At 34.5% G+C, this 72,089-nt stretch overlaps 4 protein-coding genes and 1 long non-coding RNA gene across 7 annotated transcripts; 3 read left to right on the top strand and 2 right to left on the bottom strand.

The window, feature by feature from the left end:
• Positions 1 to 2,483: 2,483 nt before the first annotated feature.
• On the top strand, positions 2,484 to 6,973 carry LOC130629297 (U1 small nuclear ribonucleoprotein A-like). The gene is made up of 6 exons (XM_057442450.1): positions 2,484 to 2,601; positions 3,208 to 3,380; positions 4,831 to 4,927; positions 5,139 to 5,207; positions 5,491 to 5,593; positions 6,564 to 6,973. The coding sequence occupies exons 1-6, from the start codon at positions 2,538 to 2,540 to the stop codon at positions 6,721 to 6,723; spliced, it is 666 nt and encodes a 221-aa protein (XP_057298433.1). The 5' UTR covers positions 2,484 to 2,537; the 3' UTR covers positions 6,724 to 6,973.
• Positions 6,974 to 17,642: 10,669 nt separating this feature from the next.
• LOC130629296 (uncharacterized) lies at positions 17,643 to 24,438 on the top strand. Its single transcript, XM_057442449.1, has 4 exons — positions 17,643 to 17,664; positions 17,888 to 18,647; positions 19,426 to 19,587; positions 22,621 to 24,438. The coding sequence occupies exons 2-4, from the start codon at positions 17,996 to 17,998 to the stop codon at positions 22,776 to 22,778; spliced, it is 972 nt and encodes a 323-aa protein (XP_057298432.1). The 5' UTR covers positions 17,643 to 17,664; positions 17,888 to 17,995; the 3' UTR covers positions 22,779 to 24,438.
• Positions 24,439 to 41,809: 17,371 nt separating this feature from the next.
• On the bottom strand, positions 41,810 to 51,247 carry LOC130629306 (octopamine receptor beta-2R-like). 2 transcript variants are annotated; one of them, XM_057442467.1, is made up of 5 exons: positions 48,943 to 51,247; positions 48,036 to 48,318; positions 44,701 to 47,552; positions 42,492 to 42,615; positions 41,810 to 42,117 (listed from the first exon to the last, which is right to left on the bottom strand). In XM_057442467.1, exons 1-2 carry the CDS (start codon positions 49,834 to 49,836, stop codon positions 48,295 to 48,297), a joined length of 918 nt encoding a protein of 305 aa, XP_057298450.1. In that variant the 5' UTR covers positions 49,837 to 51,247; the 3' UTR covers positions 41,810 to 42,117; positions 42,492 to 42,615; positions 44,701 to 47,552; positions 48,036 to 48,294. The 2 variants fall into 2 exon arrangements, with proteins under 2 accessions (XP_057298450.1, XP_057298451.1); XM_057442468.1 differs by lacking the exon at positions 42,492 to 42,615.
• On the top strand, positions 47,778 to 57,245 carry LOC130629308 (uncharacterized). 2 transcript variants are annotated; one of them, XR_008981933.1, is made up of 3 exons: positions 47,778 to 48,019; positions 53,257 to 56,092; positions 56,184 to 57,245. It is a non-coding gene; the product is annotated as an uncharacterized LOC130629308 (long non-coding RNA). The 2 variants fall into 2 exon arrangements; XR_008981934.1 differs by lacking the exon at positions 47,778 to 48,019 and having other exon boundaries at positions 51,727 to 53,899; positions 54,030 to 56,092.
• A 1,145-nt stretch (positions 57,246 to 58,390) lies between these two features.
• Positions 58,391 to 63,565, bottom strand: LOC130629305 (DDB1- and CUL4-associated factor 7-like). Its single transcript, XM_057442466.1, has 9 exons — positions 63,399 to 63,565; positions 61,543 to 61,644; positions 61,044 to 61,142; positions 60,741 to 60,854; positions 60,577 to 60,642; positions 59,973 to 60,064; positions 59,486 to 59,603; positions 59,196 to 59,313; positions 58,391 to 58,831 (listed from the first exon to the last, which is right to left on the bottom strand). The coding sequence occupies exons 1-9, from the start codon at positions 63,537 to 63,539 to the stop codon at positions 58,659 to 58,661; spliced, it is 1,023 nt and encodes a 340-aa protein (XP_057298449.1). The 5' UTR covers positions 63,540 to 63,565; the 3' UTR covers positions 58,391 to 58,658.
• Positions 63,566 to 72,089: the final 8,524 nt, after the last annotated feature.

The raw sequence follows: 72,089 nt of genomic DNA, 5'->3' as shown, positions 1-72,089 counted from the left end.
TCTTGTTTACACAGTTATTTTTAATTTTGTTTGCTCTTTACTCAGCATTTATTCTTATGACATTTTTCAGAGTTTTATGTAGTAATTGTTTAAGTCGAGAAGAGAGTAAAATAACTTTTTTCAAGGTTATTGATTACGATAGTGATTGATTAAACACCGTTGTGGGGGAAAAGCTATCCTTACCCCAGTTTTGTTAAAAATGATAAATTTTCAGCTTATTGTGAAATTCGTGTTAAAGCATTCAAAATTGACAACAGTGGGTAATCTCGAGTAAAATCACATGCAAAGTGTCATGTATCTGGGTCAAAAAAAGATCAACCGGAAGACATTCACAACTAGATAGTTCCAAAGATGGCAAATTAAGTCTTCGTCAAGGCAGTTTATTCCTACGCCAAGAAAATTTAGTAACAAAGGCAGAAATATTATAAGCTTTGCAAAGAGGGTGCCGATAAGCCGCATATGCCCGCATATATAAGGGCGAGTTCAGGTGACTTTTCGAATTAATTTGGCGGTTGTCGCCCGGAAATCGCCCGCACTTTCCCGGAACATTCCCGAAATGCAATTCCTTGTAACATACCATGCGGACGATAGTTGGAAGAAGGCACTTAAAGATAAAGCAAGGAGTTAATAAAGTTTATATATAAGTTATTTTATCAAGTAAATCTTATTTTAAACTATCAACAACAGTTCTTTTAAGAACTTCGCTACCACATTGTAAATTTATTATAATTTTTATAGTTTTTTGAATCATTAGTGTCTGTTTTTCTTTTCTTTTTCGGGCATTGTTCGTGTCTATTCGGGGGTTTTCGGGAAATACTTATTTTTTTTCGAACGCCGAACTCGCCTGAAAACTCCAGCACTTTTTACGGTGTATACGGCTTATCAGCACCCTCGTGGTTTGCAGATAGTTGATAAAAACCAGAAACAAATTTTAGAATTGATTGATTTAACCCATTGTTTAAGAATGAACCTTGGTGGTAAGAGTACAGACTGTCAAAGCAAATTCAAAGCACTATTTATGTGTTTACCCAGTTTTCCAAGGGTTATCCAGTTTTTGTAAGAGATTTGTCAAATCTGTGTGAAAAATTAGTAAGGACCATTAAATCATACAGTAATCAAAATTAGGCATTGGCATAAAATGGGCATAAAATTAGCTAAATTTTCATAAAAAATGGCATGAAATTGAAGTGAATGGCATAAAATAGCATAAAATAGGATGTAAATTGACATAAAATCATAAATAAAATCCGTGTTTTTGCACTGGGTCCCCTGACTATGGTATTTTAATTCCAGCCAATATCAACAAGGGTCTGGAATAAAGGTCCTTGAAATTGTTTCAAATTTACACCATTTGATCACTTCCATAAGTTATCACATTCTAAAAATTTCAGCTTGAATTATTTTTTTTATCAGTTTTTATGGCTATATATATATATTTCTAGCATTTTTAAATTTGTGTAGTTGTTAAACGTAAAAACAACTTTTTAAGTTTTACAGGAAGACTTAAAAGACAGGTCATTTAACTATAACCGTAAAACTGATTTTAGACACCCTAAAGTTGCTCCCAGCAGCATTTTGGGAATTTCCCGCTTTTGCTGAAACCTTTATATAGCCATAAAACTGACAGAAAAAAATTTATTATAAGAAATTGTTATTAAAACCTTATTTATCAAGTGCAGCGCATTATAAATGATTGTGTAAAATATTTACATGTTAATTTATATTATAAGGCCGTTGTTTAGATAAAATTATAAGGTCAAAATGTTTTTTTTAAAAGTTTTCAGTTTCAATATCGGCAAATAGTTTAATTAATATTATTTTCGTTGAAAAACAAGTAGCTCCTAATGAACAAGCCAATGGTCATTGATCTACGGCATTCCCAGGTCACATCTAGATGGTGTTCTACTGAAAAGCTGAAGTGTCAAAATTTTTGCGAACCGACTTCACTTTTCTAATTCGAACACTGAAAACAGTTAAACTGTCTGCTAAAAATATAAATACACAGCTAAAAAAATATTTACACGCATCATCACTCCATATTCAGGAATTTTAGTTGTAAAGAATGTGTAGTGAATATATCGGCTGGTATAACAATCATTAAAACATTCTTTTTTATTGATTTATTATTGCTGTCAAAAGAAAATTGTGAAAAACATAAAATTTGATTTTTTTTCCTCAATTTAACTTTTGCGAATCAGTTTTCTAGACTATTTCACATGAAAAAAAATTTCCAGAGTCTGCATGTACCATATTTCGCAGACTTACTCTCAGGAAAATGGCCAAAACAACTCAAAACTTTCTCCCCGTAAAGTAATTTTCTTGGAGAAAATTTTGTTTATTGACCAGTCATTGTGGTTGTTATCTTAATATTTAAAATATGTCAAAATATATTTTCCATCATCCTTATTGTTCAGCAGATTGCACCATGGTATTTGCTGTAAGCACTGGAGTAATAAAAACGGTAATTTGCTTGTTAAAAATCCTTGTGATAAGTATGTTATTTTTCACTACAGGTATATAAAATATTATTCCACAACATGGACATCCCACCAAATCAAACCATATACATCAATAATCTAAATGAAAAAATTAAGAAAGAAGGTTTGTTTATTTTTTTAAGAGTTTTGTTTATTTGTTCTTAAAAAATGTTGTCATTTGTATCTATGTTTAAATTTTTTTTATTTTGTTGAAAGTACAGTTGTTGGGTCCAGTTCAGAAAAACTACATTGAAAGCCAAAAATTTAATGACAAATTTTCAGTAAAAAAGGATTGGCTGCAATTTTTCCACCAAATTATTTTTTAATATACTTATATATCTTTATTTAAATCTTTCAAAAGTGAGTTGCTATTAAAATTACTCTTTTGTAAAATTTGTTATGAAGAATAGAAACCTCTATCTAGAATATATATTTCTACTTGAATTTTCACTCAAAGTCAAAGTTTGGCTTTTCTAAAATTCTTTATATTTTGCCAAAAATTTGTCTGTCAAAATTTTGGAAATCGGGACCAGAAGTTTTCCTGTTCAACATTTTTCTGCTATAATATTTGGTTCTTAAGGTATGTTGTTAAATTAAGGAGCACGCTGGTGTTAACGAAAGCTGATATGAATTTAGAAAGTCTGTTGTGATAAACTATTTAAAGTATTGCTTAAAGCTAATTGTAAAATAAACTTATCGTCAATCCAATTACACATTTTTATAATTTTAGACCTGAAGAAATCGTTATATGCCATATTTTCACAGTTTGGAACTATACTTGATGTGGTGGCTTTGAAAACATTAAAAATGAGAGGACAAGCATTTGTTGCCTTTGAAGACATACCCAGTGCTACTAATGCTTTAAGATCGATGCAAGGCTTTCCTTTTTACGACAAACCTATGGTAATTATGTGATATTGACTAACTTAAGATGTTGTGAGTGAGATAAAACTTTATTATTTGACCATTGGTTAACAAACTATACACCAAACTTTCATTGTCTCTATTTTGTCCTAGGATTTTGTTTTTCTCGGGAAAAGTGATAGGATGTTGTAGACAGGGTTCAGAAATTGTCAGGAATTTTTAAAACACTGTTAAATTTTCAGACCATCTTACATATAAATCAGATAAATGTCAGGAGTTTTAGATTCAAATGTTAAAGCAGAATTATTTTCGTTTTTGCTATTATTGGCAAGGCTGAAATTCCAGATCCTTTCTTTAGGGATTAAAGTTTTTTTCAAAAGTTTAGGTAATAATCCAAGTTTCTAATAAGTCTGGGATTTTCCTTAAAGCTGGAATTTTTAGACAATGTCAACATTAGCAGAAAAATAAGGAGTTAGTATTAATGTTTGTTTACAGGTTGAACAACAGAATGTACTAGTTGGTGGACCGTGAAAAAATCCATGGGTTCACCCTTTCTTTATTGACCGTAATTTGTATGTGTTGCTACTGCTATTATCATTTGCATGACAGACAGACCCATATGGGTATTAATAATATAGATACATTCAATCAGAATTTACTTTTCTTTTAATTTTATTGTCAATGATGTTTGATCTAACCTAAGCTAAGGAACTTGACTTGTTTTTTCTACCTTTATTTAAATGTAGATCTCTATGGCACTTCTCATTAACTTTTGCGTACAGCATTGAAGAGTTTTTTAAAAGATTTTTAAGTTCTCCAACTTCAGCAATAAAAAACTTTTGTTTTTAACTATATCAAATTGTGCTTTAACAAAGCCTATGTGACCATTTTTTTCATTGTTTCAAAGCTACTTTAGCTGAAGAATTTCCAATGTATGAAACCTGGAAAAATTGTATTCACATTATTTGAACGCACTATATTTATTTTAAAGGTTACCTCCCAGAAAAAATCAAGTTGGGCACATATGAAAGATCTTTGAAAGTTCTCTAGAAATCTTTTTATTTTTTTGAAAAATCTTCATCCGTTCTCAAGATATTTGTCTTAAAAGATGTGCAAATTGTGCAAAATTATGACCTCATGAACTAGCTCATGTATTTTCTTTTTATTGAGCATAATTATGGAACTAAATATTGAAATTTATGTAAAATGTCCAAAACATCAAAGTGAATGGCCAGAAAACAATTTTAACTCTATATGGCTTGTCAAAAATGTTGAGTATAACACCCTTGCAGAGCTAGTTCATGACATGCACAATTAGTAAATCTTTTTTGTCCAAATTCTAAAGAACCAATTAAGAATTTTGAAAAAAAATATTCAAATTCCTTAGCAACCTTTCAAGCTCTTTCATATGCAATTCACTTTATTTTTCGCAGGAGGTAACCTTTATTGAAAATTGTATATTTTTATTATGTTTGTGTTTTTTTTTTAGAGAATCGCTTTTTGTAAATCGAAATCAGATGCTGTTGCAAAACTGGATAATACATTTGTTCCTCGTGACAAAAAGCTTAAAAGAAAAGCTGTAGATAGTACGTGTGATAGTTTTATAAGGCTGGAATAATATGGGGCAGCACTTGTGTTAGGGAGCAATGTGAAGTTTGAACCTGAAAACTGTCACATTAAATATAAAAAAGTTTGTTATTCATTTTAATTGTAATACACACCTCGTTTGCTTTCCTGTTTAACACCTCTATAGCCGAATAAGCTGGATTAGTGTTAATTACTGTTTTTTCTTTACAGCAAAAAAGAAACCTGCAAAACAACTACGCCAAAGTGTTCCCGTCATCTCACAAGGACCTCCCGTCGCAGGTGCGTTTAATTTTAATTAGGTGTAAGACGTCCCTTTTTTTTTAAAATGTAATTTTCCCTTTACTAGCTGTGTGCTCCATTTCTGTAATGTCAACCCAGGTCTGCCAGGCCTTTCTTTGGTTTTTTAAGACAGTTTTGTAGGTTGCATGACATCCACCAAATTACACGGGCTATTTCAGAAAAAATATTAACGCTAGTCGCAAAAAGACACATTAAGAAAATTAACTACTGTTGACATTGTTTAGAGCCGATACCTTAACTTTGTGTGTATTTACTTTCACAGTTGGATCTCAAGCTGCAGTTCCGGAAGTTCCTAATCAAATTCTCTTTTTGTCGAATCTACCAGATGAAACTACAGAAATTATGTTGTCTGTTCTTTTTAAACAGTAAGTGTTTATTTGTCATTTTAACCCTACACAAAACTAAATGTTGACTAACTGATGTTTATACAATGAACTTCTTATGTGCAACCCCTTGTTAATTAGTAATAAGAGGTGTCCTCTATTTGAAGAGTGTACTGTCCGTTTTATTTCGACAGGAAGCGGGTTTTTTATATAACCGATAGTCAATTGAGCCAACTTTAGTGGGAAATTTACGAATCAACATCCCTGTTCATATTTGGGGTGAATTAAATACAGAAGCAGACTTTGGAGATTCGTAAAACTATTTTAATAGGCACCAAGAATCAATTAGGGTGGATGGGGAAAGTAGCTAAAGAAATTTTGATGCAAAAACGTGGTTTTTTCCCAAGCTAACATCTAGTCTATTATGCTTGTCATATGTTGTCTCATCATCAAACAGCGACCCTTGCGCAATTGTGTGTTAAAACTTTCCGCTAATTAGAGTTTTGAGAGTCTTTGATAAGGATGTTACTTTGGTATTGCCCGTACAATCACTTTTTTGTCCGTTAATGAAAACTTTTTGAAGAGTGTATTGTATTGTTAATGTTTTGGTTAATTGCTTGGAATAAGGATAGCATGCCTTTTGATTTTGTAATTTTAGTTTTGCTTAACCCGTGTCTTACAAAGTTGCCACATCTTAAATCTCCTCTGTTTTGCTTTTACAATACTGTGGTGCAAAAATAATTTTTTTTTCGGTTGTGGCTCAAATTCTATAAAAATATATATTTTTTTATGAAAATGCTACCATCTCAAAAAAAATTGTAAACTTCTGAAATCTTCTCAAATTTGACGCTATGGAAAGATGGAAAACTTTTGTTAACTTTCGACAAGCTTACTTTGTCAAACGCGGTAATCTAATTCACGATAATGATCTTGTTAAGGTTTAATTTTAGATTCACTAATTTAGTCATATGTAGACCTTTTAATAGCTCAAAGGTTTGTTTACACTTTCCAGGTTGGACGGCTATAAAGAAGTTCGCTTAGTACCAGGACGTTGCGACATCGCTTTTGTAGAATTCGAAACAGCTGGTCAAGCTAGCGTCGCGAAGGACACGTACAACGGGTTTAAAATCACTCCGTCACACGGCATGACAATCACGTTCGCACGCAAGTAATTAAAGGGCGTAGACTTCTTGTTTACCATTTTGATTGTCGTAAAGCAGCCATCTAATAGATGTGTCAATGTTCTTAAAAAACGTATGTGTGTGGAAGTCAGAAATATAATGTTTTAACTTTGAACACGCTGTTTTCACTTGTAGCATTGCACTCCGCTCAAGTGAGCCGAAACATATCGTCAGAATCCAGAAACATTTTTATATCAGTACGTTTTTGTACTAAGTTTTGTAGAAAACAATGCATTTTTAATTTTTGATCAATTTTTGTCCGAAACAGGTGCCGGAAAAAAGATTTCAACGTCACATTTTTAGCATGCTTTTCGTCATAACAAGTTTTGTATGTAAGCCTAAGCTGATAACCACCCGGTACATGCTTCAAGAAAAAACCATGACCACAGACGCCTGTGTAAATAAATCAATAAGATCGTCGTCTGTCCCAATACAAAAAACCTAACAACGCATGGGGACATCACTTTGACAAATGGAATCTGAAGGCAATGCTTTCGACAAGTAATCGGTGATGAAAAAACACAATATTGCAGCTTTTTTTGGCTATTTTCTGAACAAAAATTAGTACTGTCTAAAATGTTAAGTTTAACGCACCTCGTTGTAAATTTAGCCTTACTTTGCAAATTGCTTCTCACAAATTTGAGGCGACAGTTTCTTTGTGATAAAGTGGTTTGATTTTTCGCCCCTATTGTTTGATTCTAACAACCTCAATCCCAGGGCTTGTAGCGTTCTTAACAACTGCATGCGTGTCGTCATAATGTTATAGGTCACGGGATCAAAATTTGTGTGACGAAAAAAACCGCTTGTTAAAAAGAAATAGATCTCACTCGGTATAAAATGGCTTAGTACCGAAGTTGATCTCGCTTCGAAACATATGAACACAACTTTAAAAACGTGTTCTTACACAAGAATTTTATTGCAAAAATGTGCTTCCCATTGAAAAACATTTATTTATTTATTTATTTACTTTTGCATGTATTTTGCTTTTTAAAGATTTTTAATTTCTTTAAAATCAAGAAAATAGGTCCCATATTAAACATGTTATTTATATTGGAGGGTAAGGTTAATTATTTACGACGAAAAGTACGGTTTCATTTAAATTCTCTTACATATTAAAATGTGCTGGTATGCGCTGCTCTCCACCGCCATTATTTTTCGGTTGCAGTGAATAGTCCTTAGACCTCAGAAGAATAAATGAAGCAATTTCTTTATTGTTATTATTTAACTTCGTTTAGTAGCATACAGGTGGTCACATAGTGTAAACTTTACCAGACATTTGATAGAAAGAAATTCTAAAGTCTCGTTGAGGCTCTACGATTGAGAGAGCGCGTGGCCATCTGTTCTTCCAGGCGCGAAAAGACTGGGGGAAAAATATTTCTCATGACACTTTGATGGAATGATTCATGGAAGAAAAAAAAATAGTTGAATTTTAACTTCAGGGAGTTAAAATAAGAACAAGGTAACGATTTCTCACTCTTCAACATGTTGTTGTTGTTTTTGTTAATGCTTTTTTCATTTCCCCGTCACGCGAACTGCGTTCCATCCAACTATATTGGAAAAACAAAGACTGTTGCCTTCCAAATATTAATTGATAGGACTTTATGTACTGCTTACACATAAATATGAAATAACTAGTTTTTGGGGTCCTTCTTGCAGCATGCCAGCCTGCCTGTTTATCATCGGATGAGAAAAGAGTTTGGGTTAACAATTTGATCAAATCGATATCCAAAATTCCTATTTACAGCCACTTTCTGAGTGTGTGTTGTATCTAAAACTTTATCAGTTAAATTAAATATATTAATCAAGCGCAAAAACTACCTACTGTAGGAATTCGTTTGAATGTGTTTTCCTTATCGGTAAAAAAAGTCGGTTGAAAATAACCAGATTTTAGCTCAGTGACCAATATTTTCTATCAATCTTCTTTTTTACCGACCGACGATTTTTTCCGACTAAGAATTTTTACCGATTTTTGCTTTGCTCTTTTTAATGCATTTAGAATCAAAGGTAAGAGGATACAAATGTCGGGTATTTTCAGTTTAACTTTTGTTAGTTGAGTTTATTATACAAAAAGAAGAATTTGTAATAAAGTCCTTTGTAATTACTTTTTACCTCATAAACTCCACTTACATTTTAAAAATTAGTCAGCAAATAATAGTGACTATGCAAGTGATTAATATTTCTGCCGACAAAATATTTCTACAGCCTTTTTTTATTCGATTTTTTATTACAGATAAGGTACCGGTGATTCTGGTACGAAGCAGATAACTGATTCGTGTACAAGGGATTTAGGAGGGAGGAGCTACTTGAATTTTTTGTTGTTTTCTGCTTTAAAATGCAATTCTTTGGAAACAATAAAATTTCCCTAAATGTTTAAAAATTGGATAATCACGAAGCTCAACCAAAAATTGTAACTTCTGTATGAAAAACGTTGTACCACATTGTGTGCAGCGTAATTTATATTGGGAAAAGTGTCGAATTTCCGAGCTCGTCCCACAAGTAATTATAAACACATGTTTCTATAAAATATATACGTACTACGAACTTGTCAACATTATATTCGATTGTCAATGATAAAAAATTGACTTAGCATCCAAAATTAATTGGTTGGTTTTAAAATATTTGCACAGGGTGGAAGAAAACACGTTTAAATGACACAAAACACGTGAAAGCAGGTGCTTTGTACTGGTACTATTTAATGCAAGCACCGCTTTTGCATTTTCGAGCCTGAAAGTTTCACAATGTTTCTTGTCTCCAAAAGGATCTTCTTTTCTAAACGACAATCTCAATTCTTTGTGCTGTTTTCTGATCTAGAATAGAAAAGAAAAAGAAGGCACTTATTTTTCTAGGTGGGAGGGCACTTTCTCTCTGCGTAAGATCATACTTTAAGACGACGGCTGTTCGCATGCCATTCCCCTTGTGGCCGTAGTGTAATTGCTTTTCTTTTTTGCGTAAAGTCGCTATTTTGACATCGGCGACACGATGAACAACAAAATGTGAGATGTATTGGTCACGAGGTTGACTGACATTTAATGAGGGCATAACATATAAAAAGGATTGATACGTTTCGTAACCATTATGGTTAGAAGACTCTAGCTTTGTATGTATATTGTTGCTTTTTATCAGCGCTTAAAACTCAAAACCTCTTAAGGAGTTCGGGTATGAAAATCAGTAAATGTGCTGCATAATGTGTATTTCGGGTCTCAGCCGAAGAGTATAAGGTCTCAGTTTTTACAAATGGCGTCATGCCAGGTTTTGTGATGTCACATATCAACCAGCCTTTTCCTTGTATTACACCATCGCGGTGGTTTTACCATTTGTAAAGTAAAGATTACTATTATCAGCATTAAATCCTAAAACCACAATGATGGAGAGACAATACAAAAATAGCTTTAGTATCGAAAACAAATAAGTAAATATTCTAAATTAGAACGGCAAATGAGCAGTAGAGCCGAACGAAATTGTCAAACATGGCGGCTAAAAAGATAAATATTTGATATTTTAATTCAATTTCAAAGTTGGTGTTATTTGTTGGTTATCAAAGTTTAACTTAACAGCACTTACCTTTTAAATTCACGACGAAACGACATTAGAAGGCAGATTTGCTCAGTAATGTAACAAGGTAGCTGGCTAGCTAGCTAATGATTTAAATGCTTTATTTGTTTTTAGCCAGTTTTTTATAGAAGCTAGCTAGCTATTTTGATTTGTGTGTCTATGTCTTGTGAAATTTTTATTTGCAAGTTATTTTTAATGCAGTGAAGTTTCAATCAACGACACCTTATCCTGGAAACCTCAAATTATTGTACTGCAAAAAATTAAGGTCTGCCAAATTGTGCTATTGCTAAAGCTTAGGCCACCATCAAAAATATGTTGTGTTCTCGTCCTGAATACCCTGCAAGAATGAGTCGGTCAGGCGTATTTTTTCCCGAGATTTTCAGATCAAAGCAAGCAAATTCGTACCCAGGGCCAAGACAATGTAGCGCCACTCGACATTGTTTGTAGACCATTTTTTGCAGCCCTGTAAACTGTCATCAGTAGCCACTGGAGTGCCCTAAGGAATTAATTTTTACGGAAATTATTTTTCGCGAGTTTTTGTCAATTTTGCATAAATTAGTTCCACCAAAAAAAATTTTTTTTTTTGAAAAATATCTCGCAAAATTTTTCCCCGTTTTTTTTTCTGACTTACCAACTTGGGTTTTTATTACCAAAAGTAAGTCAGTCGGAGGATGCGAACACAACATATTTTTGATGACGGCCGTAGACACTATATGCCACTGAGAGTAACCATCCAGGTGTATTACTCCCTTTATTATTCAAATCTTATTTATTGTTATCAAGCCTGGGATCAACCTGTCTCTCACCTTATCAAACGTATCTCTATATTGCACAATAAGGCTATTCGGTTGCTAACTTTTTCCAACCTACTACTACAACAGATCCTATCTTTTATCAACTTGGTCTTCTAAAATTTTTCTGATATTGTACAAATCTCTAACATTATCTTTATTAAAAATGTTCTCACTGATTCCACTCCTATACTATAGCTAGCTATACTCTAACAGAAACCTGCGGTATCAAGATCCATCAACATCATCAATACCAGGAACAAAACTGCTGGAATGCTTGACCACTTTCTGTGTCAATTTTCTTCATCCTATTATTATTATTATTATTATTATTATTATTATTATTATTATTATTATTATTATTATTATTATTATTATTATTTTTACCCTTTTGGTTTGTATCTGGTAAATGGAATAGTATTTTCCCTCCCTATACACTTTACCCTTTTTACTCCCCCCATTTGGTGGCCTTCACGTATTAGCTTTGCTATGGTGTTGGTCCTCAGCCATTGAAATATATGTAACTATTTATATAATGTATTATACATACTGTAATTTCAACTTTTTCTATGGTGAATAAATAAATTAAAGATTGAAATTGAATTGAAAATTAAGTTATCTTAAAAATATTGCTAGCAAACAACAAGGTAGATGTCACAAATATTTGGTTTAAGACTGACCCAATTTTTTTTCAGATTTTAATTTTTGACATTTAGAGTTGGAAGAACTAGAGTGATAAAAAATATTCTATGCTCGTTGCCTCTCCACAGCTAGTAACTGCCATTATTATTGTGATTTGCTTTAAAGTTCACAAGTGTGCCCACTCGCCAAAGGGCGACCGCAAGCGTTTTTCAGAGTTTTTTTTAAGATTTTCGCCTATAACCGCTCGGAAAAGCCTGGACCAGTCCGAAAGAGCCTGAAATGCAACGTGGGGCAAGTTCATTGTTTTTATTTGAATTTTGTCAAGAAGAACCTTGCCTTGTTGAGCCCTGTTGTACCTTGTTGTAGGCTTTCAAAGAAAGTCTTTAGGATTAGCAGTTGTGTACCGGTCCTTCATTGGATTGAACATCCAGTTTACACCAACGTGTGCATATGTATAATCTTGTTTGAATCAGTCCGTCTTAACGTGGGGTATCCTACCAGTTGTGGTTCATCTGGTGTCTGAAATAGACATTTATCAAGGCTGTTTTAAAGAGATCCAGTGTGCAACCAGACATATTGTGGATGGATTTGGGGAGAATATTAAAGAGCTTCATTCCATGGATAGTAAAAATATTTACTTAGAAGCTAAGCGTCGTGCTCGTATAGCAGTGTATAAGGCAAAATCAGAAACAGAGAGAAACAGATTTGCAGATGTGTTAAGAAGGGAAGACCAGAGCAATGAGGTATTCAAGATAGCAAAGCAAATGAACAAGACTAATCAAGATGTTGTAGGTGAGAAGTGTATATACGTAATGATGGTGTTTTGGCTGGCACAGAGGAGGAGAAAAGGGTAGCTTGGAAGAATTATTATCAGAGGTTGCTTACTACTGAGATTGATTGGGATGAGGATAATTTGTCTGATGATGATGTTGTAGAAGGGCCAGCTATGTAGATCAAGACAGAATGGGTAGTGGAGGCTATTAGGAAATCGAAGATTGGCAAGGTTGCAGGAGTATCAGGTATTGTTGCAGAGATAGTAAAAGCATCTGGATATATTGGAGTTGAGCTTATTACAAGTCTTGCTAATCAGATTATAAAGGATGGTGCTTTTCCGAGTGAGTGGTAGTCTAGTATGATAGTGAATTGTTTCAAGGGCAAGGGTGATGCATTAGAAAGAGGTAACTATATAAGTTTGAAGTTGGTTGATCAAGTAATGAAAGTTATTAAAAGACTGATTGATAAGTTACTTAGAGAAAGAATTGATATAGATAAGATGCAATTTGGTTTTGTTCCAGAGCATGGCACTGCAGATGCAATATTGTTACTCAGACAGCTTCAGAAAAAGTATTTAGGAAAGAGAAAGAATTTCTATTTTGCCTTTGTAGATTTAGAGAAAGCTTTTGATAGAGTGCCACGTAAAGTTATTTGGTGGGCTATGAGAAAATTAGGTGTGGATGGTACAGTTACGATGGTACAGTCTATGTACAGCAATGCTAGAAGTCGTGTCAGGATTAACGATTCACTTAGTGATGAATTTAGTGTAAATGTTGGTGTACGTCAGGGTTCTGTACTTAGTCCTTTGTTGTTTGTTCTAGTTCACAACAGGTTGTCCATGGAAGTTATTGTATGCAGATGATTTGGTTCTCATAGCAGAGTTGATGGAAGAATTAGTTGAAAAGTTTGAGAAGTGGAAGAAAGGACTAGAAGAGAAAGGGCTAAGGTGAACACAGCAAAGTCTAAAGTCATAATTGTAGCATTGCAGCCAAGTGTGACCGTGCAGTTGGAAAGTGGCCTTGTGGAGTTTGTCAGACTTGCAAGCATTGGGTACATAAGAAGTGCAGTAATATTGGTGGAAGATTAAGAGCTGACATTCGGTTGTATGCAAGCGTTGCAATGGTGAGATTATAAAAAATGAAGTATTTCCAGCTTCAATAATGTACAACAGTGGCTTGTTAGAGATAGTTAAGAATTTCTGTTACTTAGGTGATATATTGGGCAGTAAAGGGGGTGTTGGAAGAAGTGTTACTTGCAGGATAGGTTCTGCTTGGAAAACGTTCAGAGAGTTACTTACTAGCAGAGTCTTGTCAATTGAGTTAAAAGGTAGGTTGTATGAGGCCTGTGTAAGAAGTGTTAGTTGTACGGTATTGAGACATAGGCAGTGAAGCAGGAGAACTTGACTGTTTAGAAAGGAATGATATGAGAATGGTTAGGTGGATGTGTAACGCCAGTCTGAGAGACAGAAAGAGTTCAGATAAGCTATAAGAAGCAGGCTAAGTATCCATAGAATTAAAGATGTTATTCACATAAGAAGATTGAATTGGCTGGGGCACTTGGAAAGAATGGAGGAGGATAATTGGGTAAGAAAATGTAGAGAATTGATAGTTCCTGGGGCAAAGCCCAGAGGCAGCCCGAGAAAGACTTGGCAGGAGGTTAAAAGGACAGACTTGATACAGAGGAAGTTGAGTTAAGATCTAACACAGTCTACTCAGATTGGAAGAGGGTCATTAATATACCCCGTCCAACCCATGCTAGCATGGTAAACAGACGTTATGCCGAGTATGATGATTGGTAAACTGAAGTCTGCCCTACTGTATGGATCACACGGAAGTTTTGCTTTTCGCCCATGCCAAGGATGATGATAGCTTTAGATTTTCAGATTGACATTTGGTACCAACTGTTCCATGATTTTCCAAATATAAACTATTCGGTACGTTTTCCTTCTACGCTCCAATGAATACAATTTCAGTTCCTTCGATGCTTTCCAATAGTTTTGATTGGTCAAGTTTTGGATTTTTATATATTTTTATATTATACATAGGTCTATTGCAATGCATCTATCATCTGTATCTCTCCAACTTTATGTGGACTCCATCAGACTGAACTATACTCTAATGGAGGAAGAACCAGAGATTTCTACATGGTCATAAGGTGATCCTTCATTCTGGTGTAAAAAGTTCCTATAATCCAAGACATCATGTTTTTACTGTCATTTACGACTTTCAATATGTGGGAATGAAAGGAACAATTGGTGGATAATATGACACCAAGATCTTTCAGTCCCTCACGCTCTGTGATGATGGATCCAGAGGGGGAAACATAAGATGTGCAATTTTTTAGCGTGTCGTTCGTGCCATAACACATGACCTCAAACTTTAGATCATTATATTTTATGCTTGCATCTTCTGCCCTTTCATAAATTTTCTGAAGGTCACTTTGCAACTTGCCCATGTCCCTGAGAGAGTCGATGCTCTTGGTATTGGTAACCCTTGTATCATCAGCAAATGACCGTACAAAACTGTCTCTGACATTTGAGTCTTATCTCCAAGGAGAATGATGAAGATAATTGTCCAAGCACACTACCTTCATCAACAAAGTGTATCACATTATCAAAGTGGTGTAAGAGTTGGCTTAGACATGACCAGCTAGAATGAAAACCATATTGATTTTTTTTTAGTTATAGCTTGTTTTCTGCAAGGTAGCAAGGTGATATGATTTCGGACAACTTTTTTGAAAATTTTAATAATATGAGATGTCAAGGCAAATGGGTGGTAATTGGATGCATCAGATTTTTTTCCCCCCTTTGAAATGAGGGGTGATTAGTAAGTGCTTTAAAATTTAGGGAATTTCACCACAGTTCATACATTTTTGCCATAACAGAAGAAGTGGTACAGATAGTGATGTATTACACTTTTTCAAAAAAATTGCTGGGAAGCCATCTGGGCCTGGTGCAGAGTTGTCAGAGAGCTCATCGATTGCATTGATGGTGTCTTTTTAAGAGAAGTGGACTTCTGGAATTTCTAATGTATATGTTGGGGTAGGTTGATTGTTATGTCTTCTACATGTTTTGGCTCACTGAATACTCTTTGATATTGACAGGAAAGGATTTCAGCCATGTCTCTGTGCTGATGTGTAAATTTGTTGCTGTGACCCATAAGCGGTCCAACTTTTGTTTTTATTTTTGAAACTTTTTTGCATATGAATAAAAGTATTTAGGATTTTTTTTGGTAGTAGCTTCTAAAGCTGTTTTTTCTTTTTTTTCATTTAAATAAGATTTTTGTAAATAAATGTATATAAAGGAATTTGCTATTTATGAGGGTGTTGATAAGCCCCATACACCGAAAAAGTGCTGGGGTTTTCGGGCGACTTTGGCGTTTTGAACCATATATTTGTGATGTGATCCCAGGGAATTCCACAAAGAAAACAACACGCGTGCTACACATCACATGCATAAATCTATTTTAGAAAATTTGCGCGTGAGTTTTTTCGATTTTTTTCCTGGTTTATTTCACTTTTATCAGTCCCGTGAGTGTTCTTTAAGGGTGTAAAAGTGCTAAATATATTAACAAAACACCTTTGTTCGTTGTAGGAAGTAATCTATAAAGGTAAATACATATAATTAAATTAAAACAGTGGACGAAGAGACGCTGACACGTGCCACACATTTATCTATTTATGTGGACTTTTTATGTGCCATTTATATTTATGTGCAATTTATCCCCAACCTTGTTCCCAGGGTAGGTTTTCTATTATCTATAAAAATGGTAAAAATGGGAGTCATTTTTTATTTATTGAGGTTTCAAGTTTTGAAATTTAATTTAACGACAAGTTTTTAATGATACAGTTGAAGCTGTCGATGTTAAATGATTCATCATCATCATCATTCTCGGCTTAACGTCCGTTTTCCATGCTAGCATGGGTTGGACGGGGTATATTAATGACCCTCTTCCAATCTGATCTAGACTGTGTTAGATCTAAACTCAACTTCCTCTCTATCAAGTCTGTCCTTATAACCTCCTGCCAAGTCTTTCTCGGTCTGCCTCTGGGCTTTGCCCCAGGAACTATTAAGTCTCTACACTTTCTTACCCAATTATCCTCCTCCATTCTTTCCAAGTGCCCCGGCCAATTCAATTTTCTTATCTGGATAACATCTTTAATTCTACGGAGACTTAGCCTGCTTCTTAGCTCATCTGAACTCTTTCTGTCTCTCAGACTGGCATTACACATCCACCTAACCATTCTCATATCATCCCTTTCTAAACGGTCAAGATCTTCCTGCTTCACTGCCCATGTCTCACTACCGTACAACATAACACTTCTTACACAGGCCTCATACAACCTACCTTTTACCTCAATTGACAGGACTCTGCTAGTCAGTAAAGGAAGTAACTCTCTAAACTTTTTCCAAGCAGAACCTATTCTGCAAGTAACACTTCTTCCAACACCCCCTTCACTGCCCAACATATCACCTAAGTAACAGAAGTTCTTAACTATCTCTAACGAGCCACTGTTGTACATCATTAAAGCTGGAAATACTTCATTCTCTATAATCTCACCTTTGCAACGCTTGCATACAAATTGTATGTCAGCTCTTAACCTTCCACTAATACTACTGCACTTCTTATGTACCCAATGCTTGCAAGTCTGACAAAAAATTGAGTTACTACTTACTACTAGTAAGTAGTAACTACTAAGTAGTAAGTTACTCTTATTTCTAAGAGCGAAAAGGTGATAATATTCCATGTGATTGATTTTTGGAATACAGTTTGTAATAGTTAAATGCTTAAAGCATTGCCTTAAGCGGCGACATTAACTACGCTGTAGAAAATCAACTTTTATAATTCCTTCGTTAATTTTTTTATTTTATGCAAGTAAAGAGCGTAATTAGCGCATGAGATGAATTGCACGCCTGAATAGCTGTTGCATGTGTGTGGGCACGTGCGCGTGTGATCGCACGCGTCTCATGGAATTCCCTAGATCCAACACCGATAGACCAAATAATAAATTGCCAGTAATACATGTGCAAGAATTAAATCTTGGTATTGTCTAGAATGAAAGACTAATATATATACACTTTATTAAAAATTTGTCTGACAAAATTCTAGAATAGTGAAAAAAAGATTTTTGGCTGTTGGTTCTTAAATGTATGTATGGCTGTTGGTTCTTAAATGTATGTTTCTTAAATGTATGTATTTCTAAGAGCGAAAAGGTGAGAATATTCCATGTGCTGTAAAACCTTTAAATGTGGATGTGAGATTTTATGCTGTAGGACAATGGATGGTTATTTTACCTGATCTAGCAAAAGGTTGTTTTAGAAAAAAAAGTTTAAATTTGTTATTAACATCCTTTTCAAAAATGCACACACACTTTATAACGTTTACTTTCTTTTTTAGTTACCTATAAACCTGGTATGTGGTAATATTGAATAAAATGTTAGTTCGTCTGTTGTGATGTACATATAATTAGTTCAAGTTTTATTTGTGACAAACAAGCCTACCAAGATGTGTATTTCCTGCGAAATGGACGATAAGTGGCCTCCATTCATAGAGTTTATGATTTGGTTCCTTCTGATGGGATTAAATGTTGGTAACCACTTTGGAGTATGGTTGGTTGTGAAGTCAGATATAATTGATATAACTCCTCCACTTTATAAAAATGCAACCCTGCCAAATGTAACTAGTGAATTGAACGAAACGCTTGCTACTACAATAGCTACCTCAATTATGACAAATATCAACACCACTGTGAAGACATTGACCAATGAAACCTTAGTTCTTGACAAAACAGCTAAACAACAGTGGGAAAAATTGATTGAGTTCAGGCTCATGTTTTTAGGATTTTGTGGAGTTGGAGCTGCATTCTTTTTTCTGCATATTTCGGCATTATTGCCTAATTTGATACAAAGCTTTCGAGTTCCAGATCCGTTGGCTCTCAAAGATTCAGACAGTCCATACTTCAGTAATGTGCTTAAAATTCACTCACTGATGCTAATTTTAGAATCTATATTCTTTGATATACCTGCTGGCTGCTTAGTGATGGAAATGCTGTCGTTAATTTGGGAGGGTCCTTTAGGAGAGGCTAAAAATATGGAGGTTACGAAAATGATATTGGCGCTGTCCCTGATTGGTTTAGCATTCATAGCACTTTATAAAGGTATGTGTCCAATACGTGTCCAATTGTATGCCGACTTGTTAAGGTCTTTGTATTTTTGTCATACATGTGATATTATTGACTCAAAAGTTTCGACTCTTTCCTGAGAGTGTTACCTGGAAGAGGGTTAAACTTTAAATTTTGAGCAGATTTTGCTACTTAAACTCTTAATGGCGAAGTTATAATTTTCATGGGGGTTGAATATAGTTTCTGGGATTAAGTCACTGGTAATATTATTTTGGCTTTGACTGCTAATTAAATTGACACAGTTTGTCAATTTTAAAAACTATTATCAAAGTAAAGCACTTTTAGTTGTTAGTAATGTAAAAAGAGCATGATGAAGTACTTTAAAAGAAATATATATTTTTTTGCGATCATTAAGAGGCCTAAGTAAATGTTTTTGTTTATTTTTGCAAACATTATTCAATGCAAAATGGAAAACATATTTTTTGGATTAAAGTATATGTTATGAAGAAATGCAGAATTTTTTATGCATAATATGTCTTTGGAAAGATAACAAACATGTCAATCGTGTAATATATTTATAAGGTTTAAATTGAATGCATTTTTTTCAAGTATTTGCAGAACTTGTTTTTGTGATTGATCAACTTTTGCATACTTTTCCAGAATTTATTTTGTGCAATTTGCAGGACTTAATTTTGCAAATTGGGGAAAATCACAAAATAATGATGTTGAAGTGGAAGTTTTTTAATGTCCTGAAAAGGAAGAGAATTAACGTTCGCATTTATTCCCACTATCAAATTTTTAATGTTTTTTTAAGGAATGATGCCCTTGTTTTTATGGATTGGAAACCCGTTTTGTTTCCCATGTATTCCGTTACGCCTACTTGTTGTATTCCCTGGTGGATTGATTGCGCTCGTGATGACATTTGGCCCTTGCATGGGTGTGGCAAAAAACAGATTGCTTCAGTTTGCACCTGCAGGTATGATGTTTGTTAAAAGTGATATCCCGCTGAAGTTAAAAGTCAGTTTAAGTGAAAGTTTTTTAGTATAATTTCTCTGTTGGTAAACAAATATTGATTGGATATTTATTGTATCAAAACGTTTTAGAGTCCTGGTCTTTTGGGGTGCGCGATCGCATCTCCGCGTCTCCGCGTCTCCGCACGCTCCTGCAACAATGCAGCAGTGTTTTCAATCACGCACCAAAAACACTTTAGTCACTTCAATAATGCGCACCTGAAATGTCTTTTGTGTATAAAGTAATTATTTACTATATTCAGAGAAAAAAATGACTTAAAGTTCGGAATTTGAATAAAAAACATGCTCGTTTAAAAATGAATTTTTTTTAGAAATGGAATACGTTGCATTGCGTAATAACACCTGTTGTTCTTTTCGAATTCGTGTGGCAGAATCGATTGCTTTTTTGCTTCATGTTAAATTGTGCCTTGTCACAGGCACAGTTTAACATGAAGCAAAACTGTACAGGAGACTCAATTGTTAGAGTCTTCGCAGAACATCTCTTCTCACAAAACCGAGGGCAGGGCTGACTTAGGGACCGTCTCAAAATGTTCGTACGTAGTTCGTATAATTCGTATAAAAAACTTCGTATCGATTTATTTAATCTTTCGTATCATTTTATTTTTAATACGAACTTTTTCGTAGCATCAAAATTACAAGTTCGTATAAAGTTCGTATCATTTACAATAAAGTTCGTAGGTAGTTCGTATCATTTTTAAAGAAGTTCGTATAAAAATTTGCTTTTACGAAGTTCGTTTATTATAATTAGACTATTATCTATAGTCTTTGTATTAAATTTTTTTCAACAATTATATTCGTTTCGTTATACGAACTTCGTTTATTTTTAATTGGATTTAATATCTAAGGTCTTTAGGTCTTTAGGGATCGTCTCCACGGCATCGTAGAAAGCAAAAACATCTCTGTAGATCGTATAAAAATCATAAAAACAGGATCGTAGAAAGCGAAAAGATCGCCGTAGATCGTTTAAAAATCATGAAAACACGATCGTAGAAAATGAAAAGATCGCCATAGATTGTGTAGATTAAACCTATGAATATACAATTTTGCTAGTCTTTTCAAAGAAGTCAACTTCGAATAATTTACTTTTTTTATTTCTGGTTTCGTTTAAAGTTCGTATAATTTAAAAAAAATCCTTTAATTCTTTTGTTTCTGGTTTCGTATTGAAATAATTATGCGCAATTACGCCGGTACTTTTGAAGTACGTCTCAAGATCATATAGCAATTTACTTTGTTCAAAGTTCGTATCATTTCATTTTGTACGATAAAAAAACTTCGTTTAAGTTCGTATCATATATTAAAAAAGTTCGTATAAATTTCCTTTACATTTTTTATTTTAAACGAAGCACTTCGTATGACATTCGTTTCACGAAACGAAGTACTTCGTAGCGTCCGTATAATTATACGAAAAAACATACAAACGGTTTGAGACGATCCCTTATTGCCTGCTGTGTCGTGTGGGAGACAGAACTTCTGGACTTCTTTTTATACGATATACAAGTACAGTCGACTTTTAACTGACATTCCAAAGCAGGCAAAAAGTGGTGCCACTAACAAAACTCACTCGAATCTAAATAGAGGATATCAGTTTGGCACTAATTTTCGAGACATTTTTTATCTCCCACTAAAAAACTGTTTAAAAAACTAATTAAAGTTCTGGTAAGGATTTTTTTAATAAAATGAAAAGATGTAGATATGAACATATTCTCTTTCCCTGGCCATAATTTACCTACTTTAATGGGATAAATTTTCGCGGGGATTAAATTTTGCGGTTGAGCCCATCCGCGAAATGTTAGCATTAATTTCGCGGATGAGGTCATAATAGCAATTTTTGAAAAAAGTAAAATAAGTTGTCAAAAGGGTTTGGGACTGAATGGCACTGTCTTACGACCCTCGTTGCACCGGTCATTTCTACACCAACCGAGACAAAGTGTAGTTTTGCATTTTAGTTTAAAGCTCTTTCAACACAACGATAACGTCAGGTAGAATAAACACAACTAGATAAGAAACGAAACGAAATTCTAAATGAATTAAAAAAAAGCTGATTCTTTATCCGATCCAGCCACTACTATTATACTTCGCGGGGTGTAATTAACTTTCAATTGTTCATCTGTAAGGCTGGAAAGAAAACTCAATTTTGTTTGATCATCTGCATTAGAAGCTGGGAGCAAAGGATATCTTTGAAAGGGGTTAAGTGATTCGAGACCTTTTAATTAAAAATTTCGCGGATCAAGCAATTTTTCAAAATTTTCGCGGAGATAAATTTTTGCGCATGGCCGGTTTTTGATTTTTCGAAGAGACGTATTTTCGCGTAGTACTCAAATCCGCGAAATGTGCGAAATTTAATCCCCGCGAAAATTTATCCCATTAAAGTAGTTTGCGCGCTATGATAATAACGTTTACCGTCCAATGAGAGAGACCACACCAAAGTTATATCCTGTAATTGTAGACTGTTTAACTGCATGCCTCCTTACACAAACAAACAAATGCATCTGTGGCACACACAAGTTCTTTTTATAAATGAAACATGACTCCTTTAAAAAACGAAGTAGCTTGTAACCTTAGTAGTCAATTTGTTTCAGGTCAGCAATTACTATGTGATAACTTGAACTGTTAAGCCTGAAGTGAAAAATTATATTCTTTTCACTTCAGGTTGTAAAAAAGAAATAGTTTCTGAGACTTCCGTCGTTCTTTAAAAGCTATAAAATTTTGACACACCATAAAGATAAAATAGAAATTTTAGTACATTTATGGACGAACGTGATTAACACTAAAGTAGCTTAATGAAGCTAGAAAAGAAAGCTCATGAGTTGGGTTTGCAATAATTAAGCAATATTTTATAAGCCTGTAATTACAACGCATTTTATATTCAATGTGACGGAAATTGAGTAATGCAGATGATTGAGAACACAGAAGTTGATAACAAGCTATAAATATGTATAGATAATAAAAAAGTTTGAATTTAAAATCTTGTATTATAGTTTTGCAAGCTGAGATTGGTGATTTAGCTAATACCTTCTTCTCGATTGGAATGATATTCTGGGGTGTGTTTCTCATTGTGATGTTGATGACAGCGTGCTGTTGGTACAAGTTTTGTCGAGAGGGTGCTGATGCTGACATCTGTAGCGTGTGCTGTTAGAAGAATGTGCGATAGAAACATTTTCACCGGGCATGGTGACAACTGACTCCCAATTTTCATACATGTTGAGAAATGAGCGTTTGTTTTTTTTGTTTTAACTCGTTAAGATTTAAAATAACCTTAAGGGTACTAATTTTAACAGGTAGACATTTTCGCGGGAGGTAAAAATATAAATATTTGCGATTTTTAATTTTGGCGGGTGATTATTTTTAAAAAGTTTCGCGGGTATTAATTTTCCTGGATGACATTCACTATATTTGCTTTTACTGATCCTTTGTGGTTACAAAATTTCGCGAATTTAGCATAAATCCGCAAAAAGCGTGAATATTAAATATGCGCAAAGTTAGTACCATTCAGGTAAATATGAATGCAATGTTTAACCATTAAACCCCTGTTAACATACAATGGTCTCGGTTGGCTGAGTTTTTGTATTCCTATTTCTTATAAAGAGGATTTGTTAAATAAACTTAGTTTTACAAACAATGCCGACAATGTGATTCTAAACAAAAAGAAGTCGGTACGAATGGTGTCAGAAAATGTACATAGAAAGTACCCCATTCGCAGATTTTCACGCGGATCAATTTTCGCGCAATAGCAATGTGAAGGTATCTCGCGCGTATTAATTTAAGCGAAAATGGAAAGGAAAAGATAGTAAAATTTAACTTTTAAATATAATAGTGATTAAAGCACCTTTTAATTCTGTTTCTTGAGAAAAAACTATACTTTAGCGTGTTATTTCTGTATTAAATTCTGCACACTAAAGAACGTTTCCGCGCAAAAATTACTACAAATATGGAAATAATTGAATTAGCTACTTATGTACTATGTACTGAATATTTTTAAGCTGTTAACAATCTCGTAGCATAAGGTCGAGTTATTATTTAATCAGGGTCTATTCTCCACTGGAAATAAGTTTTCTCTACTGCGCAAACATAGAGATGATATTCAGCCGATCAATATTCCTTCAATTAAATGCACAAGAACTTTTACTCAGTGGAGAATGGCTTAATGTTGGGAAAATTTTTATTGTCATTTAAATGTATCGTAATATTTAACCATTGATATCTGTTTCATGTTTAAATTTTTTTAGTACGTGACGTGACTAACAGTTTTAGTGCTAGAAAATCTTTTTTGAATGGTATGGCCAAACTGACCCTAATAGTCAGATCATAACAGACCATGATTTATCTGATGTTCGTGTATCTATAGATTGTAAATAAATTTTTATTTATGTTTCACTACATATAAATTTTCTTTACCTCACACCAGTCAACTAAAGTGTTTTACTTGTTTCTTATTTTATACAGAGAGTCATAGCCTTTTCTCTGCAATATTAGAATTTGCTTAACGTTGGCGTTTTTAATTTTTTTTACCATATTTTTTTTTAAATTCAAGTTCCGTATTTTTTTCTATCTTTCGAATATCTTTAAAAAATCAAAAAAAATCCATATCGCCAACTTCTTTTGTTAGTAGTTTTTTTATAATATACGACGTAATGAATTTTTTGTTAGTGTAATAAAGTGCTAGAGAGTAACTGTTAATTTTTATTAAACTCTTGTGATTTTACCTTACTCGACTTCTCGTGTACTGTGCAATATTTTCGCACAAAATTTTCGAGAATATGTATAAAATCTGTGCAAAACATGTGGATTGCCTCTGAGAGACTCTCGTTAAATTCTAAAACTCAAGAGCGAAGTCTAAAGTCTCTGCAATCTCAAGCATTGTACGTACGTTTCGCCTTCACAAGTCTACAACACAAAGGACACTGAAGTTAAGAATCCTATCAAGGAAGATTGTATATGTATAAAAATACATTTTTTTTAAAAAAAGACCCAGAAGACTCTTCAATACACAGTGACTCTTATTGGCGTGAGAAACAATTAATGAGAAGAATATGGATTGAATCATTAGAATAATTTGAATACATTCTTAAGAAAAACAGATAAATCTATTACATCAAGAATGTATTCAGGTCATTCTTTAGATTCAATCAAGACACATTCTCCTCATTTCACACTTCAACAAGTTACACCGTGTATTGAAGAAAGACATGTGGTTTGGAGTACATCGCACGTTTAAAGCGAAAAAACCTACGCCCCCTTTCCACTTGATTGATTCTAATAAATTTCATAACAGTTTTAATGGTACCTTTCTCTGAAAGTAGTTTCCATTCCGTGTTTCGATCTACACATATAACTGTTCATGCATTCGGAAAATGAAGCAATTTTTTTTAAAAATAAAGTACAAATTTAGCGTCACAAATGATCGTGCCGTGGAACATAGTTCAAGACAATTGAAAACGGCTAATGGATTTACATGTTGACAAGCAGTATATACACATGAGATTCCTAAACTGCCACCCTGTTTTTACGCCCCCTTTATTAAAATAAAATCTTACCTGAATCTTAAAAAATATAGAAAGCTTTTTCGGGAATGACATTATTAACACCTTTTTGAGGGAAATTTTTTAAACTTAAACACATCGGCAATTAGATATTCTTCCTGAATAATATTTTTGAGAAATGTTTTTGCAACTGGGTTAAAAAACCCTCCCCTTACAATACAATTGGAGGGAAAAACCGTGAAGCGAAAACAAATCTTGTAATGCCCGCATTAAAAAATAATTTAAAAGTGAATATCTTTTGTTGCAAAGAACACATTGTAAAGGGATTGTAATTTTTAAATTTGGAGATATTTTGTCGACATTCGTATGTAATGGTCGTTTTCAGAATAAACAAATAAACCGATGAACATAAATTCTCTCTTGTTGAAATCCCTTGTAACGCAAAAGTGTTATGGTGTGTTACGACACATCCCTACATAGCCTGAACGTAGCTCTTACAAAGACAATTAGATGCTAAAATAATTTAGAAGGAATGGAATATTTCGATAATATGAAAAAGAATAAATATACTTTAATACAAGTTTTTGAATTTCAGACCCTAACGAGGTTATTACTCACAAAATCCCATCACAGCAAAAAATTATCCTTTAATTTTTTTTCCTTGAGGATTTTTTAAGAATAGTCCGTTAGTGGAGGCATAGGAGCCTTGTTATTGCCGTTTCTTGGATACCTCGGGGTTTTTTTCTGTCAGCTTTGTTCTGTATTGTTCTTCATAATTCACAATTCTTAACAAAAAAATCAGAAGTTAAATCAAAAGAAGGAATCAAAGAAACTACCGTAAAAATCTCTATCGGAATTTTCTTCATGAAAAGACACATAATAAATTTCAGGTACGTTACGCGCCTTTTTTATAAGCGACATTTTACTAGCAAGGCGAAAAATATGCCTTACAAAAACCACAGTTGTTTTTCAAGAAATACAAAAGCTACCTTATTCGTACATTTGAAGCGGAAATTAATTGATGAAATTAGAGATTTTGATGGTCTGAAATTGTTATGTGCAAGGCAGAATTTATTGTATTTTCCTCTTAAATCCACTCCATATTTTAGTTTTTCTGCCATCACAAAATTAGTCAAAGATTAACTAAATGTTTTGTCCACAGTTTATTATATTTTACCTATAATATCACAATAATTTTTTTCTTTTATTGGCCAACAACCTTTTGTTGCTAATAAAAAAAAACGCGTTTTCTTTTTTCATCGCTTTTTTGTTCTTTTTCAGGAGTCTTTTTTTTACATGATATAATTTGAAATTGATACGAATGTTATTAAGTTCGAAATTATCACAAACTTTTCACTCCAGAAAACCCACCTAGCCTACCTATACCTTCAACGCTATCGTTTAATATTTCCAAAAAGTATTTTTGTCCTAAGCCCCCAAGCTATCGCATAGCGCTAAGTCGCCATAACTTTTCCACGAATTCTCCTAACCCGAAAAATATCTCAAAACATGATCAACGTGACGCTAACCGAAGCGTGTGCAAACCTGCGCAATCCACAAGTACTCATAACCATGTGTCTTAATAAACAAGTTCTCGAGTGGGAAATTAAATCCATAATCTTAATTATTATTCATTACAATTTAGTCAAAGAACGAATTTTTGTACGTGAAAAAAAAAGCTTTTCCAAAAGTTTCTGCCAAGAACTTGCTTGTTTATAAATAATCTATATTATAATGCCCGTTTACGTTTGTCCGTCCGTCCGTCTGTCTGTCACGCAAAATGGTAGCTTAGCTGCGACAGGCGAGCCCGTGGATTTTTCCACGGGCTAACGACTATGTGTATATAAAACTCAACTATATATAATTTGTCGCACAACCAATATTAATAATATCAATCACAAGCTGTTTGATTCATAACCAATTGTGTAGCGACATCTAAAAGAGAATTAATAGAACAGATGAAAAGCTATCAAAATATACACACAACCTGAAGAATAGTTAACCCTATCAGACTGGGCAATTTTGTAGTTTTGAATATCTTTAGTGTGTGCATAGAAGTTATGACGTTACGAATTATTTACTTTCATAGAAACTAATAATTTAGCTGCTAATTTGCTAGGAAGACGCAAAAAACTTATCGAATAACCTTTTTGAAGTCTAAATGCCACTGGTATTTAAAGCTTATCACATACTATTTACACGATTGGAATCTACTCCTCTTGAGTACTGAAACTGTGTCTCGATTTCCCTTTTTAAGGTTCAGTTCCGAATTTTATATCAAAAAGTTGGTTTTCATGCTTCTCCGTTGTACTTTTTGCATTTACATTCTTATAACACTCTTAATTATTCATTGTTAAGAAAAAAGAAAGATACTGTTTGAGAGCTCTGAATGTTTTTGTTAATTTTGCTTTAATCTCGATATTGTTTGTACCTTCTAGACTAAAACATAGAAACATATCAACGCTTCAACATTGTAAACAAATTAAATCTTGTAAGAACAATTACATGAGCATCAATATTTCTGGAAAATCGGGTTCTCTTGCTATGATTTTAAAATAAGAAACCTTCTTGCAGATATAACGTTTGTTGTTGTTTTTTTTTTTTTTTTATTTTTTTTATTTTTTTTTATTTTTTTTTTTTTTTTTTTTTTTTTTTTAACGAATGTTTTTGCGTTCAGTGAATGAAGGAAAAAAATGTTTGATGTGTGTGACGTCATTTCTAATCCCATGACGTCACACAATGGATTTTTACCTGGAATGAATTCGTAGCGCTGTGTTAAGCAGTATTTTAACCAGTATGCACTTCATTGCCCTATACCCCTAGAGTTACACTTTACTCTCGATAAATGGAACCTCCACGGACCGAAAACAATTGTTCCACTTATCGAATGTTCCACACATCCGAATTGCTCGATAAGTGGAACCTCTATGAAGCCGAAAAAAGTTCCACTTATCGAACTTCTCTGTTATCAGAAATCTCAGGAGACCGAGGAATTTACGAATAATCAAAAACAGGTGGAGGAACAAAAGAAAATGCTTTATAGATATTTATGTTCAACATGATGATTTTTCTTAGCAATGAAGTTATGAAAAATAATATTTTATATTAGCTTGTTTTAAACTTTGTGAAAGTTCCTTTTTAATTAATTTACAAATTTCTAAGGTACAACGTTTCTGACTCTGTAAAAAAAAACTAAAGTCGGACGCGGTTTCAGTGGCAACTCTTAACTGTATTGTATTGAATTGTTTCTTCCATCGACTCACCCATCCATCAGAAGCATGAAAGTCATTGAGATCTAATGATTTTGCAAACTCTAGAGCTCTTTCTTTGAATATACTACAGCTGATAGGTATACTGTGTCTTGCAGTTTTCAGCCATCTTTAAACGGCAGAGTCCAACTCCTCTTATGTCGCAATCTTCATTTTTTTTCTCTTTTAAGAAGCATTGTTTCCTTTAACTCCTTCAAATATTTTATTTTTATTTTAAAGCTAGTGTGAAACTGTGTTTTTAGCGACATCGTATTTCTTTGCTGTAGTTATATAGGTTTGACCTGCATCAACTTCCTTTAATACCTTCTACTTGTTGACTTGAGTTACACAGGTAAGCCTTCGCTTTAAAGACTGCACAGCTGCCATTTTTGAAATGTTATTGCTGATATCGGAAAAGTGAATGCGGAATGCTGACCGGGACACTGGTGCGGGATGCGAGATGTTATTTTTTCTCGCCATGGTTTTAACGCATGAAAAACTTGATAATGAATAAATACATCTTCTTCTTCTTCTTCTTCTTCTTCTTCTTCTTCTTCTTCTTCTTCTTCTTCTTCTTCTTCTTCTTCTTCTTCTTCTTCTTCTTCTTCTTCTTCTTCTTCTTCTTCTTCTTCTTCTTCTTCTTCTTCTTCTTCTTCTTCTTCTTCTTCTTCTTCTTCTTCTTCTTCTTCTTCTTCTTCTTCTTCTTCTTCTTCTTCTTCTTCTTCTTCTTCTTCTTCTTCTTCTTCTTCTTCTTCTTCTTCTTCTTCTTCTTCTTCTTCTTCTTCTTCTTCTTCTTCTTCTTCTTCTTCTTCTTCTTCTTCTTCTTCTTCTTCTTCTTCTTCTTCTTCTTCTTCTTCTTCTTCTTCTTCTTCTTCTTCTTCTTCTTCTTCTTCTTCTTCTTCTTCTTCTTCTTCTTCTTCTTCGACCGATTTTTTAACCGATTGCCATAACGTCACGACTTTTAAAGTCCAACCTGGCCCCGCGTCCGAGCTCTTCCGTACCTTATAGTATTCACAAAATTGAGAAAGAATGAAGACTGCGTTACGAATTTAATCACAAACATTGGTATAGACTGGTGTTTTGATATTATTTAAATTGCTATGCTAGATACCAAGCCCTAGGGGTTAAGGTACGAGTCGTTTCTTTTGAGGGGCTGAGTTTGCCATATTGATTATACTCCAACTTGTTCACCAGTCTGCAAAGCGAAGTGTTTTGAAGTAAAGAGAGTGGGTTAGTATAATTATTTAACTGCCTAAATTTCAGTTCTATCAACGTTTAAGATATTCTCTTCATTGGGTCTATGTTTTCACATGTTAAAACGAAAATATCATCACGTATGCTAGCCATGCATAAATCTAAAACAAACCAATTTTAAGATTTTAGCTACAAACGTAGATTCCAAGACAGCATCCTGCTGAAACCTAGCTTTATTTATTCTTATTATTTTGAAGCTTGGTATATTATTATTTATTTTTATGCTGGGGTTGTAGCTCTTTAGCTACCTCTGGCTGGAAAGCAGAAGTAGCCAAATGCAGTTAGGTTAGCTACAACAAAATTCTCAATCAATATTTCTTATGACAAATGCAGTTAGTAGGTAGCAACACTGTCATGAAAACTTACTCCGCAAAATAAAAAAGGTGGAGAATTTGTTTTGTTGCACGGGTAAGGTCAGGGTGCTTCCCGTGTTTTTATTTAAACTGAAGTTGCAATTAAGTTTTTTGGAAAAGGGTATTACGCCTATACTCTTGTGCAACACCGTTTACCTGTACTAAACGCTCAGCCCATTGTTAGCAACACATTGTTTCCTGTTGTTTTGTTTAAATTGAAGATGTGATAAGTTTTTTACTTATAGTAGTATTACGCCTAAACAGTTTACCTGTACTAAGCGCTCAGTCCAATGTTGTGCGCCTATTTTTTGAAAAATATATTACACTGGAAACACCATAATGTTCTGCGCCTTGGTCAATTTACAACATACTATACTAAAGCGCCCCACCTAAATGTGTGGTACAGTTTACGGCTCTTCCGAGCGTTGAACGCCAGGTAACACATATGCTTGTGGCTTAACCTGGTGTTTCGATGGCGGTCCCTGTCTAAATATTAACGCCATGGAATCGCATTTTGAATTTAGTCTATTTTGTTAATTTTAAACCGATGAACGTAGTCATAACCTTTTTGTTACTTTTGCCTACTTCTTTTTATTTATTTTTTTTAAAATTAGTTGGATCCAACTTTATGGTCAAATCTTAGATATCTTACACTTCATAACATTTTTAGTCATGTTGCAGGTATAAAAAAACATTTCAGAAATATCGCTACACCACAAACAATAATATTTAATAAGTTGATATGCTAAAACGTCTTCCTTTCTTTCTTACGAATGTTAAGTATAGCACAGTATTGTTAAGTATTAATTTTCACAGATTACTTTTTGTACATTCAGGGAGACCTTAATTCTAATATAATTGAAATTTTTTAAAGATCTACGATAAGTCACGGTAATGTATTGTCGAGAAAACATATTTCATAGAGAAGGGGGTGACCAACAAAAAAAGGTGTACGTGCAGTTATACACTAGAAATGTTTAAGGATATTCTAATAACATTGAAATAATTTCAAAACCAGGTCGAAATAAATAAAAAATTAATACTTTAAAAAATCCGAGCAATTTGTTTGGTTGGCAAATGGCATGTTAATAGGATTGGATCCTACTCTTTCGCCTGGTCGCTGGGACCAGAAGAAATGTTTCCAGAAGCATTTGATTCTGAAGTCTGATTTACTTGCATTTTTTTTACCCCCTTTGGGCTATTTAACATATGACTCTTGCTTTGCCTGCTAACAGTAACACATTAACTTGTTCTAGCCTAGTATCTCACGCACTGCATGAAACAATTTGCGAGATAATACCATGGAATAATACCTGTTTATTTGAAATGACAGAACAAGATTGTAGAAGTTCTATACAAAACAGGCTACTGGCGACCTCGATCGGTATATATAGGAAACAAAATTGCACACGAAAATAATCCGAAATCTTTTAGCCTGCAAGGGCTTTTCATTTCTTTTGTTATCGTGCGGCAAATGATCAATGTTGAAAATTTGCGCGAAATCAAATCGAAATTAAAATATACCATGTGCATAGAAACCAGATTTTTTGAAAAAAAAAAGGTCTAGACGTAAGTGAAAGTTGGGTTGTTTGCAACTGCTACTTGCATTGGGCCAATGAATCAAAATGCTTGTTTGTTTTTTATTACCTGATCATATTTTCAAGCACACGCTCAAGTGGAGATCGATCAAGACATCAAGAAATAGTAGTTACTTTTGTAGCGCAAAACCAGAAAAGTTCAAAATTCGAAATGTGCAAAATCTTGCCCAGTTCCAAAGCTAAATCTAAAATCCAGTTACAAGATCGTGTCAAGTAGAATAATTGAAATGCGTTCACAATCCATAATCAAGTTTCACAATACAAAATAATATTAGCAATGATAAAAATAACAGCTTGCAATCATACGATGTCTCAAACACACTACTCTGGCAAACTTATTCGCGCATGTTTTCAGTCGATTAGTTTTCAGTCGACTAATTTTCCTGATCATTTCTGTCGGTAGGCCGTAATTCGTAGCGCTGATAGTTGGGTTTAGATACGAGAAAAAAATACAGAGTTGTGTCTACTCTTCTGTGCTATAAGCTATGAAAACCTGATTTCTACTCTTGGTTTTTATTAAAAAGAAAAAGGGCAATTCGTATTCATGATTTTTTTTTACTCAACGGAATAAACACTGACACATAGACTGGTTTCTGCAATATCAACTATTTCAATCTCTTTTCAGAGTTTATAGCTTGAAAGCACTACTTTTTCAGATCAGAGGCATTAACATTTGTTGCTTGGATATCTCAACCTCGCCAAAGGATACATAAAAGTTCAACGTCAAACAAATCGTTTCGTATCACATTAAGTTCACCAAGCAAAAAAAAATCAAGTCATGCATTTACTGTTGTATTCTTTTTAGAAAAATTCCGGTGTAGTTTATTTTAATGTCTACGCGATGTTCGGTAACGGAACGGTCAGTATTTTATTTCGATAAATTTTTTGCATTCCGCATCCCGCATCCCGATAGGTCATCCGCATGTAGTTTTTATGTTTTCATTACTTGATAGCAATCGAATGTTTGCATTCGAAAAAAGAATGTTTTGATTAAAATGATTCGAACGTAGTGTAGATTATTTTTCTTTTGGAAAAGTTCCACTTATATAAATAAATATTGCTCAAGGGACCAAAAAAATGGTTCCACTTATCGAAAGTTTCACATATCGAGAGTTTCACTTATCCGAATAAACAGGTTTGTTGATGCAAGTTCAAGGGATTGGTGAAATTGGTTCCACTTATACGGGGTTCCACTTATCGAGAGTAGACTGTATTTGGTCCAAAAAGGTCAACGTATAATAAGGTCGGTTACATCAAAGCTAGTCGAGTTCAAGTTACTTAAACTCAAAATACGAACAAAAATGACGTTACAACACATTTGAATAGTTAGAAAATAAGTTTCTTCTTTTGATCCATAAGACGACAAATAAATGTTATACACACCTTCAAAACATTCCAAGAAAACTTCGGATGAAAAAAATATTTTGACGCCCGTGTTCGCATCTTTCTTATTTCTTTAACCTGGTGATTTTTGAAATAACATGACGCTTCAGCATTCGACATTTCACAAGAGATTGCTTAATTGATAATACTTGCGTTTGCGATCTCACATGAGGATGTCTTGACGAATAATAGCCTAAATTTTTATAATTCATTTTAACTCGTTATATCATCGTTATATCATTAAATCATGAAAGAAGAGGCAATACCTTATCGGTAAAAAAAAGTTAGCAAACTAAATTTAGGCTAGGAGGTGACTAATATTTTTTGCGACTAAAATTTTTGCCGACTGTTTTATTACCGACCCAACTTTTTTTTCGACTTTTTCTATCAAAAACAAAACAATTTTAGAAAAGATGACAGACTTCGGGAGTATCTTGTACGACTCTAAAATATACAGGGATGAAAGAGGAAGACGAGGACAGTGATGATAAAAAATTACTTGAAATTAATGTAGAAGTAGAAGAACAAGAACAAGAAGAACACCTAGAGCCAGGACAAACTAACTGCACAAGAAGAAAGAGAAAGTCAGGAAAAGAGACGAATGAGAAGGGCCAAAATGAAAAGGCTGTTATTGAAATTGACTAATTTTACTTTCTTGAGCATTTTTCTCTGGAAATTGGTCGGCAAAATGTGACTAAAATTTGTCCAAGTGACTAATATTTTTGCTGACTTTTTATTTTTGCCGACTAATTCTTTTGCCGACTTTTTTTTACCGACCCAACTTTTTTTTCGACTTTTTCTATCAAAAACAAAACAATTTTAGAAAAGATGACAGACTTCGGGAGTATCTTGTACGACTCTAAAATATACAGGGATGAAAGAGGAAGACGAGGACAGTGATGATAAAAAATTACTTGAAATTAATGTAGAAGTAGAAGAACAAGAACAAGAAGAACACCTAGAGCCAGGACAAACTAACTGCACAAGAAGAAAGAGAAAGTCAGGAAAAGAGACGAATGAGAAGGGCCAAAATGAAAAGGCTGTTATTGAAATTGACTAATTTTACTTTCTTGAGCATTTTTCTCTGGAAATTGGTCGGCAAAATGTGACTAAAATTTGTCCAAGTGACTAATATTTTTGCTGACTTTTTATTTTTGCCGACTAATTCTTTTGCCGACTTTTTTTTACCGATAAGGTATGTGGCGTAAAATGTTTCAGAGTTTTTTAATACAGGGTGAGCAGCTAGAGGTCCAAATTGTCAAAAAGTATTCGTCTCGGTTAACTATTTTTCGCAATAGACCTTTTCATCGATAGCGACACCATTTTGAATTTCCCGCTTTCGCAATGCATCTCCGAACGATTGGGGTATCTTAGTGTCAACAGAAGAATTTGCTGGATTGTGTTGGTTTGTATTTGTTTTAATCATGGTTTTTACTGAAAAAGAATTAATATCATAATAGGTATGTCTTTATCTGGGGGAGGGAGTAGAAAAGCTGATTTAATTAAGAAAGTTCTAGCTGCTCAGTTACTTGAACTTCCAGTGTTACCGTCCTTGGAGGAGAAAAGCAGAGAGATACAGGATCGAAGAGCTGCAAAATTATGTGTTGATTGTATCAAAATTCCTTTTCCTGACGAATTAAAATTAGGCTAGATGAATTCCTTCTTATACTTTCCAGACATCACCACAAGTTGTCTCAGGGACTATGCAAAAAAAAACTATTTCAGAAAAAAGTTGCAAAGAAGGCCACAATCTGATGTTTGCAGGTCATGTTAGGAATGTTGAATTTAACAATATTTCAATTTGTTTAAAGTATTGTTTCATTCGAGGTAATGTAGTGCCACAAACAAGAGTTAGTGAAACACCCTATAATGTTTGGGTGTGCATAAACTATGACAGTCGTGAAATTGTGACTGGAGAGTGTGGCTGTGTTGCAGCGAGTCATGCAAGCATATTATCGCATTTGTACATTTTGTCGAAAATAAAGTATCACTGGGACTTAACAAAACTTGCCCTTCTAAAAAACAAAAGTGGCAAGAAACTGTTACCAAAAAGGGTAAAGTTCATCAGCCTGTACCCTTATACTTAGTTAACTTCAAAAGACTTCATCCAGAAAACAACGATCTTCCTATAGAATGTCCGAAAAATATGTTTGATCCTCGTCCACCTCAAGAGCGACATTCAACTATTAACTGGAACGAACTTGTATCAGCATCAGAAGGCAAAACTTCTGTTCTGTGTTTCAAAGTCAGTAATATTGTTTATGAGCACAGTTATAATGAAGTAACACCAGTGGCAAGCAAACCATTAAATATGAAGGAACTGGTGGTGGGTAAATCAACATCTGATGATTTCTACAAATCTTTGAAGGAAAACCGTACTGAAGTACAGATATTAGAAATTGAAGTTTCAACTAGAGGACAAAGTTCGAAAAAATCATGGTTTAATAATCGCTACCGTGTTATCACAGCTTCAGTAGCACATGCTGTCCTCGCTAAATGTAACACTAACACTTCTGCAATAAATAATTTGGATGCTAAGATATTGGGCTATACACCAGTTGCAAAGTCTGCATCATTTTCATGGCGTATTGAATACGAAGTTTATGCTAGGAAGAGATATACACGACAACAAAAGAGTTTGCATAAAGGTTTTTCTTGCAAAGATGCTGGCCTGAGAATACATCATGAAAAATTTATGTTTGGAGCTAGTGCCGATGGTCTTAATTCCTGAACTTGCTGTGATGGTTTAGGAGTTTTGAATTCAAATGTCCTTTACAGTGTTCCAGATAAAAATATGCGTGATTATGCTACATCGCATAACTCTTGCATTAATGCCATGTCTGCTACATCTGGAGTTATCTATACTTTAAAACTTAGCCATCCTTATTTCACACAAATTCAGCATCAAATGTATGTAACTAGAGCAACTTATGCTAACTTTGTTGTTTATTTACCACAAGAATCATGCACAATTGCAGTGGAAAAAAACAATGTTTACTCGAATAAATCAGTGCCTCGATTGGAACATTTTTTTTACCACATATATACTTCCAGAGATGCTTAAAGGTGGTCACATGATCAGTAATTGATGTTGATAAAGAATTAAAATTACTAAGCATTCTAAATTCCTTTAATCTTCCCATCACTCTTTCTATATGGATCCTTGCTCTAGCAACACGTTTACCATGATTAACCTCTAATCGAGTAAACTGTCTCTTTTGACGAACAGTTGGGGGCAAGACACAGGTTACCTGACGTGATAAGAACAAATCTTGTACGTTAAAACCTTTATCAAAAAGTACCATGAAATTAGGAGTGAATTTTTTTGCAACATTTGTGTCTTCTGTTATGAATCGGTCACTACATGAACCAGCACATGCAGTTGATATGTATGATATGGGGACAGATTTTGTGCAAAATAATAATTTTTTTAAGGTGTTATGACTGCTATATGTGTTAATATGGTCTGATATTGTGCAGTAACGTTGTTAGAATGTTCTATCCACTGTTCAGTACATCTCCAATCATCCGTTCATCCGTTCATCTCCAATTCCTTCACACTTGTTAAATGTCCTAGAAAAGTGATTATGCTTATATGATAATGTCTTATCAGGACTTGGCCAATAAATCAAAGGTTCTAGCTCTAAACTAAGAAATGAGATAAGTGTTGTTATTATGTTTGAAGCATGGCTTGCTAAGATCCCAAATCTGAATGCTAAATCTTCAACAGGTGCATCTAACCGAATTCTCATTAATGTCAGTAATATTTCATCCTCCAATGAGAGAGACCTCGTTGGACCAGGCTTTCGTTGACAAAACAGTTTTATCGGACTTGCTTGGTATTTCTTTACATCATCATTACATGATTTGGAGCCTCGATAATACCGCAGTTTTTTATGCTTGGGTCTAAGATGGTTTACAATGAACATAAATGTTTTTCCTGATGGACATCCTGTATATAGCTTGATGGATATGATTATTGCTTTTGATATATTCCCAAGACATTTGAGACAATGTTTTTGGTCAATCCATTACAATATCAGGTGTACTTACCAGCAACGGTGAATTAGGGATCCCAATAGTCGAAAACATTTCTGATGCAAAAACTAGCTAGGGAAGATGACGGCAATGTCAAACCAACGCTAAAATCACTAGCAAAGACACTAAAATCAAAAGCACTGACAGTATCAGGTGTTATATTTTATTCTTTTACTTTTTCACTGGCTGGTCCTATAGATGCTTTATTTTTTGTAGTTGTCGATATTTTGCCTAACTTTCTCTTTTTGGATGCACAAGGTATTGACTGCCTGTCCTTTGGTTGTTTTCTTTTCCTAGCAGGCTCTTCACCATATCCTTTGAAGTATAGTGTAGGGTGTTGGCTAACATCAGTGGGTCTTCCATAATCAAAATGGTTTGAGCATGTAACACTGTGTTTCTTAAAAATAAAATGCTTCCTATTACATGCAAACCCCCATTTAGAATAAAACTTTGGATCAGGACATTTTCAGAATTTTAGCTCAAGACTCCCATCGTATGCAGAGATATGTGGCTTAATTACATATTTATTCTTATATTTTTGAGCAATACTACAAGCTCCAACAGCACAGCGATTATTAATTCCCATTTCACAAAAATCCAAGCATAAACAAGCTCCAAAATAGCTCTAATCTTGTAATGTTTTAATCTCAGATACCCCGGTCGTCCGGAGATGCATTGCGAGAGCGGGAAATTCAAAATGGTGTCGATGAAAAGGTCTATTATGAAGTGCGCGGATGAAGGAGCCACATAAGTAGAACTACAAAACACTTGCTAGACCATGGGTTTCCCCCTCGTACATATTCCAACCAGGATATTTTTGCCTGTCTTTTATAACGCAGACATCATCCGTGATCCTCAGCACAAAATTGAAGACAATAAAGAATATTCAATGACAAATAAATGTTGCCCAATAGCCGTTGATGGGAAATTTACGAGACATTCTTTCGCTGCTGTTAGATTTTATTAAATGACAAAGGTTTTGACAAAAATTTATAAACACAATAAGTATGTTTAAAGAAGTATTTTTCTTTTTACTTCTTCCTAACAATTAGGTAACATTGGAAATTGGTTTGGCAATACGACTATATAATATAAAGAATTAGTACAAATATATATAGTGCAGATAGATTATCACCTGGTTAGCTTAGGAATACAGCTATATAACACAGAATACAAGAATACAACAGTTTGCGATGCCAAGGTCAACTGGCGATCGAGGATGAAATTTTCCATTATCCGCCTTTTATATCTTATCACTGCGCATTGACAGGAAACCTGGAAATTCGAAATCGAATTATAGCGCAGAACTTAAAAAGAAACCTTGTTTCTGTCCATCTGCGATTGAGGAAACACCGCTTCTTGATATTTGATTTTGATACTATGTTGTTATGTAATATACGTTATCAAAAAAATCTCTTTCTTGCCATTATTTTCTTTAGCTTTCATTATTAAAAGAGCGCCAAACAGTATTAGTTCTTCAATTTTTCATGGTTGCGAAAATATGTTCCACAGTTTGCACGTATACGCGAAATAGCGCAGTTTAAAAATTCCGCTAGTTTGCTCAACTTTATTGAAGGATGAGGGTTCACAGAATTAAGGGAGATTAAAATGTCAAGCTACCATCTAATGCAGAGATTTAAAGTGTTGGGTTAAAAGAAAAGAAGAAGGAAGTAGTAGATATTGCACAAGCAAATTAATCAAACACATGATCGCGAATATAATTGACCGATTAGGTATTAACCTTATGGTATAACCACATGTTGAAAAAGGGGTCCATAAGTAATAAATTGCAAAACGACCTAGAGTGGAACACTAAATCGTGATATTTTAAATTTATTTAACTAATGCGGTTCGGGATATAAGGCTCACCTTATTTATTTGCGTAATATGTATTTTAATATGTAATTTTAATATATTCAGGTACATTGCATTTTTTAGCGTTTGCAATTTAAATCTGTTTTAAGGATGGACATTACGAAACATGACATTGCTTCTCAAATAAAAGTAATATAGTATTTTTTAGAAAGTTGATTGTTCTACTAAGCGCATATAGAAATATAAAGCTATGCAGCTGTTTTGAATTCACTGACTTTTATTGCAAAGTCGAATTTAGCTACATTAAGAAAAATAATGCATAAAGAAAGAAGAAGAAAAAGAAAATTCATTATTATATATTTTAAAATATAAGTTTTGTAATGTTTATTTCGAAACATATAATTTGAAATTCAGACACTTTTGTCTAGTTATTGTTTATAATGAGTATAAATACAAAATGAATGTATTCAAACAAAAAATTTCTCGGAGAAAGAACTGGAAAATGATGACACGTAAAATAAAACAGATTTGAATTTAACTCGCAGCAAAAATCGCGTAACGGAAGTATATTCTAGAAGAAAAATAGATGCAAAAGCGTGACAAAATGAAAGAAAATTGGTTGCTTCCTTTTATTACATACACAATATCGTTCATGCTCCATTGCATTGGATTATTCCTACTTTGTTTTCGTGGAACAAGGACAGGAAAAAATCAGAAAATATTTCTAATAAACCTAAGCGCATCGGAAATATGCATCTGTCTTACAGGTGCATTGCAATGTTTATTTTCGAAGCAATACGGAGAAGACCATCTCGCATATAAACTTTCAACGGTCAGTTGTCTTACCTTCGCTCTACCATATTACATGATAATGATCTCCCTCACGGTGGATAGATTCGGTGAAGTGTATATGAATATTCGCTATCATTTATACTGGTCGACCCGCTTAACAAGATACCTTATGGCAACAATTTGGTTCATAAACACAACATTACTGGTTGTATCGCTAATCAAACTTTTGAAGAACGTCGATTCGACTAGCCAATACTTAAAGCGTCTATACTATATATACATTTACCAAACCACCGACATTATATTTTTAATTATTGCCGTTGTCACTTATGTATATATTACAAAAAAACTCGTCAAAAATCGCAAACTATCTTCTACTTCAGTGTCGGTAAGTTTATCAACAGAACAAAGTATTCTATTTAACGAAAACAATGAAATCATTCTACCGCTACATTCGAATCATGCAACGAATTCTGTTCAAAGGAAATCGAACGTAATGAGGCGAAGACGTTTTTTGTTGCCAACGCTATTAGTTGTCACTTTCATCATGTTTGTTGTTGTTCCAGATATGGTGAATTTTTTCGTGCACAACTACTCGCCACAGAAAGAGCCATTGTTTCGATCGATTTGCGAAGTTGCGTACGGCTTGGGGTATCTTTCCGACGCCATAATTTATGTTTTGTTGTCAATTCCTTTTAGAAATAAAAATAATCTTCAAATAAAACAACGGAGACGGAAATAAGACATTGTAGAAAATATTATAATAAAGCATATTATATAAATATATTATATAAATTTTGTAGCTAGCCTGACAAGGTGTAGAAAAATTTCCAATTGTTGCAATAGGTTTCCTTTTTTGTTTTTTCAATCGTTTACACCATTTAATTTTTAGAGAACAGATCGGTATCGTAAGCAGCAGAATAGAGGTTTAGTAGTTTAAAAAACGTCCCAGCTCTACATTATATTAATATTACTATTATTTAGCGAGGATACACTTTTCAGTTCCTAAATGGTACTATTATCGATCAGGTCTAGCAAGGAGGGCTCTAGTGCATTTAATGCTTCCGTTTGACCTGTAAAAGGCGTGCAAGCACAACAGCCGCCTAACTATACAACCTTCTAAGATACCAATCCTGCTGAACGTTAAGCAGAAAGGATCGACTCACACTTCTACCCAGTGGGCACACGACGTCTTTTCAACGTTGATTAGACGTTGAATTCTGGTCGCGACGTCGCAACCAACATTCAACGTCTAATCAACGTTGGGTCTGCAACGTCGATGCAACCGACGTAAATTCAACGTCTTTTCAACGTTGCCCTCCGACATGAATACAACGTCGCATCATCGACGTCTTTTCAACGTCGTTTCCACAACGTTGTTTCAACCGACGTGATATCAACGTTGATACAACGTCGAAAAAAGACGTTGTTTCAACGATCGTAAAACCGACGTTTATTCAACGTCGTACTGCAACGTTGATTCAACCGACGTCTTATCGACGTTTATTCAACGTCACTCCCGCAACGTTGATTCAACCGACGTCTATTCAACGTCGCACCCGCAACGTTGATTCAACCGACGTCTTATCGACGTTTATTCAACGTTGCACTGCAACGTTGATTCAACCGACGTCTTATCGACGTTTATTCAACGTTGCACCAAATTAACTTTTTACCGAGAATCTGTTCCGTTCAAATCTTATTTGTTTTAGTTCGTCTCACACTGGCCTGCAAAGTTATATCTCAAACAGACGTTCATAGAAGTGTTCCAAACTGTCCAACAAAATAACGAAGCGTACTCGGTGTTTGTTAAAGATCGTCATAAACTAGAAATAAAGAACGCACGTTTTACTTAATTTTTTTGTAATTTGTCAGCGATTGGATATATTAATGCCGACGTTATGTTGTTTTTCATATATATCGCTAATTTTACTGCAGTTTTACTACTTCAAAATATTACCATTTGTTTGCAACTTTACAGCCGCATCTATGTACTTTTTTACATAAGAGCCGAATGTGCATTCATTCTCTTATGCTATGTTAAAACTTTTGTGACATAACATCAGAGAATGAATGAACACAAACATGAAATGTACACAAAACATTCAATGGATTTTTTTTCAACAGAGCGTACCAAACGTTCGATTTATTTTTTGTAATATTTATCAGGGGGTTTTTTGTCCTCGTATTTTGAGAGAAACAAATATTTCAACTTGTATTATGGATGTGAGACATTTAAAATACAATCCATTTTGTCAAATTATAATTTATAATACAATAATAACTGTTTATTTACTTCGCTTTCACATATTTAAACCTTTACTTTGTCGCATGTAATATCCCTCCTAGTCATTGGCGGGAAACTTTCGATGAGGAAATTCGCGCCTAAGCCCCTAAGAAGTTCGTATCAACTCACAAGGCGAAAAGGGCGAAGAACCACAGACGTGAGTAAAGTATTTCTGTACAGCATATGCTAATTCGTAAACTTTGCTTCGGTAGCATTCGTAGCAGAATCTAAAGAAAGAAAAAGTTAGCTAAAATTTTCACGCATATTTATTTGACACATTCTAGAAATAAATCGTTTGACCCTAAATTATTTTAAATCAAATTTTTCCATGTCGGCAAAAAATTGCCGAAGTGATGTTATTTGTCTGCATGTCAACAAGTCGACATTTCAGTACAAGAAAGATGGGGATTCTTCAGAATGTAAGAAAAATTTATTTCCAGAGACTTATCTCTAAAAAAACAATGCTAGCTAGATTTCTCAAAAAATATTTAATGGATATAATGCCCAGGCTGAGGTGGTCTTACTTTTTTAATGTTCCAGCCTGGTATTGTTATTTTGTATTTCCAGCTTTTTTTATTATTTTACAGTACATTACACATACTTGCAATCCAAAAGGCCATACAGGATACGACGGTTGTGAACGTTGTACTGTTGCTGGAGAGTATATCGAAGGTCGGATAATCTTTAATGACATTGATAAAAATCCCCGTACTGACGCTGGTTTTCTAAAATATGAGTACAAAAAACACCAGCTCAAATTAAGCCCCCTGATACAGTATAACATATGTTGTGTTACAGACTTTGTTTTAGATTACATGCATTTGGTATGTCTAGGGGTCGTTAAACGTCTACTGAATTTCCTGATTAAAGATGGTCCAAGACTATGCAAATTATCCAGAAATCAAATAACGTTAATTTCCAGCAAGTTGGTTCAGCTAAATGGTACACTTCCATCTGAATTTGTTCGTCAACCACGATCACTGAACGAATTCTGCAGATGGAAGGCCACAGAATTTAGACATTCAATAACCATTTAAATTTTTTGCTATTTTGCTTTCATGTGCACCAGTTATGCTTGACACATACAGGTGGTTGGAGCATGCTGACAGGCTGCCTTATAAGAGGGCGTGCCTGGCACATGCAAGCATACTTATAGCAATCTATTTGAAGATATAACTTTTGATTCAATAACCATTTAAAATTTTTGCTATTTTGCTTTCATGTGCACCAGTTATGCTTGACACATACAGGTGGTTGGAGCATGCTGACAGGCTGCCTTATAAGAGGGCGTGCCTGGCACATGCAAGCATACTTATAGCAATCTATTTGAAGATATAACTTTTGATTCAATAACCATTTAAAATTTTTGCTATTTTGCTTTCATGTGCACCAGTTATGCTTGACACATACAGGTGGTTGGAGCATGCTAACAGGCTGCCTTATAAGAGGGCGTGCCTGGCATATGCAAGCATTTATAGCAATCTATTCGAAAACATTGTGACAAAAAAATATATAGCTGAAGCTAAATATCAAGTATTTAGTAATTCTTAGTTATAAATCATCATATTTAAAAAGCTGCATGTTTTGTTCCAAAGCCCATGTAAATTCTTTTAATTTGTTTTGACTTAAAAAATCCAACTTTTCATGAAAAAGGCATATTGACTAAAATTTAATCCCGCGAAATATCTGAACTCGATCGATTCGCAAAAAATTGTGACATTTAAGTACTTGAAAGACATTCATAACTATGCAGAAGTGAAAATGCTGATAAATAAACGTAGAGGATTGAAAACTTATGATTGTATTGTCTGCTTGAAGGTTCCTTCAATACATTTTGTGCACCTGTGGAATTCAATGAAATACATGGTATATATATATTTAGTAAATAAAAAATCCAATTATGATTTAGAGTTTCAGAAGAGGGTATTGTATCTCCTAACCGATATCAGGAATTTGTTGGGAAGACAAAATGAAAAAGCAGCAGAGCCGGACACAGCTCAACCACAGGAGCCATTTGAACTGCTAAAGAGTGTTCAAGAGCTAATAGAGTTTGAGGAGACATTAAAAGACAAGTCAAACTATGATAGATTGGTCAGTTAAACATTTACATTCATTTTTTCCCAAAGGATACATGAAACACACTATTTAGCCTGACAGCATGTTCACTTATTCTCGGATCCGGGTTAACATGCTTGTAATTTTCTGATCATTTTTAACAAAAATGACCAACATATTTAAATTCAGCATCAAAATTTATGGAAACATGCAAATTTTCAAGTTTATACACTAAGTACAACTGCCAAACTTTTGATGTTGTATGAAGAAATGACCACACAAATTAACTGCAGTGAAATTTTTTAACTCTTATAAAATTTAAAAACTTTAAATTACAATAAATCCTGTTCTAATAATCTCTTGGTATTCTAAATTTCCTATGTTATATAATTTTTGCTGATAAATCCAAATATGCCACTCATTTTTCTCAAAAGTTCCTTGTTTTCTTTTTCAAAATTTGATAATGTTAACCTGGATCTGAGAATTCTTACACTTCTAATGAAGTGTGAACACAGCTTAAAGAACTGCCTTTGTTGTCCCTCCTGGAAACAACTATAGCTAGCTAAATACTACTTTTCTACTTTTGTGTTTGTGTGCACCTGTAGCTAGAAATATATTTATTGATATATGTTTCATTTTACAGCTATCCCAGTTATCAAGAGTTGGTGGCTCAAAAATTCGCGAAAATGTGAAAAATGTTCTGTTAAAGTGAGTCAAAGCATAAGTACCCCTTAGAGAATTTAAAATGTACTAACCTTTGTTGTGTAGTTTACAGTGGTAGTGGAAAATCACTTTGTTGTGCCCACATGCTTCGTTTCATCTTCTCCATAAAAAAATCGTGCACGAGGTCCAAGAATTATTTAATTGAATGAATAGTTTACGGAATGCGGCCCCGCAGCCTAATGGACTCGCAACTATATATTAAATGCGCTTACGATGTCGATTGTTTTACTTTTATTCCACTTTCATTATAGAATCATGAATAATGAAGTAATGTCGGCACTCAACATGAAAGGGAAGGGAAAAAGTGAAAAGGTTGGGTTTGCAAGGATGAACTTATATAAAGCTGTTGTCGGTTAGTAAAAAAATCCTATTCCTAATATTCAATTTATATATGTGCTTGTAAGCGTTTTAGTTTGTTGTTGTTAATTTATTTATTGTCGGTTAAAATATGTACAAATAAATACAATAGCTCTTATTAAAGTGCTAATCCAAACCGACAAGTTTGTATTAAGTTTTTCCCGCCATTTCGAGGGGTCGACGTTCAGGGGGAAAAATACACATTAATCTGAGGAAATCTATTTGTCCAGCTGTTGTACTGTAAACTACCTCCATCAATATGTGATAAGAATTTTGTTACGTTGTAGAAACTGTTATCAAACATCAAAAGAATGCGACAGAAGGAGAAGTTCGTGCGTGTACGGCATCAATCCTTAAATATGCACCTGATAGATGTGGAGGAGCGGGAAGAACTAATGCCGAAGAAAATTAAATCGATTAATTTTTAAATAATTTACAACTTTTATATCAGAGAGGATTATAAATTTTTCAAGCGCCGTAATAAATTCTTCTAGCTTATATTAATTTTGATTGGGTGGCAGAAAATTAGAATGGCAAAATGTTAAAGTGATTTTAGCTCAACAATTTTTAGTGTTTCTACTAGAGATCGGACTTGTGACTAGTAAAAGTATGGAATATGCATGAGTGGGTGCTTTTTTTAAGGAAATACAGTGCTAATATAATATTCATTATATTTTTATTGTAATTTTCAACCTCGATTCCTGGACTTCTTGCACCTGGTGAGGACGGTGGCTTTTCACACTTTTTATAAAGTATAGCATCATGATCGTATTTATTCGCATCTGGTATCCTTAACAAACACCCTTGTATTCAACTCTGACTTCATTAAGAAAACATACTTTTTCTCTAACCAATGCTTGATTAAAGACTTCGGTGCAACAGTTTTGCTTGACACTTTAGGTGATTTGAGCATACTAACAGGCTGCCTTATCAGGAGGCGTGCCTGGCACATGAAATCGCAGCTATAAATTTGCAAATACTGCACGTTTAACAACCTCGTCATTGCTGCGTTACATTTTTTGCATTGGGTTGGAACGCTGGAGATTCTCACATAGTACCAGTTGTGAATACTTGAAATATCGTTTTTATATTTTGTATTATAAAACTCCGTTAAGTTTCATTTAGGAAGTTTTCAGCGGAGAAGTTGTATATACTGCCGATGTTTATAATAAAAAAATGACATATCGTAGAAATGATTTTATTTCTTTTTCGCAATAACCATGTACAAATAACGTAACACAAATATAAGCGTCGGAATCATGCTAGGGAATAGATACATGGACATGTAAACTATGGACATATAAAACTGAAGCCACAATGGCGATTATGATTTGATTCGGTCAAGTTTGTCTGTTTCTTAAGGTTGAAAAGACGCTGAATAACGGTTGCGAGAGCATTTCCAAACGACGTTGATTAGACGTTGTTAGACGTTTTTTCAACGTTGAAAAGACGTTGCGAGAAGTTATTTCAATGTTTAAAAGACGTAGCGAGACGTTGTTTCAACGTTGAAGAGACGTTGCAGGACGTTGTTTCAACGTAGCTTGCGACGTTGAAAAGACGTTGATTTTACGTTGCAAATGAAAGTTTTTTTGACGTCTTTTTCCGACGTCTATTCAACGTCGGACATCAACGTCTTTTCAACGTTGAAACAACGTCCTGCAACGTTGTTTCAACGTTGAAAAGACGTTGCGAGACGTTGTTTCAACGTTGAAAAGACGTTGCGAGACGTTGTTTCAACGTTGAAAAGACGTTGATGTCCGACGTTGAATAGACGTCGGAAAAAGACGTCAAAAAAACTTTCATTTGCAACGTAAAATCAACGTCTTTTCAACGTCGCAAGCAACGTCTTTTCAACGTTGATTCAACGTTGAAGTGCCCACTGGGTATAGTCTCAGGCATGACTTTGCGGGGGTTTAATCACGAAAACTTCCGCACTGGAACGAAGGCGTACGCTCTACCATAAAGCCACTAATTATTTCATCTAAAGAAATAAGTACTTAGCTAAGGCACTCAACAATTCCGCATGTGAACCAATCGATTAGGTCATACTTGATCTGGGTAAGCGGCTAAGTTCAATAGATGGTCATAACGCATACATGCGTTTATTTAAAGTTTTCTTATCTCAGTGTTACAATATTTAGTTAGAGCGCCATCCGATATAATTTTAGTCTAAATTTATTTCCAAACTATTCATGGTTCCAACTACATCTATATAGGCTTTGCCATGATTTCCACAATGATTTGTATAATGAGAATCGTCAGGCTTTATTCAGATGGTTTTGTAATATAATACATGGTCTAGCATCAAAATTTATAGGGTCCGAGAAAACTTCATTGTTTATTTTTAGGAATCTTAAACTATTTGTGTTTTATAGAGAGAATTATTTTAAAGAGTACTGTACCGCTAAATATGTTTTCCTATGTCACTCTTTCTAGCTGCACACGAGTGGTATTGCATATGGCACTGTCAAGAAATGCTGTCTAGAAGTATTTAGTCTATCTTGCACGCGATCAGAACTATCAGTCACTAAAAAAATATGAAAGCAGGTGAAATAAGGGATCAGTATTGCTTCACATTTTATTCAACAAAACTTATCACCTTCAATATTCTTTTACTTTCTAAATACATATATTTTCGTTCTTTTTATCTTATTTGTATTTTTTATTTAAAGAAAAAAAAGGAACACAAACAAAAACAGGGAAGTTTTTTGTTAGAAAACGTATAAAAAATAATAATTACGGCCTAGGGGAGATGTGGGAAGTAGAAAGAAAGCATGTTTATTTTTGGGAAATGTTTTTATAGCTACCTTGTTCGATTACCCCTATTCGATCAGAAGCTTGTACGCAACAGACCACCCGAGGCGAATAAATTAGAAGGGAGATACGACAAACAATGGAGCATTAAAACAGCTATAGTTTTCTAAACCTTCTCTGTTCTAAAAGTGAAGTTGGCCAAGTAGAAAGTGTAGGGTATATACAAATACATAAACCAAAGTGAGTAAATGCTTACTTTTTTGTTTCAAAGTTTTTGTTTTAAATTGATTGTGTTGTTCTTAGTCGACTTTGGTGCTGCGAGTTATATATCGACTTTGCTCTTATGATATACTATGTTGATTTTACTGCTATGTAATATGTGAACTTTTCTGTTAAACTCATTTGCCATTAAATTTCATTTGTGTTCAATAGTTAATAGCACAATATTTCCATTTCTAAAATGGTTCATCACTACTTCGATATAAAAAGCTTCCAACGTTTATACTTGACGTATATCATGGTGAAATATGGGCGGAAACCTGAAATGAAATATTTTATTGCGTTTAAAATTTTTTTAAGAATATACTTTCGAAATCAATATAAAAACTTAACGTAATCTAAATATGTTTTTTCGTAGTAAGCTTTGGGCAAAGCAAAAATCTCGCATTTTTAAAACAATGAATTGATTTCATGAAAAAAATAACGTCTTTTTTTTTTTTTTGAATAACGAAACAAGACGCCATGTTTGTGTTTTCTTATGTCTACAGCTCTGCTTCAAATCTTCAAAAGATGCAGGTATATATCCACGTATATATCTACATATATATCCCCAAATGAAATTTTTTCATGAAATAAAAATATATACACATTTTTCACAATTTTTTTTCACCATGTAAAATATGAAAAGTTTAGAGTAACATTTGTCTGTTTACAAGAGAAGTGTGTTGGTTCAGTCGATTCGCAGTCGCAGAACAGAAAACGCTACGTTAGATGTAGTTTGGATGCAGTAAAAATCAGCCTAATATGGCTTTTCAAACCGAAATAAATTAACTTGTGTAGCTTACGCAATAACAACTTAACGAACCATGAAATCAACCATGGATTATTAGAGCAAGTAGGACAAACTTTCAATATTTTTATCTGCGCAGTGAAAAAACAGATACCTTTTTAGCGTAAACTTTCCTCAAGAACTTTCTTCCAACTGTCGTGGATAGTAATATATAGATTAAAGCATCTGATACCAATCCCATGATAAATAAAAGGAACGTCATCTGGTGTGCTATATTTGACCATGGAAGCACACCTTTTATCATCAGTAAATAGAGAAAATCTGGCACAACAACAAAAACTATAAACGTAGCTACAAGCAACGTAGGAAGCAATAATCTCTCTGTCGCTCTATTCTTTAAAACTCTTTTAGTCTTCACTGGCAATGTACTTCCAGAGTAGCTGGTTACATTATTGGCGACCGCACTAGGATGTGACTCAGAGAAGGCTTGATGAGAGTACAAAGCCTCTTTTTTCAACAACTTCCCCATAATATAAGCATAAGTGAATGTCGCAGTTAAAACAAATAAAATGCACACAGTTGTGTTGATGTACGTATTGAAAATAAAATCAATTTCTTCGACAACTTGACCACTTTCAGTGAACAAATATGTTAGCAGTATGAAAGCGACAATGACGCAACTTATCCATATCGCGGCCATCAAGTATACTGTTTTCTTTTTTGACCAATACAAAGGATATTTAACATTTAAGTAAACTTGAGCAAATCGGTCAATGGTTAAAGCAAACATGCTTAGCATATGGGAGAATATGAATGACAAATACAGCAAGTGAACTACTTCTGTCATTTTGTATCCTTTTAAGATAGTTGTAACATTTTCAAATAAGATCAACGAACTTACGATAAGCTCTGATACGCTTAGATTCAATAGCAGTACTTTTTGATTTTGAGTGGTGTCTGCGTTATGGTTCCAGAGTAGATAAATACCAAACAAATGAAGTATCAATGGTATTATCGGACAGGCTATTCTGATTATCTCCCATACCATATTGCAAAGCTCCAATAGTAAGTCCTTCGCATTAAACAATGTCTTGAGAAAACCAAAAATATTAAAAATTTTTTGTTTAATTTATTTCTTTTTATTTATTTTTCGAAATTAAATTAGTTTTTTTATATGCCACTTTTATATTTTATTTTGTTGTGTAAATAAATCTTAAGGTTTACAAGAACATTTTTGTTTTCCAAATTAATTATTTCGCTACGGGAGTGGAAACATGTTTGGTACATTTATGCACCTGCGAACAACAATTTCTCATATAATTCCACCTCGTCTCCTTAATAATAGCCGTATTCTGTCTGCCTGTTTGTGCGCGAAAAAAAACATTGTGCTACGGAAACACGAAATATGCGATACATAAAGGACGGGTGACCCCGCGGATATTTCCACGAGTCACGGCTAGTCTCTATAATAATAGCCGTATTTTGTCTGTGTCCGCGAGAGCCGCGTTCCGTAACGGAATCACGAAATTTTTGAAATGCGCACCAATACCAATTGCGATATATTTTTACTGACTTTGTTTTGACCGCGTGCGCGTATTATAGCAATCACTACGCCTGATTCTAAAAACAATCAAACATTTTCGCGATTAAAAAGAATCCAAGATTTTCGCTTAAAAAAACATTTCAATATACAGTAGAGTCTCCATAACTCGAACCTCTATTACTCGAACGTCTCCTTAACTCGAACGAAATCGTTGGCACCGTAAAAGTTTCCTAATAAACTCTTATAAAAAAACCTCTACTACTCGAACCTCCATAACTCGAATGTTCCCTTAAGTCGAACAGATTATTTTGTCCCTTGAAGGTTTTTGACTCCATAACTCGAATTTTGTGGCATTTTGAAAAAAATTGATAAGTTTTCCTGATCATTAACTCTTTATCATTTTCATATTTTAATGTTTACGTGTGTTGTGGGCCTTATATTGTTCGAATGCATGATTTGAATGTTTTGTTTGTGTTTCGAACGACAACGCTTTCTCAACCAATTTTCAAAAACAGAATTTCATAGCAATCTGACAATGGCGTCTGTGGCAGGGTCAAAAAGAAGTAGAGCCGATAACAAGTCCTGTAAAATAAAATACAGTACCCTCAAAGAGCTTGAAAAAGGAACTGCTTCAAAGCGTTTTCTCGAAATTTGGGGAAGAAATGTTGGCTTCCCTAAAGGACTTAAATAAAAACATCAAACGAGATTATGATGATACTTGTAAACAATCAATTATAACTGATTTTTTTCAAAAAATTTGAGCAAAAAGCAACTAAAACGCTCTGTTTTTGTATTTCACCAACCCAGAACCCCCAATAAGTAAGACTAGGTACTTAATATACTGTTTTTGTTCATCTGGTAGGCAAATAAGGGAAAAATTTTGAAAAAACTTGAAAACCTCTACTACTCGAACGTCTCCTTAACTCGAACGGTTTCCTTTTCCCCCTGGCCGTTCGAGTTATGGAGACTCTTCTGTATTTTCGTGGGTGAATGAACAAAAGGCCATTTTGATTCTTAAAAACAATCCAAGATTTTCACGTGTGAATGAACGAAGGCCATTTTGATTTTGAAAGTAGTCGGTGTGTGGAAGGTTTGTAGGCCTGTTTGACTTTTTCATCTTCTAAAAACTTTATATTTTTTTTAATATTAGTTTTCTCTTTGTTTGCAATGTTAAGATAAATATATTGTCACGTTTTTAGCTGCGTACAGATCTTTTGGCTAGGAACGAAGATTTTGCTGGCTAGCTAGCCATCTACAGCCTTACTTATTACTATTCTGTATGGCATAAGAGCACTTTATCCTAGCCCATTTATTTTTATGTTGAGGATGTAGCCATTTAGCTAGCTATTTGGCTAAAAAGTTAGAGTATAAAAATGAAGTTTGGCTACAGCAATATTCTTAAACAAAAAGTGTTATGCTAAATGCAGTTAGCTAGGTAGCTACTACATCTTTTATTATTTTTTCCTGAAAACTTTTTGTGCAAATAAAATGACTGACAGATTATTTTAGCTGAACCGGTAATGACAGGCTGTTCCCTGTGTTTTCATTAAAAGCAAAGTTGCATTGAAGTTTTTTGGAAAGGGGTATTACGCCTATACGCCTGTTCAACTCTGTTTAACTATACTGAGCGTTTAGTCCAGTGTTAACAACAGACTGTTGTTTTTGGTAAAGGCTGTTACGCCTAGCGTCATGTACAACGTGGTTTACCTGTACTAAGTACAACCAATGTGACAATTCATTTTTAAACTTTCTCGGTAATCATGTCTGAACGGATGTGCAACAATGTTTACCTTTTTTAAACAGAGTCTGTGAGAAAGTTTTTTCCAAAGGCGTTTTTTTACTATACGCCTGTGCAACACGGTTTAACTTGGACATGCCAACTAAGAAACATAATGACCTATTTAGTTTTTGAAGTGATGGTGGTCAGTGGTGTTTGTAAACTGTTTCACCTTTCTGTCTTTTTATTTGTGTAATATTTGTTTTCTGTTTATTTTTAAGGTTAAGATATATAAATATATTGTCACGTTTTTTAGCCATGTACAGATCTTGAACGCACCGGTTTTGGCTAGGAACGAATATTTTTTAGGCTACGTACCTAACCTTCCTTATTATTAGTTTATCCTACCCAACATTTTTTATGTTGAGGTCATAGCCATTAAGCTAGCTACATTTTTAGTTAAAAGTGAAAGTATGAAATGTAGTTTGGCTATATACAACAATATTCTTAAGCAATATTTTTTATGCTAAATGCAGTTAGCTAGGTAGCTACATCTTTTATTATTTTCCTTAAACCTTTAATTTAAACCAAAGTTGCAACAAAGTTTTTTTTGGAAAAAGGTATCACGCCTATACGCCTGCTCAAATCTGTTTAAAGCTTACCTCCCGCCACAAAAAAAGTTCAACTCAAAATACATAAAGAACTAACAATTTAAACATGATTTTGTTAAATTTGCAACGATATGTAAAAGATATAGACAAAAGTTTACCTTATATTTACCCAGTTTCGACTTCACTTGTCAGCCATCTTTGAAGAATTAAAATATCGGATTTCGCCCGGCTTTGACGTCATGGTAATGGTAATGCCAGAATAATCGACCCTCGGTAAGAAGAGAGAGAGGAGGAGAAGCGCGAAGCAGTGCCCTTGTTAGTCCTGCACACGAATCAAGATTCTTGCCAAGTACAATTGGTTAAGGATATGCATCAAATGAATGAGAATATTTTACAGCTGGTCTGGAGATATTCCATTTATTGAAGATCCGTTATTTTTTAAAGAGTATTTTCTTTGAAAAAGATAAAATGTCTGCAGCAACAGCTTTGGCCATAATGGATCACAATCTCAATGTGTTTAGAAAACAGATATCTAAATGGCTCTAATCAGTCCCAATTTCTGATGAAAATATTTTAGCTACTTTGTCCGTATTATAGGCCACGTGTCGCAAGAAGAACGCTGGAGGTCATTATGTTCTGAAATATCGCGCGTAAGGTATTCAAAGCCACGAAGCGCTGTACCGCATTGAAAGTAAAGGTCGACAAATCATATAATTTCATGCGACGAATTGCCGAAGCTTCGTATTTCAGAGCTGCAGATTCGGAAACACAAAATCAAAAGGACGCAGATTCCAGAAAGAGAGAGTTGTGTATGACACCTGAGGAAAGACCGTCTCGAGAAGAAACAATTGAAAGCTCGACAAAGTGTTCCGGCTTGAAATGAACTCAGTTATTTTTTGTACTTTCTACTTTATATTATGCTCACTCGAAATTTTTTGTAGACACTTACTATCCAACTCGAGAACATGCACGTGTAGTCCTACTGTATATTTGATTTTACCGAGTGGTGGAGATAGACATTACTGCTCATTTTCATCACTGATTAATTTCTAGCTCAAGAATTTCTTCAGTGCTTTAAGTTTCGCAAGGGGTAAAGAAATACTATTATATTTTCACATAAGGTCGAGTTTCTGCGCATTACTAGATGACGTCATTCCGTCCCAAATTGCGAAAGTTATTACTCTCGGAACTCAAGATGGCGACTGGCTGCACACTTTTGATGGCAATATATGGTATATGGGTAATATTTGAGTTAATATGTTTTTCTTAAATACTGTATTAATATGAGTCAATTTAGGCAAACGTTTTTTGTGGCAGGAGGTAAGCTTTAACTTAGCCAAGTGTTAACAACAGACTGTTTTTTTTAAAAGGCTGTTACACCTATGCGGATGTGCAATGACCTGTACTAAGGGGTTTGCCCACTGTGACAATTAATTTTAAACTTTCTTGGAAATCACGCCTGTACGATGTTCAACACTACTTACCTGGACCAACCACTCAGCCCTGTGTCAGTAATGGACTGTTTCTTGTGTCTACCAAGGAAATGTTAAACTTGTTTGCAGCCACGGGACATATTAATTATGCCAAGAATGCACGACTGTTCCTTCAACAAATGGTTGCCCTTTAGAGAAAAAATCCCTGGCTCCATCAGAAATTTCAACAAGGTTCACATGCTGTTCGAAGATCAACCGTTACTGGACAGGTTTATGGTCTGACCTTGTGATCGAACAAACTCTCATGAGATCAATCAAAACCAGAGGAGGACTCACCAGAGGGCCAGGAATGAATGATGATGTGCAGAACCTTTGGGTTCTTAGCTTGAATTCCAGCGCCTCCATTCATGAAGCAATGACTGTTGCTTGCTTGCTTTGACAGTAAGGCTACTGTCAAAGCAAGCAAGCAACATGTCCAGATGGGGGAATCAAGACGCTCCAAAGATTATACATATTTCAAGATCTTTATAGACTTTATGAAGACACAAATCTGCATTCGCTTTCTTTTGGCTTGACGTCTGATGAAAATGATTGTATCAACTGTGAAATTGTGGAAGAAATCGGAGAAATGATACAAGCAAAGTTGGACAACTTTTCAGTAGTTGAATGCAATATCAAGCAGAAGGACCAGGTTAAGCCCATCATTTCCTTGCAATCCAAAGTCCAATTGAAAAAAGAATCTGTCATAGTCAATCCAACGATGCTGTTCACACGATTGGTAGCCATAGCGCAAAGGGGAAAAGAAGACATAGAAGAACGTTTTGCTTTCAAACTAACACAAGAGTCAATGTCTCTCTTTGAAGATGCCTTAATGAGAAAACCTGACAATCCCTCATTACGTAAGGCTGTGATGGAAGATGATGAGGCAGTGGAAAAAAAATCAAATACAAATTGATCCTATTTCGTAGGCGATGGTGGAGCGCTATGGCATAGAGTCCGTTGGATCAAAAATTCTACTTTTGATGAACCATCGCAAGTTTACCTTGCTACGTTCGACGGCACTATAAATCTTGCACCATTGTCTTTGATGGATATGATGTTCCTAGCACGAAATCAAGTGAGCACATGTCACAAACAGGTGGCAGAAAACGATGCCCCAATATCGATGTTGGTTTCAACAAAGTATCTTTTACCCAAGAAAGTTGAATAACGAAGATAACAAAACACGTTTTATCAGGCATATCAACATAAAATTTCAGCAAGACGGGCAAATAGTGAAGATTTGTGAAGGTGATGCTGATACAACAATCGCCGCAACAGTACTAAAAGAATCCGAAACAAACAACTAAAAAGCCGTTGTAACAGTTGCCGATGATACTGATGTCGCAATGATGCTTTTATACCATAGGCAAGAAAATCATGGAGATGTTTACTTCTTTCAAGAGAGGTTGGATAAAGCCTGGAACATGAAAGTTGTCTGTCAGAAATGGAACCCTACCCGACAGCATATTCTTTTTGCACATTCGTTATCCGGCTGTGACACAACATCGGCACCTTTCGCAACGGGAAAAAATAACTTGCTGTCATTGGTCACAAAAAACAAAACATTGCAGATTGTCTCAGACACAACGAGTGATGTTTGGGCAGACAACAAAGATGTCAAAGAAGCTGCCATCAAAGCGTTTCAAATCATTTATGATGGTAACGAGTTGACTGAATTATGCAAACTTAGGTGAGTTTCTTACATAGTGCAATACAACATTTTCCACAATATAAAAGGGTTTTCTTCATTTAATCTCAAAGTGCATGAAAATAGGATGTTGATCAGAGAAGACTTTAGATACAGACATTACCACCAATTTTATCATTTTTGCAAATACCAGAAATATCTCGATATGTGTTGGAAAGGAAAAATTGATCCTTTGAAAAGTGCTGCTATTCTACACGGTTTTCGAGTTCATCTACAGATAATGAATTGGAAGATATTGGAGGAAGAAGAGGTATATATAAATTTTTAACCACACAAGTGTCTAAGCAATGACAGTTAAAGTTATAATTTCTCAATTTTTATAACAATCTTTTGTCTTATAGCTTAAGCAAATTGATCCAAGCAAATGGGGCTGGAAAATTGAAAATTCTTAAATAATGCCAATAAAGACAGATAAACAAGTCGCCCCTGATAGCCTCCTAAAAATCATTAAATGTAACTGCAAGGCTACTTCGAAGTCACCCTGTTCAGCAAATTTGTGTTTGTGCAGAAAACATGGTCTGAGCTGTATGCAGTCTTGTGGAGAATGTCACGGTGAAACATGTGAAAATAAAGAGGTCTGCTCTCTATAATTCTCCTTTTTAAAGGCAAATCTCTTCTAAGGAGTTAGTTTAGCAAAAAATCTAACCTTTGTCTTATTAATCACTCTTTTTTAGGTATGCGATGGTGATAGTAACGTCGAAGATGATTTGGAAAATGAAGAAGAGAATAGAAACATTTGTGATATATTTGATGCATTTTAATCTCTATAATAATAGCCGTTGTCTGTCTGTCTCTGCGCGGACCCCCCGCTGAGTTAGAAAATGATGTTACGGAAACACGAATATCAAATGCGATATACTTTTGTCCACTTTGTTGCCACGGATAAATTTAAAGGACGGGCGAACCCGTGGATTTTTCCACGGGCAACGACTAGTCTATATTATAATACCCGTATACGTCTGTCTGTCTGTCACGCAAATTGGTAGCTTAGCTGCGCAATAGCAAGAAGCACGCAATGTGGTACAAAAAGGACGGGCGAACCCGTGGATTTTCCACGGGCTAACAACTAGTTTTACATAATTTGTATACAAATTTTTACTTTTTTAAGATGAAAACTTCAAGAAAGTTCATGATTTTTGAGAATTGGGTTGACAATATTTTTTGTTCAAAATTGACTGGTTTTCGAATTAACCAACTTTCGTTTTCTCGAAAATTTGGAAATTCACTATTTCTAAAAATGGCACATATCTCATTTTCTACAAATGATATTGATAGGGTTTTTTTTCTGGTAATCTACATATTAAAAGGAGTAAGTGTGCCAAATTTCTGACATTTTTTCCGGGTCAGTGTGTTTTTCTACTTTAACGACTATAAAGCTTACAGCCAATAAATTCAAAATATTACTTTTAGAAAACCCAGCAAGAGTTTGGTTACGAAATATGGTGGACAAATTAGTCAATGAGAAGTGGTATGCCAATATTTTGGACGATACTGATGACGAAGCTGAAAGAATCATAATTACAGACTTAAAATGTATATATAACAAATATATAAGATCCAAAATATACGACTGTAAGTTTTATCTAAAGAAAGAAATAACCGAGGATGTTGGGAAAGGCTTGGAAAGGCTTCCGCCATACCAGGAGCTTTTACTTGACTATTTAAAAAATTGTGAAAGCAAGTTTAGGGCAAAGAATCATTGCTGCAGCAAAGGCAAGATCATATATTCTACCTAAATTGCTTAGCACTTAATGGCCAGGGGACAACGTTGAAAATAATGTACGTACATTATGTGTTAAGGTACGATGTACACGATGGGCATGGTAAGCTCAACAACCTTTGATAGGAGTGACGCATGTCTGAATACCATTGCTGAAAAAAAGTCATAACGTTCATGAAGTTATAAAAAGATAGGCATTCAATTTTAAGAATTCCTTTATAAAGAACTAGCGTATCAAAGTTTAAGGAACTAACTGCATTGAAAACAAAATCATTATTTCCAACAGACACCAGACTTGAATGCGCCTGATGATTCGCCAGATGAAACTAAAGAACTCGCATGTATGTTTGGTCGTATTAGCACCTCTCGGTATGAACTTGAAGAAGCTGGTGAAAAAAGTGCAAATAAAAGATAATTATTAAAATTTGCGCAGGCATGCAATATGTTAATTCAGTATAGGATGGATGTACGTTATCTTTATTAAGGGACAGTAGTTCCAGTCCCCCGGCCATTTTTTTTTCTGGTAAACATTCCTTTTGAAGTCAACGCCGAGTCTGGTTACAATATGAAGTCTAACAAATCCAGCATTAAAGAAAGAACAAAAATTCTTGATAGTGACGGCCCCGACATCATCTTTGTAAGACTGAAGACTGGCAGGAAATTATTTTTTCTTTTAAATAAAAAATAAAAAGTTCTCGAAAATGTTGCGTCAGAATCAAGTTTAAATTCTGACATTCTGGGCTGTAATTTATACAGTAAATCGCGTTTAGCTTAAGATCAAGAAACATTCGCATATACAAGTACATAAACACCAGGGCAAGCCACCAATGAATTTCTGAATGATTTTTTTTCCGCATAATAAATCTATTATTTACAATTATTTACATCAAGGTAAAAATGAGGACCAGCTCCGATGATTATCTGCTTCGACAGATACGTTTTCTTGGTGGATAATTTATGCTGGCGTTCCTGAAGATACAACGTACTTAAATCTGCCCTGGAATATACAGAACTTTGACACGGTGTAGCACAGGTCATTCCACTGCATCACCCATTTACACTCCATGGTGGAGCTTGGTTCACTTCACCAGTGCTATTATACTCTTAATATTTCCACGTTCTTATTGTAACATATCGCAATCCAGTCCGGTTGATTTGAAGCCCACTGCACGTTGTTGATCTCCCCCTCAGCTGTGTAAGCCAAAATGGGATCTTCGATAGCGCGTGGCATTTGTTGAATATCCCATATTAGAGCTTGATGGTCGTCCGCTGAATAAACAAAGCAACATGATTAAACACCAACAATGTCGGCTCAATATTGCCTTCTTTTCTTTCTCACATTTCCTGACAGAGCTGACACTCCGAAAAAAGCCTCATTCCAGGAATTCTGAACTCTGTTTATACGTTTGCTTTTACTTTTTCTTCCTTACAGATAATGTTCAAATCGAATTCGATATACAAGTTCAAGGTGGAAAGATATTACAGTACAGTATTACAGTTTATATTTTGTTGCAAGTACATATAAGAGGAGGTATTTAACGTCATTCTCCCATTCTAGCATATCTTCCACAACACATTTTAAACGCGTCCAACTGTATTCATGTATAATGCGCCAAATTATGTAATTACTCACCTGATGTGCACACATGACACGATGAATGTGGTGCCCAGGCGATACCATTAACAGCCGCGCGATGATTACTTAACCGCGCGACAGGTGTACACGGCATACGCATGTCCAGGATGATTGTCTTAAAAATAATAGTATTAAAATAAAACCAAATTATAATAAATCTAATGTTTTGTGTAACCACTTTCTTACACACAACGTTACTTACTTACTAATTACATGTTCTCTGGTCTGGTTCTCCTATTGTGTGATTTTATTTTATACATTCGTACATAACAAAATGAAAAACAAACCTCCAAGCTATCCAACGCAAACGTGCACAAATAATTCGGGTCCTGTTTATTCCATGCTAATCTCAACAGAGGAGTGTGTTGAGGCTCTTCGTAAATAATAGTGGAATGTTCTAAGTGCCTAAATGAACCAAATTTTTAATACAGAAAAGCTTAATTCGCTTATTGCAACGAATGCAAAACAAAAATTCGCTTTGGAACATTGTTGAACAAATATTAAAGTATTATTTTCTCCGTATTGTCTGAATTCTTTATTTATTAACTTTTTAAGTAACTAAAGCGATGGGACTTGTAACCTAACAAGCAAATACTTTTTAAGGAAGCAAAAAAGCGACCAAATAATTCAACTAAAACAAATTTTCCTCTACGTGGGTTTGTTTCATGCAGAGCAGATGAATCAACTTACTAAAGATCTAGAAACATGTAAGGACTGATCTACCTTTTGATAACAAACTCAATAGCAGCAGTAAGGCAAAAAGGTTCTACTAACCTGAGATCAAACATTCTCACCGAACCATCTCCACCCACTGATGCAAACAAGTCTCTGCCACCACATGCACGACTAAACGCGATGTCATACACCTGAATAAAAATGACGACAACAATCTTCCCATTAGCATTTAACGACACAAAAACATCATTATGAATGAGAAAGTTTTAAGCTAGTTTGTTGTATTTTTTTTAAGCACACAGACACAAGAAACGATAGATGCCATCACCAATCATACACACAAAGTTGTAATTAAATATGTTGCATTCAAGGTGTTCTCTCTCGAGTCCAGGTTTCCACGATCTGGCTAAATCACTGGTACTTACACCAATATAAATTAATTTAAACTTTTGTCATAAATCACAAAACAATTTTTTTTGGAATAAAAGCTCTCTCGTACTAAAGAGAAGCAAACAAACAAACAAACAAACAAAAACACAACAAAAAAATAAAAAAAAATAAGTAAAAATAAAATAATCTACAAAACCAAAAAAAATTCAATGAGTTTAAAGAAGTTGAAACAATATAACCAGCCATTCGTTTTGCTGTGCAAAAGAACAAAATGACAAAATCAGTGGATTAGCAAGTGGCATAAATCCCATACCTCCTTATCGTGTGCGATTAATTGCGTCTTTACATGGCCTTGAACTCTTCCCAAAGGTTGGCCCGTCTAAAATAAGACAAGCATTACACCATAACATTACTCCAAGTTTGTAAAGAACTATGGTAGGGAAACTATATATTTCACTCAATATAAGACGTGCATACCTCTAATCCCCATATCGTGCAAGTGGTGTCAATGCTTGATGTTCCTAGGATGTTCGGGTCCATTTCATTCCAATCAAATGACGTCAATGGTGCGCAATAGTCTGAATTTTTATTCTGAAAAAATTATGGTTTCCCATACAGAAACAAAAAGGTGTACAGATAGACTTGCGTACATAAAATGTGAATGCACAAAGATTTTTCCACATAGAAAACATGTAACCATGGCCTTGGATTTTATCACAAACAGACAAAATAAACCAAATCAAATTTTCTCCGGTAGTTGGCTGGCATTTAATGACTTACATTATTTAACAAAGCTTCTAATCGCACTTCGTCAGCACCAACCCTCCAGACACGCAAGTAATCGCCTGAAGTCGCAACAAGGTCGGGATAATGTGCTTTCTAAGAAACAAACACGTATTATATACATTTTGCAATGTTAAAAATTGCGGAAAAGAGTAAAGCCAATTGTAGTGTATGGCTGCATGCTCAATAATCGCCTAATATTTTTTATATCAGCTTGAAGAAACTCAATGTAATTTAACTGGAAAGAAAGTGTCCATGTTTTTTTCTGACAAGAAAAATCGTTGCTTGAGAAATCTAAACGATCGTCTTTTTAGATTTTACTCATATATTTATAACAATCGGCCATTTTTACTGCACTGATCAACTTTAAACATAGAAAAATACCACGATTTCTACACATATTATTCTTACATTCAAAAGCAAACAAAGAAAAATGCACTAGTATAAAGCAATAGAATGCACTAGTATAAAAGCGAAAAGTTTGACTTAAACTCACATCATCAGGTATCCAAATGATTTTTGTAGTTGGATAAGGATGATCGAAGGTTGCCTGCACAGCAAACTCACCCCCTTGTTCGTCCAGCTGTATGATTTGTACCTAAGAAAACAAAGAGTTTTATTAAAAGGTAGGAACAAAACTCAGGGGTGTATGAAGTTTAGTCATATCAATTTGTGGATAAATCTTGCGCATAATAAAACTTCCAAAATCAATTAGATAAAACTGTGCGTAAGGATAAATCTTAATTCCAGGTGGTAGGCTGCGCCCAGCCAATTAAACTGTCACCGTGCGTGTAAGCTTTGTGTGTTTACTTACCACGCGGACGTGATGATCAATGCTGCTAAGGTCATCATAGATATTTTTGAGTAAAAAAAAGAGAATTTGTGAAGTTGCAACTTTAGTGACCGACCAGATTATTTACTACGATGCCGGTTGAATAGAACTTTTCAAATTTTGTAGGTTTTGCATTCGTCTTGTTATATAACTATGCTGGTTTTATATTACGGTTTTAAAGTTTTTTAAAATGTCAAAAAGAAGACAATAAAAAAAACTGTTATATATAAAAAAAAATGTGCCTAAACTTAATGTACAAATTTATTTTCCGTCCACAAAAAGGACAAAAATTCTTACAGGCGAAAATTATTGCGTTTTAAGGTGAAAAAGATATCTGATTTTGCGACATAAATTCTGGCGGTTTCAATGCTTACTATACATATACATTTTGCCACATTATTCATCGTTTTTTCAAAATAATTCTATAATTAAATGTTTATTAATTTCCATCAACCTTTTTAGAATTTTTTTCTCATTAAATTGTTTTTTCATGATTGCGCCTGCATTTTATGTATAGAATTTTTACCATTACATTAGATTAAGAGTTCTTTTTATTCTGTTAAAATTAAATAATCTACAGTTAACATTGAAATTTGTATGGATTTCTATTTTGCTGAAAATGATAAAATAAAACAAACTAGGAATCTTATGTACTGTTTCTGCCAAGTATAAGGCCGAACAGAGTTGTTTTTAAGTCCCCCTCCCCCTGTGAAAATAAATTGATTTAAAAATCGTACCTCTACGTAAAAGCGCAACATTTGGCAGAATAAGTCTTAATGAACGCATTGAAGTCCAAGATGAGCTTCTTATCTGAATTGATCTTAACGAATTGTTACAAGTATGTTAAATAATACGTATGATGTAGTAATGTGTATATTGAAAAGTGGTTAGTGGTTAAACTCTTGCACTATGGCTAAGTGCATGTGACCACAGCCCAGGTTAACCCAAGCTATGCGAGGAAAATTTGGGAGGTGGTGCACTGTGTGGGCTGTTTCATGCTGCAAGGAGTTGTCTGGTAGGGTGTAGCATTCATACTGTCTACATAGATCAAAATTAGCTCTAAATATTCTAGGACTATCCTCAATATTTGTGAGGTTTAAGCCATGTAAAATATGCACAACTATCTATCATGCATACTACAAAATTTTTCCACATATTTTTGATTTGTTTTTGCGTAAAATCTTTTCACAGATATATTTTGTCTAAATCTTTGTCATAAACCGCTAAAGATAAAACATGTACAACAATGTTTTAAAAAGTGTAAAACAAAACATGGTGATATCGCTGACAGAAACGTAAATATGGCACCTAACGAAATATGGCATCTAACGAAACATGGCATCTAAACGAAACGAGTATGGCATCTAGTAAACGAATATTGACCACGATTAGTGTCAGCCTTTCTAAATCATGTCGTAAGTTGGCAAATGCAGAGACAAATCCCAACATGATTAAACTTTCAACTTAGGTTCACGTGGGCCATTAGTTGCTGATGAGACAAAAATATTAAGTAAGCTCACCTTATTGCTGTATTCTTCAATAAAACTACCAAGAGCCAAACGAAACCTTTTATCCGGACGAACACTCCAGTTCATTCCATACACAACCCATGGTGCAGTATATTTATAAATCTCTTTCCTTTTTGGTGTTTGAGATGTCATTATATCTAATAAAAATATTAGAAAACTTTAACAAAAATTCATGAAACAAATTTGGGTATCAGTACACTGTGCACCCTGAGGTTTTGTAATATAATTCATTGAATTTATTTTCTCTTTTTTCCTAGGTACACCATGTTCGTGTCTTTCTATTTAATAGCAATACCACACACTATCACAATGACATTTAGTTCGCTACCACCTATATAATACCAACAGAATACTGCTATCAAAACATATAATTTACGGAAAAAGCATCTAACACTATCCACACAAGTTTTCACTCATGGAAATTCTGCATTGGTGCGTAATTTAATACATATATCTATATTATAATACCTGTATACGTCTGTCCGTCCGTCCATCTGTCACGCAAAATGGTAGCTTAGCTGCGCAGGTAGCGAGACGCACGCAATGCGGTATAAAAAGGACAGGCGAACCTGTGGATTTTTCCATGTGCTAACGACTAGTATACTTGTAATCATGAAATAGGATTATAGGCACAATAGTGAAAGTTTTTATGAAAACAATTTCGTTGTGGCATGTACACTTCCCGACAGAACCTCTTTGTTAATTGGTCAGCTTTTTGACATAAAAAGATAGGATGAGGCAGCCAATAACTACAACAAAAACAAGTCAGGAAATACTATTAAATACTTGAATAGGCATTAATAAAACCTAAAACCGACCACTAACACGATTTGTTTTAAAATAATTCATAACAGATTCACTATTTTTTTGCAATTTACACATGATGGATTCACCATGTTGGTGTTTGAAGATGTGTTACTTGCAGGATGGTTTCTGCTTTTGAAAAAGTTCAGAGATTTATTTCCCTTGTTAACTAGTCTTGTATATGAGGCCTGTGTAAGAAGTGTTATACAGAAAAGAGGCATGCGCAGTGAATTAGGAACATCTTGACCTTTTAAAAAGGAATGATATGAGAATGGTTAGGTGGATGTGTAATGCAGATTAATTGTAGCATTAAGATGTTATCCAGATGAGAAGATGGAGTTGGTTGGGACACTTTGAAGAATGAAGGAGGATAATTGGGTAAGAAAATGTAGAGACTCAATAGTTCCTGGGGCAAAACCCAGAGGAAGACAGGGAAAGACTTGGCAAGAGGTTATTACTTTCTCATATGGATGTCTTATATTGGCAGCTGGTGAAAAAAGTTAAAAATCCATCGCCTGACATGGCTAGAAACAGAAACACATGAAGTAAAGTTAAGTAAATTTTTCGCACAATACAAGCTGGTATCACCACGCAACATCCTTTTCCAAGCCTTTCATATAATGTACCCAGGTCATGTACTGTCAATAACTGGTGTACCTCATTTCCTTACAAGGAATCAAAGTTTAAGTTACGCCAGGATAAAATTATTGAAATTATTCATTCATCAAAACTTCTTTGAAACAAATTGTTATTTGAGGCACATGGGCTCTTCTCCTTTTTTATTTGATATATTCAAGGAATGAAATTATTTTAATTAAATTAAATGATCTGCGATGGTGTGCATTTTCATAGTGCGTGGACCTGTAAGATTATATAATTATATAGAAATATGATCTTTGAAAATATTTATGAGAAACATTTTTGAAGAAAAACTTATTTGAGAGTTTGTTATACTTTTTTCTGGTATCATCGATGTCATATGCTGGCTGTCCCTAACACTGTGCGGTTCAAACATAAAATTTTAAAATCCTTGTGCATCATGATTCACTTGTTATATTATTCAACTTGTCATTCAATAAATTGGAAAGTTCTTGGCAACACTTGCATTCCACAAGAGTGAAGGAATTGAAAATAACGCAACATGTACAGGTACACCAATGCAAATTTTTAAGTATGCTTGAATTCAATTCATCTTTTTCTTTGCTATCGCTAGATTCATAAGTCACTTTTTCAAGTTCTGGTTTGGAGTATTTAGGCTTATTCATGTAACATCCTGTTACTTGTTATATATTCAATAATGGCTGCACTAGTTACTTCTACACAACCAATTTATACTCCAGTTACATCATTAAACTACCGAAAAGTTTACGCAGCTTCAAGTGTGTCTTTACAAATGTGTATGTCAATGAAATTCAAATTATAAGGTGTGACATTATTGTACAACCCTGAAAATAATATTTGGAAATTGTGTTTCTTACTTCTTTCTCGAAATGGGCGAACAGCATCACTTGACCAGTGCTCTATACAACGATGGGCTGAAAAGTTCTGCTTTGGCAGTGGTGTAGGCTGTCAAAAATGAACATGCCTGAAATCACACCCTTTTTTCCCAATCATGTCTTGGGTTGTGAGTTAGAGTTTGAAATCACCCCTTTACCCTTTCCCTAAAAAAAATACTGGTTTCAGAATGAATGTGATGATTTTGTTCACAATTTGCCATAGTGATATTGATTATACTTAAAGGAAAAAAGCCACAGAACTAGAAAGCAATTAAGGTGTCCACTGAGCCACTTAGATGTAAAAAATAGAGGAATTTAAATATGGAAATGGTAAATATGCTGTTTCGCAATGTTAACCACACATGTACAAGTTAACATGCACCAAAAATATAACAAGTGCTTTTAAAAAAATAACCTGTTCACCCAAAAAGCCTGTATTTTATTTTAAAAATTAAAAATCACACTTTTTGGCTGTAGTACAGCACCAATGTTGTATATGTGATTCTCCAGAGGAATTTGATATAACAAACAAAACTTTAACGTTATATTGCTACAAAGAAGAAAAGAATTAACACTAATTAATGCTAGATAAAGTCCACTTTAATGTTAAAGCGTTAACATGAGATAACATTATATATAGCGTTAATTATCATTGCAAAATAGCGCTAATGTTCGATAATAACGTTAATAGCGCCAAATTAACGTTAAAAGTGGTAAATTAACATTAAAAGCGTTAATAGCATTGTCTATTCTTAAGCTTAAGAACTTTTTTTTTAAAAATAATAGGGCCACGTTGTGACTTTGTATAAAGGTTACAAAAATTTGAGGGAATAATACTCTCCACCAGCTCTATTCCATGTATTAAAATAGATAATCTGTAAAGCAAAAGTCCACTATGCATTCTTACAGTCTTTTTCAACGCATCAAGTAAACATGTAAATCAAGTGTGATGTAAAACGCACATGTGAAGGAAGTTATGCGTGTGATATACAGGCTCCAAGGTTGATTTGTTGCGCATTCATTTTGCCATAGAAAAGTGGGGGAGATTTTGAATCGTGAACCCCAAACACAATGATGGAGAGTCTACTGGTATAGCGACTCTCTTAATCTTAACTTCTTTTTCTAATCCGAAATAGTATGCATGACTATACTGTCATTTTCATAAATTTATTGTTTATTTTTCAGGTCATCACAAGCAAATAGGCAAAAATATGCTTCCTTTTCAAATTAAAGAAAAATCTTTATCCATGTGGCTTAAATAAAACTTCAAAATTCATTCAGAAAATTCAGCTATGTACATTTTAACTAATTTTATAGAGAAAATGTTTAAAATTGTTTGAATAAAACTTGCGGCATAAAAAAAAACTCAATTAAATTTGTACCTATATATGGTTTTCAATTGTTTTGTCAAATGAAGAAATTATCCATTATAAAATTCATGATAAAATGTCTGTTCCGCCTTCTTGTGTGAGACCTGGTCACCAACGACGAAGGGGCCAGACAAAAGAGATTTATGTCTACATATATAGTTCTTTTAACTAAGTCAGGAGTCTGTGAAGTATCTAGGATGGTCAGGTTGGCTATGAATACGCATGTTTGTGGATTAAAAGGGCCAGGACTATTCAATAATTCTGAGATCTAAAAGTGTCCAGCCAAGACGGAAATCTATCAGACGTTTTGTCTGACGAATGTTTGATGCGTTGGATGTTGCAGTGTTGTCTAGCATAGTGGGGATTCTAATAGACAACTTTCAACGTGACGCGTGTTGTTTATAATCTCCAGACCTCTTATGCAAATCAACAGGCAAAATAATGCAGGCGGTAAGTTGTGGACCAGTCCATTTTAAACTTTAAGTTGGAGGCATCTTTTGAACTTGAAATTAAAATATGTTAGCTATATAGCTTGCATCATGTTAGCTTAGATTTAGATCAAATCAAATATCAGTGAAAAGATGCTAGAAGCCAGAGTACAAAAGTTTTTAATTATAAATTGAGTTTCTTCACCTACAGTCTGCATTTTTTTGCCTATCGATCTTTCTGATTTTTTCAGAGCATTCTCCTCAAGAATCCTGTAAAAACGTAAACATCGAAAGTCATCTATTGGGTCAGTGCAGCTCCATATGAGGATTACATACTTTAGGATTGCCAATTTAAGTCATGACTGCCTCTCCTAAATGGTATATCCTTCGATATTTGTGAGGCTAGCATGTCACATCTCTACCACACAGCTCTGCGCACTTCAGTGTGTGAAGTGGTCTCTCCTGAAAACATTAAACAAGGAAAGCTAGCTAGCTATACCCTCAAAATTGGTGAGGCTAATCAAAAAATATAAATCAGTGTACAGAAGGACGATTAAAATAATAGAATCTGGAAAAAAAGCTAGGTAGAAATTTTCTCTTCTTCTTTTCTTTGCAGTTTGCTTTTTAAATTTTTGTTTGTATTTAACATCAATATGGCGCGATTTCAACAACTTCGTTAAATTCCAGACCCGTAGCCCAGAATCAATCGCAGTTTCGCACCAGTGTATTTAAACCTCAACCTCGATCCCAGGACACGTTGTCTCTTTTTGCATATCGGACGGCAAGACGAACATGGCCCTGGTGGAGGCTGATGGTCAAAAATCTTTGATTTTCGCAGATTTTTAATTGATTCACTCGTGTCTCGTTTATCCGGAATTTTTTACTTCCCAGTCCTTGGTAAGCGAGATTTAATTTAATTAACAGGGAAAAAGCCGTTAGATTAAAGATGGCGGCACGAAAACATAAACAAGAACCGAAAGTAATCACTTACTTCTTGACATTGTTGACTGCTGTATAAACTGGAATTCATGGTATAATTGACACACGGCTTACATCCAACACAACGCTGAAAAGACTTTACGCAATTAAAGATTTGTTTTGTTTAAAGATTTGCTTTAAAAGGGCACACTCCTCACCGGGGACATCTTAGGTAAGCCAGTAAATTTAAAAGTTATTCTTATCTGACAGTTGGTGTTTGCGAAGAGTGTTTGGTATCAAATTTAAAATTTAAATTGTACTGAAACAGCATATAATGATCAACCACCACCACAAGACAATGATTCTGAGGAAAGAAAACCAAGTTTGGGTGAAAATTCTATGGTTGAGAAAGAAAATCAATCTTCTGGAAACACTGCTATACCCAACACAAAATGGTTCGAAAACTATAATTGCACGCATTGTGAGGAGAAATGCAAGAGTTCCTCTGGACTTAAATTGCATTTGAAAGCCTGTAAACGACACCTGGTGATAAAAACCCCAGAAAATACAAGGAAAATTGAAGAAGTCATTGCAGGTGTGTCTTTAACGGAAACTTCAAAAAAAGAAAACATTAAATTGAAGTCAACAACGCCAAACTCAGTTGTCAAAACTTTGGAAAATCATTACGAAACCACTGTTATAAATAGAAATCAAGCACAAATCAAGATTTGGGGTGATCATACGTTAGATGACGTGACACAAATCTTCAATGCCACGTACGACGAAGTTGTGCGCTGGAGAAGAAACTTGTTTTTACTACCAACAGGTGCAGCAGGGAGGAGATATATTACTGAAACAATAAGACTCATAGAGATCTGGAACCAACAAGTAGATTTATTAAAGAAGATTTCTATCAAAGCAGTTATGACGATGCCGATGCTTCTACTACAAAATACAAGTCAAAAGCGAAGGATCACACTGAATGTCTTAACCGTAGATTAAATCTCTGGGCGGAAGGAAGATTCGATGATTTGATGAGAGAATCGAGGACTATACAATCTAAATCTCAAAACCAAATTCCCTGAATACTCCAGAGCAGTGCGCTAAAAATTTCGCAAAACTATTGCTTCAAAGAAATATAGATGCTGCACTAAGATTATTGGATGATAAGATGTCTGGTGGAGTACTGGATCTAACTGATGAGACACTCCAAGAGCTGAGGTTGAAACGTCCAAATCCTGTTGACGCTGATTAATCTGTGCTTCTTAAAGGGAAAATTCCATTTATTGATCCTGCTATTTACAACAACATATTGAAAGCCGCACTTCGTACAAAAGGTTCAGCAGGACCGTCAGGAATGAAATCAGATGGCTGGAGACGTATATTAGTGTCAAAGAATTTTGGAAAGATCGGTGTGGAATTGAGATCATCTTTGGCTCGCTTCGCGAAAAAGCAATTCACTGGAAGCATACATCGCTTGTAGGTTAATACCACTAGATAAGAAACCTTGTGTGTGGCCTATAGGTGTGGGGGAGGTTCTTCGAAGGATGATTAGAAAGTCCATAATATCAGTGATCAAACCGGAAATACTTGAAAGCGCTGGTTCTCTCCAATTATGTGCTAGTCTACCTTCTGGATGTAAGGCAGCTGCTCATGCCATGACAACAATTTTTGAAGAAGAAGGAACAGACGCATTACTTTTAGTAGATGCTACAAATGCTTTTAACTCACTTAATCGGAAAGTGCTACTTCATAATATCCGATACATATGTCCAGCTATGTCTACGTATATACAAAATTGTTATAGCTCACCATCGAGGCTGCTTGTTATGGGTGGGAAGGAAATATTATCGGCAGAAGGAACAACTCAAGGTGACCCGTTCGCTATGCCAGCTTATGCAGTTGGAATTGTTCCTCTTCTCCCGCTGTTAAAGAATGATGTTTAAGATAGAAAGTTGAACATAACTCACTGCGCTTATGCTGATGATCTGGGAGGTGCCGGAAAAATATTTGAATTAAAAAAAATGGTGGGATAAAGTTGACCATTATAGTCCATTATTCGGCTCTTATCCTAAAGCATCAAAATCATGGTTAATAGCAAAGGATGAACATAAATTAGTAGTGAAGTCTTCAGTGACACGGAGATAAACATCACTACAGATGGAAATAAATATCTTGGCAGCTTTATAGGTACACGAGATGAGAAAGAAAAGTACATCATTGGGTTGATAAATAAATGGATTGTTCAGATAAAGAAGTTAGCTAAAATTGCTCTTTTTCAACCACACGCTGCCTATGCTGCTTACATAAGTGGATTTCAACACAAATTTAACTATTTTATCTGGACACTTGGGGATATGAGCAAGTATATCAAAGTACTGGACGATGTTATCGACAATACATTGATCCCAGCATTGACAGAGGGACATAAATGTACCGAAAACGAGAGAATATTACTGAGTTTACCAATTTGCTATGGTGATATGGGAATTGTGATATTAGTCGAATCATCAAAGAGAGAACATGGAAATTCTGTTGAAATGACAAAACAACTAGCAGAAAGAATTAAACTACAGCAAACGTCTTATAATATCAAAAGCAAAATCCTTAAACAGAAACAAATGTTGCATAACGAGAAACTGAAAGAAATTCGCCAACGCATGACAAATGAGCAATTACGAGCAAATGACTTGGCGACAATGAAAGGTGCTTCAAGTTGGTTGTCAGCACTCCCAATAAAATCTGAGAATTATGCACTAAACAAAAGAGAGTTTTATGATGCCATACGAATAAGATATCGGTGGGATTTGAAGTTCCTACCAACAATTTGTGTCTGTGGAAAACGCTTCACGATTGACCATGCTATGTCGTGTGTCAAGGGTGGCTATATTCATCAACGTCACGACGAATTAAGAGATAATTTGGCGAAAACATCTGAAGAGATTTCCAATAATGTAGAGACAGAACCGCATTTACAACAGCTGACTGGAGAAAAAATAAGCAATTCTGCAAACTCCACAGATGAAGCTAGACTCGACATTAGCATTAGAGGATTCTGGCAACGAGGTCAACGAGCATTTTTTGACGTAAGGATATTTAACCCATTCGCTTTGACAAACCTCAATCAGAAACTGCCTAATGCATTCAAATCGAATGAAAACATCAAGAAACGTGCATATGGACAAAGAGTGCTAGAAGTAGAACACGGATCATTTACACCGCTGATTTTCACACCATATGGGGGATCCAGTCGAGAGACAAAACATTTTATCTCCACTCCGTCGCAAGCGGAAAAAAGAAATCTAGAACAAAGTACCGTTACAAACTGGCTTCGGAAGAAATTATCATTTTGTTTACTGCGTTCAGCAATACTCTGTATTCGAGGATCAAGAAATACAAAACAAAGATGTTGATTGTCTCGAGATATCAGATGCAACGAGCCGACTTGTCAACTGAGAGATTTTCAAAAAATTTTATGTTTCAATATATTGAAATTCGATTATACTACGCACAATCGCCTGTACTATATCAGTCTGAGAAACGGAGAACTTTGTTTAGCTGTTTAAAAAATTATGAGGGTCTGGATTTTATCGTGATCGTTAAAAGTGGAACTTTTTAATGAAGACTGCACTGTGAAGACTAAGTAGATGTGGACGTGGCTCTAAA

The sequence above is a fragment of the Hydractinia symbiolongicarpus genome, chromosome 15, assembly GCF_029227915.1.
Source record: "Hydractinia symbiolongicarpus strain clone_291-10 chromosome 15, HSymV2.1, whole genome shotgun sequence".
NCBI lineage: Eukaryota > Metazoa > Cnidaria > Hydrozoa > Anthoathecata > Hydractiniidae > Hydractinia > Hydractinia symbiolongicarpus.
The sequence above is the reverse complement of the archived record's forward strand: the minus strand, read 5'-3'. Positions and strand labels throughout refer to the sequence as shown.

What these genes read in the sequence shown, in the direction of transcription:
- LOC130629305 (XM_057442466.1), bottom strand. Translation starts at nt 63,539, where the DNA reads ATGACATCTCAAACACCAAAAAGGAAAGAGATTTATAAATATACTGCA. An exon ending in GCACGATATGGGGATTAGAG is followed by an intron (nt 60,643 to 60,740) that starts GTATGCACGTCT and finishes GTCTTATTTTAG; the next exon opens with ACGGGCCAACCTTTGGGAAG. An exon ending in TTGCGTTGGATAGCTTGGAG is followed by an intron (nt 59,314 to 59,485) that starts GTTTGTTTTTCA and finishes ATTATTTTTAAG; the next exon opens with ACAATCATCCTGGACATGCG.
- LOC130629297 (XM_057442450.1), top strand. Translation starts at nt 2,538, where the DNA reads ATGGACATCCCACCAAATCAAACCATATACATCAATAATCTAAATGAA. An exon ending in CTTTTTACGACAAACCTATG is followed by an intron (nt 3,381 to 4,830) that starts GTAATTATGTGA and finishes TTTTTTTTTTAG; the next exon opens with AGAATCGCTTTTTGTAAATC. An exon ending in ACAAGGACCTCCCGTCGCAG is followed by an intron (nt 5,208 to 5,490) that starts GTGCGTTTAATT and finishes TTACTTTCACAG; the next exon opens with TTGGATCTCAAGCTGCAGTT.
- LOC130629306 (XM_057442467.1), bottom strand. Translation starts at nt 49,836, where the DNA reads ATGGTATGGGAGATAATCAGAATAGCCTGTCCGATAATACCATTGATA. An exon ending in GGAAAGTTTACGCTAAAAAG is followed by an intron (nt 48,319 to 48,942) that starts GTATCTGTTTTT and finishes ATTTCATTTCAG; the next exon opens with GTTTCCGCCCATATTTCACC.
- LOC130629296 (XM_057442449.1), top strand. Translation starts at nt 17,996, where the DNA reads ATGTGTATTTCCTGCGAAATGGACGATAAGTGGCCTCCATTCATAGAG. An exon ending in ATTCATAGCACTTTATAAAG is followed by an intron (nt 18,648 to 19,425) that starts GTATGTGTCCAA and finishes TGTTTTTTTAAG; the next exon opens with GAATGATGCCCTTGTTTTTA. An exon ending in GCTTCAGTTTGCACCTGCAG is followed by an intron (nt 19,588 to 22,620) that starts GTATGATGTTTG and finishes CTTGTATTATAG; the next exon opens with TTTTGCAAGCTGAGATTGGT.